General features: G+C 44.0%; 3 protein-coding genes across 14 annotated transcripts in view; 1 reads left to right on the top strand and 2 right to left on the bottom strand.

Moving 5' to 3' along the window:
* The first annotated feature begins 5,111 nt into the window (after positions 1 to 5,111).
* A1CF (APOBEC1 complementation factor) lies at positions 5,112 to 32,126 on the top strand. The gene is made up of 12 exons (XM_021381861.1): positions 5,112 to 5,227; positions 9,252 to 9,395; positions 11,992 to 12,126; positions 12,864 to 12,994; positions 14,391 to 14,629; positions 17,801 to 17,965; positions 21,617 to 21,714; positions 22,555 to 22,825; positions 24,234 to 24,442; positions 26,862 to 26,998; positions 27,652 to 27,785; positions 29,799 to 32,126. Exons 2-12 carry the CDS (start codon positions 9,297 to 9,299, stop codon positions 29,948 to 29,950), a joined length of 1,770 nt encoding a protein of 589 aa, XP_021237536.1. The 5' UTR covers positions 5,112 to 5,227; positions 9,252 to 9,296; the 3' UTR covers positions 29,951 to 32,126.
* An 8,309-nt stretch (positions 32,127 to 40,435) lies between these two features.
* ASAH2 (N-acylsphingosine amidohydrolase 2) lies at positions 40,436 to 59,274 on the bottom strand. The gene is made up of 20 exons (XM_021381862.1): positions 59,128 to 59,274; positions 55,145 to 55,257; positions 54,691 to 54,840; positions 53,010 to 53,186; positions 52,392 to 52,519; positions 51,765 to 51,842; positions 50,499 to 50,619; positions 49,500 to 49,625; positions 48,635 to 48,721; positions 47,411 to 47,515; positions 47,237 to 47,318; positions 46,657 to 46,772; positions 46,282 to 46,376; positions 45,910 to 45,949; positions 45,031 to 45,126; positions 44,354 to 44,449; positions 44,072 to 44,221; positions 43,054 to 43,113; positions 42,255 to 42,343; positions 40,436 to 41,675 (listed from the first exon to the last, which is right to left on the bottom strand). The coding sequence occupies exons 1-20, from the start codon at positions 59,261 to 59,263 to the stop codon at positions 41,498 to 41,500; spliced, it is 2,223 nt and encodes a 740-aa protein (XP_021237537.1). The 5' UTR covers positions 59,264 to 59,274; the 3' UTR covers positions 40,436 to 41,497.
* A 6,794-nt stretch (positions 59,275 to 66,068) lies between these two features.
* SGMS1 (sphingomyelin synthase 1) overlaps positions 66,069 to 71,338 on the bottom strand; it is an 80,190-nt gene continuing 74,920 nt past the window's right edge. For all 12 annotated transcript variants that reach the window (XM_021381815.1, XM_021381808.1, XM_021381811.1 and 9 more), the window contains 3 exons: positions 70,704 to 70,857; positions 69,417 to 69,583; positions 66,069 to 67,688 (listed from right to left, as the gene is read on the bottom strand). In XM_021381815.1, coding sequence (XP_021237490.1) covers positions 67,509 to 67,688; positions 69,417 to 69,583; positions 70,704 to 70,857 — 501 coding nt within the window. In that variant the 3' untranslated portion in view covers positions 66,069 to 67,508. The remainder of the gene's footprint in view (positions 67,689 to 69,416; positions 69,584 to 70,703; positions 70,858 to 71,338) is intronic.

Genomic DNA, 71,338 nt, shown 5'->3' on the forward strand with positions numbered 1-71,338 from the left:
AGACCGAAACCCTTGCCAGAAATGTCTGCCCACCTTACGAGAGGGCTTAACCCTCTCCAAAGGTGGCAAGTTGATTATATAGGCCCTCTCCTGTGGTCTGAGGGGGCCAGATATGCATTAACTTGTGTCGACATGGCAAGTGGACTGACACAGGCCTATCTGGTACCAAAAGCAAACCAGGCCTACACCATCAAGGCTTTAACCAAGTTAATGGTGGCACATGGGACTCCACAGGTCATCTAGAGCGACCAGGTTACACACTTCATAGGCGTGATGATGCAGTGCTGGGCAGAAAAGAACAACATTGAATGGTGATTTCATCTGCCATATAATCCAATGGGAGCAGGCCTCACTGAATGTTATAATGGCATCCTGAAGGCTGCTTTGAAGACAGACTCTCAGTCCCTGCAGGGGTGGATAAAGAGACTCTGAAACCCTGTGGGACCTGATTGAAAGGGCTAGAGGTGGCAGAGCCACTGCCCTGAAGATGCTACAGACAACATGGGCTTTCCCTCTTAGGATCCAAATAATGGGTACTGACAATTGGGTAAGACCCCAAATTGGTAATGAAAACAACCTTCTGCTCCCTGCCCCTGAGAATCTAGAACCTGGTACCCATAGAATAGAATGGCCTTGGAAGGTGCAAGTAGGACCAAGGTGGTGTGGCTTACTTGCAACTTGGGAGAGATTATTGGAGGTGGGAGGCTCAGTAGTCCCTCTGGTAATCAGTACACGGCCTACTGACATTGTGGTCAGTACTCTGGTCTTCATTGCTAAGAGGACCCTCATCATGTCCCTGTGGCAGATCAGGACCCCCACTTTGGCACCTGATATAGTTATGCAGCCACAGAAATCAGGCCCAAGGGTGTGATACAGACAGCTGGGACGTGCCCCATTGCAAGCCCAAGTGTTAACTCAGGACAGGAATATGGCCTGTATTTTGCCTTGGAGGGCAGACCTCCCCCTCTTGGTTCCACTGAAACATCTGTACTACTCCCCATGAGTCTTTTGAGTCTCTAGGATCATCAGAAGGAGCAAAATGTTATTGAAGTGTTCCAGTGTCGCTGTGAGATCAAGCATGACACCCAGTGATGGCTTGTGTGGGACTGGTGGAACATGAGATGGACCTGCACCAAACAACTGCATGCCTCCAGTAACGTCACTGAGCGCTGGCCCATGAAAGAACATGAACTTCAACCACGAACCAATCATCAATCATCTTACATAGTGTCAAACTGCATCACAACAGGTGATTTTATAAATGATGCGGTGTTTTAGATCCCCGTATTAGGGAAGGCTCACCCTCCTGACTCAATCATTGGTTCATGCTGTGAAGGGGTGGAGTGTATGGGAACTGCTGAGTCATGGCCTGAACCACTGATGGAGCACTTGGAGGAAAGATCCAGTCAGCCCTGGAAGCACAGGTGAAGGCAATTCACCTGTGTGACCAGAAGGGGTGGAGCCAGGCTCCACCCCTTTTAGGCCTCATTTAAGGGCTGACTGCCACTGAGGAAGGATCTTCTTCTGGAGATCCCTCCTTGCTGGAGATTTTCCTGTGAACCCAGAATCTTCTGATACAGGGGAGTGATTTTCTTCCCTTCCTTTGTAGCGCTTTTATATTGTGCCAGTCCTTCTACCTCTTTTACATGCCTTTTCCATCGTGTTGATCTTTCTGATATCTACACCTGCGAAGTATGTATTCAGAAGCTTTCCTTTCCAATGAATATTTTCTTCTATTTCCTGGGTCACTACTGTTATGAATGATAAACTAGTCAAGTTCTTTACTTTAGTATGAAGGATGTCTTATCTGTTACATTTTGCAGAAAGGATTTTATTATTATTTTTTAACTTAATGTTATATAAACCTTAAAACACATGCCTTTAAAGGTTTGCTTTCATATCTTCCTACATAAGTTAAGGATCTTGCTTTATAAGAAAACCATTATTTTTATTAATTTATGGTATAGATAGGTATATGATAAACCCATATTTTTCCGAAACCAAGTACAAATCATACTAATAGTATTGAGAAACTGCAAGAACAGAAGGGGGGAAAAAGTCAGGAAGAAGGCTGGGAAATTCTCTGCATAATTAAAGGTAGCTGAAAGTAACTTTCAACTAACTTGCCCAGAATTTGCACCTAGTGACTTCTACTTCTTCTGAAGTATTATTTGCTAAGAGGAAAGTCATGCTAGTAGGTACAGAAGGAAAGCATGCTTCTAAAAACGAAGAGATGAGAACATCTTCCTGACCAATGTTGCCACCAGTTCCTGTACTGGAAATTAATCTTTCTTGTAATTACCTTTTTGACCTGGATCTTGGAAACTGATACTGAGCAGGCAAATTAGGAATGAGCGTGTTTCATCTGCTCTATAGCATATACTAATCTGCGGTCACATATAGGTCTCTGCTTCTGCATTATCATTACTCTCACTAGTATTGCACCATGGAGCTAGGAAGTGATTACAAAGCATTACTGATGCTTTTGTCATGCCCATCACTCACACAAAACCCATGGGAATGAAGGTGTTGTAGTAAGGCAGCAGGGCCACATGCCTCATAATGAGACACCGGACTTGCAAGAAGAATAGGAGAACCCTTATGGGCCATCATAGCATCATTTTTTAATTAAAATCCAAATGTTAGCCCTACACAAACACAGCTCATATCATAATATAATACATCAAAAATGTACTCAAGACCACAGCTTTATCTTGAAGCCACACACACAACTTTTAAAATTTATTCTTTTTCCTTTGACAGCAGGGTGATCTGACACCCTTCTGGAACAAAGTGAAGAGTTCCTGGTTGGCAAATCACTGCTTCTTCCCTGTGGCATGATTCAACCTGAAATACCTCAGCCAAAGCCTGGGAAAAGCAACAGATTGAGAAGATGGAGACTCCCGAACAAGAGAAATAGGGATAAAGGAACTCCATTCAGTGCCCAAGGAAAGCCCAAAGATAAATTAATATCTTCCCTACTACAAAGCTTGAGTGGAGACCTATGAGTGACTACTTGATAGGTATTGGGTTGAGCACCTTGCTCCTCCTGAAATCAAAGATGTCTTTAATGGCTTCATTACTACTCTAATAGGAAGCTCCTGATCCCAACCGCAGCCAGCAAGATTCATCAGTGGGGATTTGCCATTAACCTGTTGCTGCGTATCCCAGGAAATTTCTTGAAGCACTTTTAGGGGAAGCTGAAGATTGGGCTTAATTTAGGATTTTCATGGCAGCAAGTAATTAACACCAGGGGATTATGGTTGGTCAAGTGTCATTTTTCTTGAGCTGGAAGCACTTTTACTTAATTCCACCTGGCAAACCATGGGAAGCACTCGAACACCCAATCCACAGTGATTGTGGAAAAGGAAGCAATTATGCCTCACTACTCTTGGGGTTTCTCAACTATGCCTCTTGAGAGGCTTTCAAGGAAGAATTAGCAGATCATGTCTATTCTTCTGAGCAAAGTCTTCCCCTGAGAGAGGAGAAAAGCAGCATAGCTGCCCTTCCCACGCAACCTTTCAAAAACTCAAGTTAAAATCTCACCTCCTTTGGCATCTGAGTGGCTTCATGTAGTCTACCTGCACTCATGCATGTTTGTCACGCTTTCCTCATCCCTGTGGATCAAACCAGTGGGAGCACAGACAGTTTTTACCGAAAATGGGGTTCAATGACCAGATTTTCATCCCAAACTCTTCTATTTATTTACATGTATAACACCGTTTGTTGTTTGCATTCTATCTAATGAGCAGATGATTTTTCCTCCTTAGTAATGCTGTCACAGCTACTTGTGGCTGCATAAGTGGTTGCTGTTTTTTTTTTTTGCCTTGGAAAAGCTCATCATTGAGAAAACACATGGAAAGAAGTGTTCCCAGAGCAGGATCCCACATTTGTAAAATGGCTGATTGCCTTGACAGGATGTCAAACTTCTCAGATGCAACTATATATATTGCGCTTTCCAGTTCTGCTTGCATAATATCACTCACCTGCATTGCTCTCATCTTATCCTGTTCCCTCTCTTCCTCAGAGAGACATTGTCATGACTTTGTTTTATCGATGCTCACATGAAGATGCACAGTACTTCATTTTTTTGGAGTAGATTTTCTCTTCCCATTATCACAGTTTCAGGGCAGCATCATTTGTTTGGCCAACAGATTATTTCAAATCCTTTCCCTGCAGAGTCTGAAGTGCTTGGTGGCACACTGGTCTGAAAGCTGTTGTCATGCTTGAAATTTGATGTCACTGATGATCAAATCTGACTGGTTCCCTATGGCAGATAAGGTGGGATGGCCCACCAAAGAGACAAAAGCCCTTTTAATAGGGGCAAAAAACAGTGTTATGTCTTCCTGTTACTCCTGGGAGGCCAGGAGAAGCAGCAGACCCCAAACCCTCTCTGTACTTAATAGTGCTTGTGACTGGACTGAGTGTTTGGTAGTTGTTTTTTGTTGTTTTTGTTTTTTTTAAATAAGATTTGAAAATCTGTGCTTGACTCCCCGAATTCAGCAAAAAGTTGGGCAACAGAGGGCAGACAGAGTTTGGGAGCAGCCTCATTTTTAGGCCAAGAAATGGGCCAGCATACTGGTGCCTCACTGGGATGAGGCACGCATGCTGTAGGGCTGAGCGGGGCCCTGCCATCTCCCCACCACACAGAAATACGCCATGCTTTTAAGGCTGGACAAACAGCAATATGGCACTTTTCCAAGCCCAGCAAAGTCTCGGTGTTGGTAGAATGGCAGATTTCATGAGGGGCGCTGCCACCTTGCAGTTCACATGCAGGCCCGTGATGAGGCTGGCCGCACTTTCTCTAGGCAGCCAACCAACCCCTGTGAGCTGCACCCTGCCCCTTCACACCAGAGCTCTGCTGGGAGCAGCAGCAACAGAGATGGGCTGGCACAGAAAGCACAGGGTGCATAAAAAGGAGCAGGGCCTGGTCTCCGCACCTGCCCCCAAGCCACAGTCTGACTGCAGTCCTGTGAATTTATTTACAAAAATCAGCCTGCATAGGTGCTGCCTGAGCAGCGGTGACCCAACTATCTGGTCAAAGGCCTGTGGGGAGCCGGGAGATAGAGTGGGTTAATGTTTAACCTGCAGGGACTGTAAACCAGCCCGGGGCCACTGAACCTTTGGAGTTTGATATGACGATTGGGGAATAGCCGCAGTGACACGTCGCAAAATCCTCATAATCAAGGAGAGCTATTCCTGAGCGGTGATCTCCCAGATTGCTCAGGTAGGCTGCTGCCCTTGGGATTATCTCGCTGTGAGGTTTTGGGGGGCAAGGAGCAGGCTTGGAGTACCCCCCATGAAAGGGGCCTTTTGGTTGGTCTCCTACACCTGGGTGGGGATGGGGAGGCTGCACCGTGCTCCTTTCCCCACTGAGGTTCCACCATGGGGTGCAAGCCACCAGTGGGGCAGGATCTGGGTGCCCTGAACACCCCATTCTTGCCCCTGAAGCATCTGCCTTGACATTTCAATGAGCAGATAAGGGCATTCGGCATCATCCCTGCCCAGACAGTGGAAGCAGGCAGCTTCTTCTTAGCACTTTACTCAATGCTTGTAGCCTATGGGTGCTAAAAAATGAAGCCAGGCCAGGCTAGGGGGAGGAGGGATTTTCCCTGCACTAATTTGATCTTGATTTATTAAAGTGCAACTTCCGGGGCTGATCATTAGAAACCACTTCAGCAGACTCGCTGTCTTCTTATTCCTCATTCTCTTTGCAAAAGATCAGTCTCATTTTCAATTGCGATTGCTGCTCCTAAAAATCTCACTTTTCACTAATCTCTTCCAAATAGCTGGCTTACTGCCCAATTCTTGATGCTTCCCTCATGCTGTTTTCCTTGGTGAAAGAGGAGGCAGAGGCGGGTGCGGGAGGAGGCTGGCTTCAAAGCATCTGACACATTGTGGTGTTGTAAATCTAATGGGGTGAGGAATGAGGCCAGGCTCAGTACCAGCCATCTCCTCTGATGGTCTTTTTGGGGTGCACTACGTGCATTTAATAATGCAGCTGTTTCCAAGAGAGCAGTCACCTTCTGAAGCAATATTAAAGGCAATTTTTTTTTCCCAAGACTTGCATACTGCAAACACTGCATGTGAGCAGTGCTTTTCCATGCCCCCAAGGCACACTGCACCTAGGGAATTTATATGATTTGCACTTAGATACCTAAAAAAATCCTACTTTCTGTGAGATGACCTGGAAAAAACCTCCTCCCTGGAGAGAAAAGGGATTTCACTCTTGTTGCTTAATTGGACTCTGCCCTGTAGCATGTCCCACCCAAACAGACCTGGTGCATCTCACAGCTGCCCAGGAAACTCTAAGCACTTGATTTGATGAAGAATATGAAGAATGCTTCATATCGTGGATATATATATGGGAAGCTTGCTTGGAGCCCGGAGGGAGAGAAAACTCCAAATCCTCAAAATGAAGGAAGATGAAAACATAAAACAAAATGTTTTCTGCAGTAACTGCATACTTGGGTTATTAGGGCTGTTATATCCTCTGTCTGCATAGGGTTAACTGCATAGGACAGCCTTTGCTGGATGGGTCCAAGCAGCTTGATACATTCAAACAAGAAGGCTCATCGATTGGCACAGGATAAATAGGGTTTTGTTATCTCATTCATGGAAACAGTAACCAGGTTTCTGCGAAAGGCTGCAAGTAGGCGCTGGGCAGAGCAGGGTCCAATCTTTCCTCCACTGCAGGGACAGATGGACAAAGGGACGAAGTCTGCATGCCTTGGCTGGCTGGGAAACGATGCGTAGAAGTGGTTGCAAGGAAGCAAGCGATGTTGTGATGAGTTTGTTTCTCATTGATAAAGGAGTTGGTACACAAAAAAGTGCATTTTCTTGTCTTGGCATTTTAGAGGCTTAATAGCAAACAATAAATTATAACATTTGCTGCAGAGTAGGAAAAATCAAATGAAACAATGCTCTGATTTAAAATCAGACTATTGCCTTCCATTCCTAGTGGCCTGGGGTTCTGGGTCATGGGGCTGTAAGAGCAGTATTGTTAAAAAATTGGTCAGAAATGAATGAGAAGCAGGAGATGCACCTGAACAGTTTGCACATCTGGAGATCCTAATTTCAACATAAACACCTTCTGAATAAAATGCAACACCCTCTGTTCTTTTTAAAAATAGTTTTTATCATTATAGTCATTATTTGCGGCAATCGATCTATGGGTCAAGCCCCTGGAAATGATTGAATTCCAGAACAATTAATTTAATGTTGTTTGTTAAATAATGCTAAAAATACCATCTTAATTTGCTGCAGGCATTCGCACTTCCAAAGAGCAGCCACGAACAGGGAGCGTTCCTCCTGCCAGGGTAGATTTGCTAATTGATTAATGGCTCAGGGAACAAAGAAGGAGGGAAATAATCATGTTTCCTCAGACTCATGACAGCAGCTCTCCTCCTTCTCACTCACCGGGGTGGGGCTGACACCTGCAATAAGGGAAAATGGTTGCAATCCCTCTAAGATAAAGGATGTGGGGTGCACTGGGTCAGCTGTGGGCAGATCTCAGCTCTGAAGGCACAGCATTATGCAGTCACAGCTCCTATGCTCCTGTCAAACCCTAAACCAGGATTGCTCAGCTCCTTTCCACTGGAGTACACAGCTGTCTAGACATGCTGCTCTCAAATAGGCTAAGATCTGCAGGATGCCTTACAAGAAGAGCTCGTCTGGTCTTACCAATTCAGGCAGAAGTCCAAGAGGGATATTGCTCCTGGTATAAATGCATCAACCACGAGATATGTTATTCTCACTCATCACTACAGCTTGCTCTCTCTACTCAACAAGATCTCCTGGACTGAATGTTGCTGGAAATGATGCCAAGGTTTGGGATGGATGTGACACGCCTACCCAGATGACAGGTGTGAAGATATGTGGCACCTAAGGCACCGCAGGCAAATGCATTTGGAGTAGCCAGCCAAGCCATTCAGGAGCAGGGGACAATGCTCTGAGGCTGCCCAACAGAACCGAACCTCAGCTGTTACAGAAACCCACCAAGGCTCATCTGGTCACTCCTCAGCCACATTCCTTCAGCATGGTGGGGAGATGTGCCAGTGGCTCTGCTTGGCCTCAGTGCCTGAGGAAACCCTGCATTGTGCCATGCCAATCCCAGCTCTGCAGCTGTCAGCAGGCATGGAAACTGTGAGCATCAGAGGGGTTCAGTGCTGCTCTTGGCAAAGGCAAAGGTGCATTGGGTCATGGTTGCCTCCCTAGGCTCACTCCATGCTCTGATCTGAACTCACTCCTTCTGATCTGAACAACATGAAAAAAATCAAACACGCTTAAATATGGACTTGATTCTATGAAAGATAACCCAAAACAATAATCAGACTCCAGCTGCTGCGGAGAACATTCAGTTTGCAACTAGAGATGGTAGAGAACTACAGTGCGGTGCAGCCCAGCTCCCAGCACCCGCACATCAGTAGTAATTAAAACACCAGAGATCGTTGGAACAGGACAAAAACAGAGCCAAAGCAACCCACAAACCTGAGAATAAATAGTTCCAAAATCTGTCATTAAGCAGATGTCCTCGAGCTCAGCACTGCGTCTGCAGACCCATGATGCTTGCATGGACTCAAAGTTCACCATTCAGTGCAGCCTGAAACTGTAAGCTGTGAGTTCTCAGAAATACCCCTTTGCCAGCATGTGAGGCCCAATTCAGCTGCAGATTTCAGCTTCATGGTATTTATAGCCCAAAAAATAAACTTGAAAAAAATCTTTAATTAGATATGATTTAAAACTGCAGTTCTGAATCAAAACATCTGAACCCAGGGTTGTTTCTGCCCCGAACCTTGGTACAGATCTGAGCACTCCCATGTTCCTGAGTTTTCAAACACAGGCCAGATCTGATCCTATGTCTCATGTGTATCACAAAGCGCTGGGCATGGCTTGTACCAGACTCCTTTCCAGCACCAGTGGGGTGCTGTGGTGCGGAGGACTCACTGACACATGGTTAAAGTAAGGGCGGGCACCCTGCACTCATTTCCCTCCTAACACACACACACACATGCGTGCAGTCTCACTGGACAAAATCTGTTTGTGAGTTTAAATGCTGTTTACTTTCATGCACCAGGGAAGAGGGGGGTATTTTTGCTTATTCCATGGTCTTTGATTTGTTTTCTTTTTTCATTTTTTTAATCTCAAACTGACTGATTTAGGAAGAATGATCCTGTTAGCTTTCTCAGGAGAGTAGACTTTCTCCTCCTAGCCATATTAATTTTTTTAATTTATCTTAAATTTGATTGCAGTGAGCACCCATAATTAACCTGATTTTTTGCTGATAATCACTCACAATGGAATCAAATCACAAATCCGGGGATGGATTGACCGGCACACAGAAAGAAGCCGCCCTTCGTGCATTAATTCAGCGAACAGGATATAATTTGATCCAGGTAGGAATTCACAGTCACGTCCTTTCATGTGCAGTGTCTGGTTTCATCCTGAAGCACTAGGGGCTCACACAGTGAATCTGTACATGTGAAGTGTTCCATGCTTCTTCCTCTGTCTCTGGTTTTCTCTAGTACACATGTTACACAGAACTGTGTATAATAGGGGCTGTCTTTTACTAAGTAGCATTGGATTCCTCCTCCCAAACTATGGTAGGGGTGAAATAACAATGGAGCACAGCTATGTTTTGTGAGTATAGCTGGTTAGTACAGCTGTCTATATGCCATGGCTGCAGTGCCAGTGGAGCAAGGCAAACCCACTAACCAAAGTTTCAGAAGCGCTTAGGCCCAGATTTGGTCATGGAAAGTCCAGCATGAGAGCCCCAGATCTACATTTTTTTAAGGTCTTTGCATGCATAAAAGTACAGGTGCCTTATCTGCCCAAAGCCAGAGGTTTGCTCCCAGCCTGGCCTTCAGGGTCTCCAAGCACAAAGCCTCCTCTGGTTATGGTACATGGAGAATGGGCACGTCCTTCAAAATCATTTCAAGAAGTCTTCCTTAGTGAGCATGACCAAAACAAACTCATTTTTCAAAAACATTGGGTAGTAATATGACTGACTTCGCACCCTGGAAGAAGTAACTGAAAATGGCGAATTTTAGGCAGGTGCTTGCCATGAACTTGGCCTTGCTTTGCATAGCACTAGAGGGCACAACAACCCAAAGCAAAAGCTGAGACTCCTGGGAAAAAGCATTTTCATATAACCTTTCATCCTGCGCGTGCCTCAAGACCAGACTGACAGCTGCGACTGTTGCACTTGAGAAGCCTTTCTGTAGTACAGAAGATAAATAGCATCTCTCTGTATTAGACTTCCTGTGATTTTCTTTATCCTGATTTTCAGACTTTCATACCATTACATCTGGCAATCGGTCATTCCTAAACCACAGATTCCTGCTTACTCACCCACTCAGAACATTCTTCTTTCTCCCTACCTCTTCCCTTTCTTTCTAACTTAACATTTTCTCTTTTTTTTTTCCCCTCATTTCCTTTTTTGCTTCTCTTTGGGCATTTGTTTCCAACCTAGCTATCGCTGTAGCCAAATACCTTCTTCCTCCATACATCCCAGGGTCCCATGTCTTCACAAAGGGGACAGTGAAGTTCTTCCCTTCCAAGACCTCATCAAGATGAGTTTGGAGAGATGCTGCCTTGAAGCCACAAATGAAGCCACTTTGGATTGTGAATAGACTTTTTTTTTCTCTCCTAGCACACAAGCTCCCGCATATATTGACAAACTGAAAAATGTTAACCGATTGTCTCTCACTTGGCTTAGAATGGGATACTAAGATTATCCAGCCCTTTTCAGATTGTTATCGATGAGATGAGCATTTCTCCAGATGAACAAGGCCTTTTTCCACCCAACCCACCAGTGAAGAGTACAGACGACCGTAATAAAATGTACAACCATCACTTCTAACAAATGACTCAAGAGACAGAAAATCCCATGCCAGCACTGTGCTTAGTTCAGTAAACTGAGATGGGAGAAGTAGCTACAAACATCATGATGTTCTCATTAGTTTTGCTCTGAACATTTATTCATAATTTCAAATAGCTCCATCAATATGCTGTACATACTTGCAAAACAGGGATGAGCATAGCTAATTCAGGGCTGGTTATAAGCTTAGGAAAACTGAAACTAATAGTGGAATATTCTTATTTTCCTGCAAGTACCCCTGCTTGCTGTGGGCTTAAGTCCTTCATGCTTTCTTTGTAAGTCATCCATTCAGGCATTCCCTTTCCTGGAATAATCCAGGGTGGGAAATGACTATAGAAATGTCAGGAGACAAAAAGAGGAGAATGACCAGAGTCCCAGCCCTCCAGGCATAAGGCATCACTGCAGGACAAGGAGAGCAGGAAAGGAAGGGAGAGAAGGGGAGAAGATAGGAGGAAGGAGAGAAAAGAAAGGGAGGAAGGGAGGAAGGAAGGAAGGGAGGGAGGAAGGGAGGGAGGAAGGAAGGAAAAGAGACACAAAGAAAGCGAAAGAAAGTGTAGAAATGAAGGAAAAGAGGAGAACAAGAAGTACAAGAAAGGTGGTTTGAAATAGGAGAGAATAACAGAGAGACACTAGCCTAGGACAAACATAGGCTTAGTGGAAATATTGACTGGTCACATCTTTGGGTATTATTGGGTGCCAAGACCTGCTCCTTGCATAAAGAAACTCCTGGCTAGCCAGGCATCACCTTTTGCCCCAACACTGTCCAAGGAGGTGTTTGTCTCCACTTCAGACATCTGAGTTGTGACAACAATCCTGCACTCGAGCTACCGATGCATGTTTCTTAGAAAAACTCGGATAGGTACAAATCAGACCCTTCACCAGCATAGTAACTTGGATACTTTGGGCACAGATTTGATGGTGGGACAGCCAATGCACGCTGTGTTCTGTTCTCGAGTCCATAAAATGTTGCTCCTTGAGAGGAAGGAGGGTGTTTGCCTCAAGCACTCTGGTAATAGAGTGTGTCATAAATTTCATTCCTCATGAAGGGGTTGATCATATCCATGTTTGAAGTCTGCATTCAAACAATGCTTTCTTTTTTTTTTCCATGGCAGGAAAATGGGCAGAGGAAATATGGTGGCCCACCCCCAGGCTGGGACGGTCCTCCGCCAGAGAGGGGGTGTGAGATCTTCATTGGGAAACTGCCCCGAGACCTTTTTGAGGATGAACTTATACCCCTGTGTGAAAAAGTAAGACTTTGTGGCAGGTGGTTACTGAGCAGAGATTATAGATGCTCAGCTCTGCCTTTCCAGCCTCAACTGGAAGTGATGCGTCCCAGCCTGCCCTTGGCTCAGTGGCAGCCCCTCTGACCTCCTGACACAGTGCCTTCTCACCATGACCAAGGCTGATCTAACACTAGAGCTGGTCCTGCTTAGTGTATGAGGGAGGTTGTTCCCCCTAAATCTGTTTTCAACTGTATAAAACATGCCTTCCTCCACCTAAGAAATGGGCACACCCATCCAATTGCTACACACAAACCTGAGCAGGTGATACCATTCAGACACCAATGGCCATGCAGTCCTATGGCTGCCCCTCAGCCCTCCTGGTTTCTGGTCCTTTTTTTTCCTGATTTCTCTACCGTGTGATGCATCAGTCTCAAAACTAGAGCACAGACTCCTTGATGGGGAGAGAACAGAAATCCTGAGGCTGGTGGCGTCAGTGCTAAACTCCTTCTTAACTCCTCCCTCCCACAACTCTACTCACTTACGCACTTCCTGCCTTTATTTATGACTCTTTCCACTGATCAGAAAATGGCAAGAAAGTAGAATTGTTACTCGTTATATTTATCATTCATTATTAAATAGATGACAGAAGAATCCAAAGAGATCTGACATGATATAGTCAAAGAAGTATCCAGTCTTGTTTAAACACCTCCCACCTTGCTGGCAAACACCTCTTTAGGAATGACTTTTCTTCTGACTTGCAGATTGGCAAAATCTATGAAATGAGAATGATGATGGACTTCAATGGCAACAATAGGGGCTATGCGTTTGTAACCTTCTCAAATAAACAGGAGGCAAGGAATGCAATAAAGCAACTCAATAATTATGAAATTAGGTAAGCGTGGCAAACACTTTCACATTAACTTTAAATCATATAATGCATTAATCTGTGTTAATTAATTTCATTATAGAGAGCATATTTTTCCCTATAGCCTAAAGGAAGGAAGCTTCTTTAGATACTTAAACTTTAGTAGGAAGTCTCTGTTTATTTGCGTGTGCAGTGATTGCTGTATGCTGTAGTCCAAACATAGCACTCAGACTCAAAATCTTGTGCAGGAAATTTCCTCCTTACACAAAAACTAAATAAAAATTCTACTAGAATACTGGAAAAAATACTTTGCTTTGGATCAAATTAACAGATGTCCAACCATTTTTGTTTTTTCCTTCTGGGCTTTCTTTTTGCTGATATATTCCTATCCACAGTGTCTCATGTGAGCTATACTGTCCAGGGAGACAGAGCAATTACAAAAATATATATATATATACATGATAAAAACCAATTGACGAAACAGTGACATTTCCCAATAGGTGGAAACAGAAAATCCCTCCTGTTAGTGACTAAAAATGGGGAACAAAACACACAGAAATCAACAACATATGGGTCCATCAATATATTTTGTTTTGATTTCATCCCCAGTTAGTTTTTTTTTCAGTTCAAAGTGGGATGAGTCAATGTCTCTGCTTAGAAGCGTTTGGAGAGCAACCATTCTGGCAATTTTAAGACTTTCATTTTATTTGTTTTAAATTACAATTGTGTTTGCTTTACTAGCAGTCCTAAGGATGAGCAGGTTGCAAGGCACAAAAGGGATTATGGAAATAAGATTTTTATCAGAGTTTGGAGGGTCTTAAATATCAGACTTCAGCCACTTCTACCTCCTCCTCTTATTCCACTTGTTCCAAAAACTCTTCTCAAGACCTGCAGGAAGTACTTTGAGCACAAAGTGGTGAGCAAAGTGCCCATAAGGAAATTCTTCCTTGTGGTCTGCACCAGCAGTGGGCATCAATAAACTCTGAAATGTTGTGTCCTCATAACAAGGGATTTTCTTTCCCCCAGAATCCCAGCTGTGAGGCTCACTAGGAAGCTACGAGTCACTAGTGGACATAACAAATCCTGCCTTACACTGATGGCAGTTCAAGAGTCCCTGTGATGTCCTAGTTGGTCAGTGTAGTTGCCTGGTAGCAGCTGTTTTTGGAAATAATAGAAGGGAGAACTCCAGGAGTCAAAAGGAAAATTTTGCTCAGGTTTCTCCTTGATCTCAATTCCCTGCTTTACTTTGATGTCAAATCTAGCAGAGCCTTCACTTTGGATCTAGCCCCTTGCATTGAGCAAGACCACCTGAACTTCTGATCCAAACGCAGGAGGAGAAAGCCTTTTGTGTTGGGACAAAAAGGAGAATTTTTTCCCTCTCTCCAAGTGCTTCTGACTAGCAAGCAATATCATTTACCCACAGGAATGGGCGTCTCCTTGGAGTCTGTGCCAGTGTGGACAACTGCCGTCTGTTTGTTGGGGGGATCCCCAAAACAAAGAAAAGAGAGGAAATTTTAGCAGAGATGAAGAAAGTAACAGACGGAGTCGTGGATGTCATTGTCTACCCTAGCGCAGCTGATAAAACCAAAAACCGGGGTTTTGCTTTTGTGGAATATGAAAGCCACCGGGCAGCAGCAATGGCCAGGCGAAAATTGCTCCCAGGTTTGTATGGATGGTGAGGGTGGTAGGGGCAGCTTCAGCTTATCAGATGCATGTGTACACCTTGCAGTACAGAAGTCTCCAACTTTGTAACCAAGGAAGCAAACGCTGCTTGGTTTCTCATCTTGGTTGCCAATGGTTCACTTCAAGCAAGGAGGGACCCCGGTATGCCAGGCTGGCTGCTGGAGATGCCCTGATGCTGGGCTGTGGTGTGGGGGACTCTCTGCAGATCCTCATTTGCTGCCATGCTCATTAGCAAGGCACCTCATTTAGGAACCTGAAATGATTAAAATATAGCTAGATGGATCTAGCTGTGCGTATCCATACAGCCCTGTTATAGGATATATACTATCCTGCGTTTACCTTGGATTCCAAATAAAACATCCATGATCACTTGGGAAGCATCACATGGGGAAGGATCTAGGAACATTTTCAGCTTTGACAATGTACTGAGGATGCTCCTATTTTCCATTTGGGAAAGAAACTTCAAAAGAGGAATTGCTCTAAAATATAAATAATATAGATAATAATTCTATGTCATTCAGTGCTGGGGTCATTGTGAAGCAGAGAGAGGACTGATAGGTGATAAACAAAGGAAACAATTAATATTAATTGCATTTGCATTGATTTCACTGTGGGTTTTTTTTCTCACACTTTTGGTTGCTCAGCTGCTCTGGTACTGCTTTGTCAAAGCCAGCTAACTTGCTAACCCTAACCCTAACCCTTTCTTATCAAGCTTGCCAATCTTCTTTCACTCTTTCTATGTGATGGTCCATTAAAATCATGTCATTTAAGTCATCTTATTGTCAAAAATGAGCATGATTTCAAGTGTTAATATGTATCTTAGTATTAGCTATTGTGGGATATCTCACACTGACTCTTTTTATTCTGTGTTTTCTGCATCAGTTTAGCATGCTCCTAATTAGAGGAATGATTTCTGTTAGTTTGTGCTTCAGCATAGCTTTTCCATGGATTCTATATTGAGAAGGAAGGAAGGAGCAAACACAGGCACCTCCACTGATGGCAGCCTTGAGGGACCAAAGCATTTGAAATCCTGAGCAGAGACAGTGAAACAGATGGGAACAAGCATGTAGCCCTGAACAGCCCTGTACAGTGTGCTAGTGATTTCCAATTTAGGGACATTTTGGTAAACAGTCTGTGGAATTTCAAAGACCTGAGAAGGAGCCAGAGTCTTCTGATGTTGCAAACATATGGGAGGAACTTGAAAAAGGTTTCAAGCCAGGACTGAATGCATCTCCAGCTGATGCGTTGAATGAACGTGAAATAGAATATAATTGTCAAGTTTTTCTTTGACTTTGAAACTCGCTTCTTTCTGAGGGAGCATGTAAAAGAGGTAGAAAAGCTCAAGAAGTAAAATGCTTTCTATGAAAACCTTGTCTTCTCTCCTGGTTGAGTAAGAAGGGGAGAAGACTGGGTTTTAGCAAGCTGATAGTGCAGGAACCAAGCTTACCTCCTTGCTATGAATCAGCCAGATCATCATTTCCGCCACTGAGCTGAAAATGGCAACATAGAAAAAGGAGCATGGCCTGGATGGGACTTTGAGCAACCTGGTCTAGTGGGAGATGTCCTTGCCTATAGCATGGGGGTTGGAACTAGATGATCTTTAAGGTCCCTTCCAACCCAAACCATTCTATGACTCTATGATTTTGCTTTAGCTGGCTGCTTTTAGCTGCCATCTCTTTCTGCCCAAGTCAGACAGAGCAGCACAAAAAGCTGAATGTCAATCCAATGGAGCTCTGCAGGTCCCAGCTCATTCACAAGCCTTCCTAGCAAGGATCAGACCGCTTACATTTTGTTTCTTCAACTTTTCAGTCCTGTTACAAAGGAAAAAAAAATAACAGATCTCCAAATTCTACCTCTTCCCTCCCATTTTCCTGTATTTTGGAGCTCCCATCCCATCTTAGGTGTATTATCCAACTGGAGATGCAAGATAGGATGCCATTTTTATGATCTCTCCAAAAAGGCTTTGTGAGAGTTTTGCTTTCCCTCTGCAAGCTTCTCCCAAGTTTTAGTATGCTTTTAGGCCTTCGAGGACCCAAACTTCATGTCATAAAGATAAGTGAAGAAAAAGAAAACCATAGACAGGCCTGGCTACTCTTTGAGGGAAATCTGCAGAAGAGGCAGACATTTCATTGTTCTGGTGGGAATATCCGGCACTGACCATGTTTCCAAGTCAGAAAATGGTCCCTACTGTGCATCCAAAGCCAAGTTTGCTGGACTGATGAAAATTGTCGGAGAAAAAGCAGGTCACAGAGGACACTAAATGTACAGCTCTGGGTGTTCAGAAGTGGCTGTATTTCAGCCACTCTTGAAGAGGAGCGGGAAGAAGGTCTCCTTGCAGGATATGCAGAAAGGACTGGGAAGTAATGCTCATTCAGCAAGTCACATAGCTTTGAGATGAGGCTGTGCCTTCCAGTTTTCATTATGTATCAAATATCACTAATTGGCTAATCAATTATTTAATGGGTTAGGTAACTCAGTGCAAATGATGATGGATCTCAATGTGATAACACGACAACATCGTTTTTAACTATCTCTTCATTTGCTCTTTTTATTTCCTGCCCCTCAACAGCTCAATCCCCTGTATAAAAAACCCATATGCTTCTCCTTCACATACTAATAATTTTTTGTTTCCCCTCTTTCTACTACTTCTGCTGCAACTTCACCCAATTGTACTGGCAACTACAGTTGTGTAGTTGCAACTTCATGATACTTACACATGGGGACATCTTTACTTTTACTATTTCACTTCATCCACTGGGACTTCTGGATCCCTTTTCAATTATCTGGGGAATTAAAAATTTGCAGCCAACAGGGATCTTTAGAAGAGAAGTACATTCATTAAAATATTTCCCTTTAGAGAGTGCTTCAAGGAATGCAGATGTTAGTGAATCATGCCATATTCACTTTTTTAATTCTGGCTGCTGCATTTCTGCAGCATCTAAGGCATTAGTGGGAGTACCTTGAAAGTGTGACCATCTGCTTTTGGAAATGAGTTAACTAAAAGGCAGTACTTTGTGCTAGAAAGACTTCTTTCAGTTCCTTTTGTAGAATTGCCCTATTCTACTGTTCACACTGCATATGAAATAGTCTGTGAGCAGAAGTGAGAGGAACAAAGCCTGTCTGGCACTGATTATGTCAATCCCTTTAAAGGAAGGATTCAGCTTTGGGGACACCCTATTGCTGTTGACTGGGCAGAACCAGAAGTGGAGGTGGATGAAGACACAATGTCATCAGTAAAAATTCTCTATGTGAGGAACCTCATGCTCTCGACCACTGAAGAGACCATAGAAAAGGAGTTCAACAACATCAAACAAGGTAGGAACCCACTGACATAGTAGCCCTTAAGTAAGTACTGCTACTGCAAATGGAAATAATTTTTCATTCATGAAACTCCAAAGGAAGAGACAAAAATAACTGTTATTCCACTATAAAATGTTTGTGTGTAATGCCACAAAAATTGTCCTTAGGCTGAATGCTCCCAACCAAAAAGTACGTAATATCATTCCACTAAGGGTTGCTAAATTTCCAGCTACTGACACTGTCAACATTTTTATGATGACTGGCAACAGGAAGAGATCTGAAGTGCTGCACATGGATACCCACATCATAAAAATGATTTTGAGTCATCTGTGTCTTCTTTTAAATGAGAGTTAGTAAAACAACTGGGTAGTTTCAGCTTCCTTCCTCAACAGGAAGGAGTGATGACAGAAATAACAGCTGTGATTTAAAACAACTGCTCTTTATCTAATCTAAATGCTGAATTCTATTTTTTTTTGTACCCCAAATTTTCTCCCATAAACTTGTGAATAACCTTTTATAAGGGCATGTAACAACAGGACAAGGGGAAATGGTTTTAAACAGGAAGAGTGTAGATTTAGATGAGATATTAGGAAGACATTCTTTACTGTGAGGGTGGTGAGACACTGGAACAGGTTGCCCAGAGAGGTTGTGGACGCCCCCTCCCTGGAAGCATTCAAGGCCAGGCTGGATGGGGCTTTGAGCAACCTGGTGTAGAGGGAGGTGTTCCTGCCTGTAGCAGGGGGGTTGGAACTAGCTGATCTTAAAGGTCCCTTCCAACCCAAACCATTCTATGATTCTGTAATTTAATGTGGGGAATGATAGTATTCCTTCATGGTATATATTGATATGTATGTGCTCTTAGGGTGAGATTTTCAAAAATCAAATCTTTTTTGGAGGGAGAATAAAAATCCTGCTGGCTTTCAAATGAGATTCTAATTCTGAGTTACTGCAGCTTTAGAAAATTCCACCCAAAAACAACAAAGTAAAAATAACATATTTCTGCAGCTCTCCAAGCCACACAGTCCATTAGGCATTAGTAACTTATGCTTGGCAATGTGAAATTGCCTTTCATCTCATTCCTGTTAACTTCCTTCCATTAATTTTTAAAAATACACTTCAGATCTTTTTTTTCCTTCTCTAACTTTTCATTCCTGACCTATACAATTATTATTTTTTTTTAAGTAGGCTGCAATGCAGAGTTTTTATGAGATTTCTTTATGAGTCTTTTCTGTCCTTCTAATGATACCAGCTAATACCTGAAGTAACCACTAAGTTGTTTCCCCCAAATTAAATGTGTCATCCCATCCTCTTAACTATATCCTCCTTTATTTATTCAGTTCTGTTTCTGATCACTGAACTGCTCACACTCCCCAGGAAAACAATTATATCTATTTGACACTTTGGTGACAGTCATCTGCTTTGCTCCTAAGAATAATTTTCTAGTGATACAGGTTGGTTTGTTTAGCAACAGGGATTAGTACATTAGTTTAAGAACAAATATATTAATTTAGCAAAAGGAATCCGTGAGTGATAGTTCTAAAACTTTCCATTTTCGACTTTAGTGGGTGAATAGTCTTGTTTTCCTCATAATTTTTCACTGGGGACATAATAGAATAATTTTATCTTTTGCCTCAATGATTTTGCCTCACGAGAAGCACAGAAGTCACAACAGACTATTTTTATCTTTTGCCTCAAAAGGTGCAAGGACATCTTCCTCGGATTCCACATATAATGTTTTAAAAGTTGATCACTATGGCATTTCATTTCATTTCATTTTTTGGCATTTCATTTCATTTCATTTTTGGAAAATGGAAATTTTCCAGATTGGGGAAAAGCTAGTAAAAGGCCTCAGTGATGAGGCTGATGGTGGAAAATGGGGAAGAAGTAGGTGGGCACTCAACCACCCTAGATACCACTGAGCATGCCCAAAGGGACACAAGCACATATCTATGAGTCCTTGAAAAAGAATGAATACGTATGCTGATGTGCTGCGTATGCATGTCTGAGCAGTTCAAACTTAGAACCTGAACTCTGAGAGGGTGCACTTACTTGTCAAGTTGCCTGGTGCGCATCGTGAGGAATAAAGGAATGCCACTTTCTAACACCACACTGGAGTTAGAGAGTTTTCCTCCTGGATTTTGAATGACACTAGAACAACAGAAGACTTGCTTCTCTTTTAGTTTGCCTTTTTGTCACTTAATCATTTTACTTTTTATTTTGGAAATTGTATTATTTTTTAAGGACAGCTTTACTTGTTGTGGATGTAACCAGTTCTTAAATTTGTGCCATGCTTTCAAAAAGAAATAGTGTGCCTAAAAGAAGTAAATCCTGAGCTTTGAGGAGAACAGATGCAGTTGGAGTTACAGTGAGAATACAATCAAACAAGTCAGCAGGAGGCTGCAGTGATTCAGCTCCCACTTCGGTTATCTGCCATGTTTGCTTTGTCCCACTTCAATACCGCTCAACTGAGGCATACATTTGATCCAGGGAATTTAGATGCTGTTTGGACAACAAAAAGCCATCCAATCAAAAGGTATGATCCAGAGGTCCCCAGTGCAGAGCAATTATCACCTCACCACATCACCACATGCACCACCAGGAGTACTACTTATACATCTCGAATTGTAATACTGTATAATTATTACCCCTTAAATCTGTGCCAAATTCAGAGCTGAATGGCTTCTGTAGAAATAGGCATCACTGAAAAGCCCTGCTCTCACTCCCAAGAGATTTTGGCAAAAATCCTCTTCCCTGGAAAAGTCTCCATTCAGTTAAATGGGCTCCAGCCATTGTAGCTGAAGCGGGGTGATGCTAAAAGAAGGGTTCAATAATGCAGCACACTCTCAAGGAGGGGAAGGGGGATTTTCAAAACCCAGAGAGCTAATTAAAACCTTGACTTGTAAACAAGGCATCAGCATACAATGCATGTAATTTTGGGCTTAGAAAATAACCGTTTGATCCCAGGAGGACACAAAGGGCTGCTTACCATCTCAGTGCCATTTTGCAGACATGCAGGCTGCTCAGGCTGTGGGCTGGGACAAGCTTCATTTAGCCCCCTGGAGCTCCTAATGCTTCCCTCTAAACTCCAAAGAAATATCTTATCTTCTGCAGTTATTTAAGTAAGTGCTTTCTTGCAGCAATAACATGTGCACCTGTTCAGCTTTAAAAGGGAAGAAACCAATTGAAGAGTCATTCTGCATCCATTAGCTGTATTTCCAAGATATGTTTGGGGGTGTATGTACATACTAAGTGTGTGTGAAAGCACAGCCAGTGATCACACACAATGCTGTTACTTGTAGCTAACCAGGTCCCAGGTGCCCTGCTCAGCCCTTCAGGTCCTGGGGATCTGTCACAGAAGGGAGACACAAAACCAAAGACAGACTCAAACAGAGCATTTTGGACAGGAGCAAACCACTTCAGTTTAATGGCAATCTTGATGGTGTCTGAACAAAGAATGTTTCTATTTTACTTGAAATAATACAGCCATTGTCTTCATTTTTCCATGGTATCTACACTGTAAGAGGTATGAAAACACCATACACTTTCACTCTTCCACTTGGTCAGCTTTTGCTCTCCAAGGGCTCACAGCCCAACACAATTGCTCATTCTGATCTATACTTTCCAACAAACACCTATTTTCAACTAATATTCCAATGTTTTCCATAGGTGCAGTAGAGAGAGTAAAGAAAATCAGGGACTACGCCTTTGTGCACTTTAACAAAAGAGAAGATGCAGTCGATGCTATGAAAGCCTTGAATGGGAAGGTAAAGCTGCTGTAAATTCCAATTTGTGGGACTTATTTGCACAATAATGCATATAGTGCAGCTAAAACAAAGCTGCCTGGCTTATTAGCTACAAAAACATCCTGAAGGTCCTAGCTTTTTTCAGTTCACAGGTTGATTTTATGGTCTCAAATTCTATTTCCAGTAACCCAAATGCTCACAAACTTTATTTTGGCTTCTTTCATTTTGCATTCATGATCAGTGTTTGCCCAGATCAGACTGTAGTTCACTGCTCTGAAAAAAGACAGAGCAGTGCCAAAATGAGATCTAGAAAAAGAAAAGTTTTGTGTTCCCTTGGCTTGTGCTCCCATACTTGGTTCACGTCCACCAACAGAAACACTGGAAAGGAAGCATGTGAATGGCAAAGAGGGACAAACAAGGTCAACTCTAAACAGCTGCTCCAAATTTGGAGGCAGACTTGCCAGGAGGTACTGTACAGTGCAATTCATGGTGCTGTAATGCAAGAGTTTTTCCCAAAGAGGTGTTAACCCTGTTCCTATGTTTAGTGCTGCTGCTGTGCCTCATAGGAGAAAATATAATCTGGCTGATCTACATACTGCTTTGCAGGAAAGGGAAACTTTTCAAAAGGCTTCACAACTTTGCTAATTCAGTTAATTAGTCCCTGTCAGGGATGCTCTCTACAGGCTGAATATTCACTCACCCAGTGCCTTCTTCCACCCTTGGAAGGAGATTTGGTCTGATGTAGGTGGCTTTCTCTATTTTCCCATTCTATTATTAAATCACATGGAGAAACTGCCTTCTTAGGATAATCCTTGTGCATTTTGGAGACTGCCTCACCCTTGTGCTTCCTCTGGTGTGCAGGTGCTGGACGGGTCCCCCATTGAGGTGACATTAGCCAAACCCGTTGACAAGGACAGCTATGTTCGATACACCCGGGGCACAGGTGGCAGAGGAGCTGTGTTGCAGGGAGAATATACCTATGCCTTTGGCCAGGTCTATGACCCTGCTGCCACCTACTTGGGTGCCCCAGTGTTCTACGCACCTCAAGCCTATACAGCCATACCCAGTCTCCACTTCCCAGCCACCAAGGGGCTCAGCAGCAGGAACATCATCCGGCCCCCATCCGTCCGAGGTAACTCCAGACTTGAAGATACTCAGCTCTAGCAAACCAACTCTTCCTGCATTTGGGGGCTATTCCCTTGTTCAATTTGGGGCTTTGGCTTTGCCCTGGATCCTGCATCCCTTTGAGAGAGGGACAGAAAAGAGTTTGTAGTCTCTGTCCTTCCCAAAAGACATGGTCATATTCCAGCAGATTAATCAGGGAATGAAAAAATAACCATTGAAACAGCTTCCAGATCACTCTCCTTCCAGGGTAAATAAACTGAGAATCCTCCTGGTTTTGCCCCAGCAGGGAAAAACAAATAAGACAATTTTCCTTGCCCTTCAAAGCCAGCTCCCTCAACCAGCCACCGGCAGAGCCCTTTGCAGTGGATCCCCTTCGCTTTGAAACCCACAAGGAAATTTTTACCAGTCCTAGTGTTTTCTGACCCAAGCTACCGCGTTTCCCAGTGAGTTTAAAATTGTGATGAAGCAGTGTAAGGAGCCAGAACAGAAAGCAAGAAAGCCATTAATATTGTGCTTTGGGATATGTGTTTTATTTAATTTATTTTTATATAATAATTTTTGTAATTATTTAATTTTCTGAGAATTTTATCTAATAATATTTTAATTAATTATCTAATAGTAAGCAGTCTATGAGAACAGGGAATATTTCTGAAAGTTGCTGACGTTCTGTCTTTGAACCCATATGATGACATATAGGACCAAACCAAATCCCACAGTCAGGTATCCCCAGTTGCAGTCAACCTCTGGTACGTGCAAAATTAAGTATGGGGGCTAACACAAAAAATAAATAGACATGCCCTTTGGTCTCTCTTCCAAAAATAATGCCAGTGGCAGCAACCTTGTGTCTTCAGCCCATAGCCAATGGGAACTCAACGTGGCTAAGTTGCCAGCCCACCAACCCTCTCTTGCCTTTCATTCTCCCCAGACTCCCAAGCATGTTTCCTTAAACAAAAATGTAATGGGGGTTGAAAAATGGGCTTTGTCTCATATAAGGAAGGAGCTGTCAAATTTCTGAGTTCCTCAAGAAACTGAAGTTATATTGGTGGGTGGTGAGTGACATCTAACTTTTGATTACAAATCTGGTTAGAAAAGTGTCACAAAATAAAAACTGACATGTGCATGAGCTGGGTGGAACATTACACCTCCCCTTGGCTGCATAGAGCAGAGGAGATGGAACTGGGTCAGGAAGAAGCAGGGTTCCCCCAGCACTTCACACCTCCTCCCATTCCAGTCCCGAAAGAAGCAGCAATGATGCAGAGCCATAGCAATAGACTGCTGAGGGCATCTGCCTATCTCCTTCCCAAACTCCCGCTTCCCAAGCCAAAAGTTAGTGAGCCTAACTTTTCCATTTCAGGGACAATCAGGGTAACTTTTCCGGTGATTTGATTCAGTTTAATGCCTTCTTACATTCCTAGAAATTTACATGAATGTACCTGTAGGGGCTGCGGGAGTTAGAGGACTGGGAGGTCGCGGCTATCTGGTGTACACGGGCCTGGGGCGTGGATACCAGCTCAAAGGAGAAAAGAGGGGAGAGGATAAACTCTACGACCTCTTGCCAGGAATGGAGCTTACGCCAATGAACCACATCACGCTAAAGCCCCAAGGCATCAAACTTGCTCCTCAGGTATGTGCACAAAAGGTAGGCCAGGGAACTTAGCCTAAATTGCTTCCAGAAAAACAGCCCCTGCTTGAATTCGCATTGTTCATTGAAAACTACATCCATTCATAAATCTCTAAATACATGAAACAAAGATAAGAGCACTATTTGCATCCTGCAGTGTGCATTCACCTTGCTGGAGGACAGTTCCTGCTCTCCTTTGAGGGACAATTCTTATGAGCTCCCATAGGCACATGATGAAATCCAGTCACGATTCTCCCTCCTTAAAAGCACTGTGGAGTAAGGAAATTCTCACCTAAAACAGACACAATAAATAAATTGCGTCACTTAGGACTTCAACAAGGAACAATTTCACACAAATAGAAAAATAATAGCATCTTTGCTGGGAAAAAAAATAGAATCATCTGTTTTCCAAACTGGCCCTGGCATTGCACAGAGCTCTGCTGCCACAATGCTATTACTCCAGTGCAATACAAAGAAGGAAAAATAATGGAGTACCCTCTCTAGGTGTATATGTGCACATCAGCTCGTGCTATCTCCCATGATAATGGCAGGAGAGCAGGGCTTGACTGATGCCAAGAGACAAAATCCCAAGTCACAGATGCGTGAGCCAGCCGAACGCTGCAGCTCAAGATGCATGAGGAGCCTTTAGTATGGTTGTGTGCATGGCAATGGGACTGACAGCTAGGTATGGAGCAGAACAAACCCAGAACAAGGTCCCAAGGTTTCACAGGTCCCCTCTCTTATGGCAACTCCCCTCCCCTTGAATCATCCAAGGTAATGCTAGAAGTAAGTTGCACCCTGGATATGAAAACATATCTCTGTCTGATAACATTTAAACTGCCACAGCATCCCATTTGCCAAATGTCTATGAAAACAACCTCTTCTCCTTTAGAAGCCTGCAGAATGGGTTTTTCCTCCCTCTGCAAAGTTTCACTGTCCTTTACTCCAAGTTATCAGTGTATAAGAGGAGTGAAATAGCCTGACCACTGCTGCACTTACTTACACTGCCTTGCTCTTCCAACCCAAGATGAACCCCTCCACCACTAGGTCAGTGTGTGCCAGACAACACAGAAACAGCATTGGCCACTCACAACACTAAATCTGGGGGCACATTTTGCCAACAGCTGAGTCCCCTAATTGCTCACTACTGCCATTTTGCAACAGTGCATCCCACTCAGTCACAGCTTATTTTGAGACAACCTCATTCATACCTGTCATCTGGACCCTGAAGCCTAGCTAGGGAGCTCCATGTTTATAAATGCATCTCTGTCACCGAGAATTTACATGGTGATGTAACATGGCAAAAACAGCATCCATACAAAGACTTTGGGACAGCAGGGAACAATTGTTACTGCAGCCAAGAAATGTGATGAACTGGTTGGGGTATATGCACAGAGCAGCAAACTTCAAAGCTACAGTTACAAGATGTAAAGCAGCGTTAACATTTACATTTTGCATGTATTTTTTAAATAAGGTGTGCTGCAGAAAGGCTCAAGTTGTAGATACTGAGGGTCTCTAGTCTGACCCAGTTCTCAGCTTCATGCTCAGGGACATTCCTATTTCAACAGACGACCAGAACTTTTGATCTTCTGTCCCGCTTTGGGGTGCCAAGTTGCCTTCCTGTGTCACTGAGATGCAGAGCCTTCTGGCACTGAAAAATGTCTGGGAAGACTCCACCTTCTGCTCAGTAGGAAGAGCCCCAAAAGCCGGTGACTCCTCAGCTGAGCATTGAGCCTGGTGGAGTTATCCCCATTGCCAGTGGGGAGCACAGGAGCATGGCATGGCATCAGACTCATCTAGGACAGATAGCCAGTGGGTTAAAAATAGGAATACAAAGCAGAACCAAGAGCATTTCCAGAGAGTGATTCCCAATTACTGTGGAATAAGCTGTTCTAAGTCCAAGGGCAATGTGATTCAGCATTTCTCTTTCAAACAAGGAGTAGAAATTGTCTACTGAAGCCTGAATAATTAATTGGATGGAAACACAGCCTTTTCTTCTTTCTTTACACTGTACCCATCAAGGGAGGGAGGCACCAGAGCAGTGAAGATAAATGCAACTGTGGTACTTTTAGAGTGTTAAAAGACATACATAGATGGAGCTTCTGGGGAGAATTTGGAGAAAACTGTGCAGATAACAGAATGAAATGGCTGAGCAGCAAAATGACTTCCAACTTAATGGGGTAAAAATTAGCTTCTAGAATTGAGGCATTTTTAAGGTGCAAAATGTTTAGATGAATCTTGTATTTCAAGGTGAGCTGTAGTATCCTACCTGCTGTTTATTTTTACATTGAGACTTGAAGAAACTGTCTCTGCACCCTGGAAAACCCTCCGGCAGGGAGTAGGTTGAGCAGTGCAGGGGCTGGAGCTGGGGCAAGGAGCTATGTGCAGCAATTAACCTGAGCAAATCCCTTCTTCCTCCTAGATCTTGGAAGATATCTGTCAGAAAAATAATTGGGGACAGCCTGTTTACCAGCTCCATTCTGCAATTGGCCAAGACCAAAGACAGCTCTTCCTGTACAAAATCACCATCCCTGCCCTCGCCAGCCAGAACCCCACCATGTATGTAACTATCTGAGTTTTTTGAATTTTTTAAAAGCGCATTTAACATAACATCTCTGCAAGATACAATAGCACAAGTCTCTATTTACAGGGTTTTTGTGTTGATTTTTTTTAGATATTAGGGAGAAAATCGTCCTTAAGCAAAAAAATGACGATAATGATGTCTGCCATGTTTAGTGGGCTCTTTATGTTGGTTCAAGAATTTCAGAAAGCCAGAAATTAGCAGGCAAAGGAGTGCATTGTAGAAGGAAAATGAAACATACAACAGTCTACAAAGGAAAAAGAAAACAACTGGTAGGAGCATTATGCTAATTAGGCTCCAAATATGATCTTAAGCACTTCTGATCTGAAATATTGTTTGTGGTATATTTTAACAAGAACAAAAGACTGCAGCAGGGTTTCTTTTGGACTGAAAATAGACAACATGCTCTGAAAAGATGTTGTGACCAAAATCAACGCAGGACTGATAATCTCAGTAAATAAACAGGGCTGCTACAAGGAGAGGGGTAGTGTTAATGCATCAGCACAATAACACGATGATTCTATTTGATGTGTGGTATCATGCTAACTATGGTTGGATTAAAATGTTATGCAGGAAAGGCCTAGAGAACAAAAAAAAAAACAGGCAAGCTAATAGGTTGTTGTGTTCACAGGCATCCCTTCACACCTCCCAAGCTCAGCGCCTATATTGATGAAGCCAAAACCTATGCTGCAGAGTACACCCTGCAGACACTGGGGATGCCCACTGAAGGAGCAGAGGTGCCTCCTGCAGCACCGTCTTTTCCAGGTACATGAATGTCTGTATAGCAGAGGTCTCCTACAGTGTTATTTTTCCTACATTATTCCTCATATATATCAGAAATTAACACACTCATGGCTGCTGAGGACAGACCTGGCCATGCTCCAGGTTGTGGATGCCTCCTTTCAAAGGGAGCTCCAAGGAGGACACAGGACCAGATGTTTTCCATATCTGTGATGCATCACCTCTGTGGACCTGATGGCTGTGCCCAAGCCAGTGCCACTCTAGTTGACTGATCCATGGTCAGTCATCCTCCTCTAGCATTCCAGTTCCCTTTGAATCAACATGCTGAGTTTCACTTGCCAAAAAAAAATGGCACAGCCGTGAAAGCCAGATCTGATCCCCTCTCTCTCCCACTTCTACAGGGAGGTTTATTTTTCCAATTTGGGAGTTTGTTCCCAACAACTCTTGTAACAACCCAAAAGAGCTTGGGAAATCGTGGAAAAAATAAGCCAGGAGCAGGAATCCAGCTTGCAGGCATTGCACAGTGCTCTCCAGCATAACAAATATTCTGATGTAGTAGGAACAGTATTTGCCAAGCTGCGCAAGAGGAATGCATTAGTCATTACTACTGAATTGTTTGGAGTGTCTCAAGGATGGATTAAAAAAAAATCTATCCATCTTCCTGCCACAGGAGTCCACAAAAGCCACAGAAAAATCAATTTGTCTGGGTTTGTGCAGGCTTCCGCAATGTGGAAACCAAATGGGCTCTTTATTGAATCCAGTCCCCACTTACTGCTTAATTATAATCTCTCATTTTTCTTTCATCCACCCTTATTTATTTATCTTGGAAACTCAACAAACAGACACACATTAATATTTCTGCCAGCAGCACACACAGGTGCTTGGTCTGCACTCACTAGAGTCCCACACAGCTCAGGCCATGTCCAGGTAGCAGCTCATTTCTCTTTGTATTGTGCCAGACACATTTCAAACAACAAATTTCTCATTTCCCAACTTTGCTTTGCTTCCTCACTTTGCTGATGGAAAGAAAATACTTTAAGCGATCACAACATTCAAGTCATCATAAATCTTTCATGGTTCGCCCCAGGGTACCACCTTCAAGGTGGCAAGGTACTCCTGGAGTTACCCAGTATCTCCATTTCCTGCCCTAAGAAAACTGCAGATCTGACTGACCTTGAGTCAATTCCAGAGGGCTGGTGAGAGATTTTGGATCCTAGGATGTATAGTCTGGTAGCAGAGCCAACAGGCACTCCAGCTACTCTGCCCATTTTGGGGCTTCATCTCAGTTCTTCATTCATTCATAGCAAAATATTGTGGTTTGGTTGACAAGTTACTATATATACTCTGCTTTCAGACAAAGCAGCCCCAAATGATGTTTGTTTTCCCAATGATTCATTTTAAGTCAGCAAAGCTAACATTTTCCCATAGAAAATTTCAAAGTGTTGAATCCCCATTTCCCATTAGAAATTGACAGGAAAAAAATCCAGTTTGCTAAATATTTTCTCCCCTATACTGCATAGAGGATTTTTCCTCCTCTCTAATGTGGCTGTCCCAAATTGCATGTATTTTGACCATGAAGGATGTTAGAGCTATGTTCTTCCCCAGCTGCACCAATGTCTTCTCTATGAAACATGACCAAGTTTTTCCTGCAGTGCTTCATTTCCTTTGTCATGTGTGGGAAGCTGTGTACAGAGCAACACTAGCAGCCTCTTAGCTCAGAGATAATTGAAGCCTACAGAAGAATATTCAACAGAGAGGGGATTTTTTCCGGCAGTGTGTTTAACAAATCACAGGTGAGAAAATGCACTAATTTTCCAGCTGCAGTTGTCAGATTTATTACCTTTAATGTGGAGGAAAAACATGCAAGGAGTGACATGCTTAATCTAATCAGATTATCGCTTCCTTCCCTTTAATAAATTCATTGTTTCCTACATGATTCCTATTGACAACATCTTTCCCATCAAAAAAGCACCAAGAAGTGGTAGATTTTTAATGCTTTTTCATGAATCCACATTTCTTCTCTGTTTTCCCTTGCAGGATACACCATTGCTAATGCCACCACGACAGTCACAGCCACTCAGCTCAAACAGGCAGTGACGATGGGACAGGATTTGGCCACGTATGCAGCGTACGAAGCCTACCCTGCCTTCACAGTTGCTGCACGAAGTGATGGCTATGGAGCATTTTAGTCCTGTCTTTGGGAGTTTCCTTAAATCAGACACTTCTCAGTCTGGTAATTCTTACGCCCTCATGATTTTAATCTAATCTGTCACCTGATGTTAATTTTTAGAGTTTCATTCTCTTAGTTCTTTATTTTCATAGTAGGACATTAAGGAAAAAGGATAAATTAAAAAAATCACTCAAAATTAGATTTCACATTAGAAAGCAAAATCTCAGCCCAGAAAATTAGTGGTTCTCAGGTGTGTGTATATATATGTGTATATGTGTATATACATATGAGTACAAACACCATTGTGTGTGTGTTTACAAGCAACAAACCATGCTGAAATCAGCCTTTCCCCTGGAGGTTGTGATGTGGGACCGGGGAAGGAGAGGGTGTCCGAGTAATCCCCAGTACACAGCAAGACTATCCTCCATTTACCCCAAACCATCAGCCAGGCATACCCCAGAATTTCTCCAACGCAGAATTTCTCCAGCCAAGGGAAAGAGCCATCGATCACAAATGTGTCTGCTCAGGCTTCCAGGCTTCTTTGTACTCTCTTTAATGCTAATCTAATTTTAAAGCAAGAGGAAAGCATTCAGGAGAGTTTTGTCTCTAGCTTTGCTACTTCCCAGTTGTACCTACAATCACAAAACCATGAATAATGGCTTTTTTTCCCACCTCTTATCCAGTGACATATTCAGTGAAAAACAGGAACATTTTTTCAACTATTAAGGCTGAGGACCAGAGAAGTGCTATTTATTCAGGCCAGTTCTCTACTTAATTAGACCACGAGAGCTCACCCATTGCCTGGTAATAAGAGGCACCGCTACACAAAAAAAATGATAGACAAGTAACTTTTTCAACAGAGTAGAAAGAGCCCTGTCTGGTAGATAACACTGCATTATGCATTAAAGCAACGCTGCTGTGATTGTTGTAAAAGTTAATTTGGCAGAATGGGCTTCACTGGGGCAACTCACCTCTGTCAGCAGTGCACTTTTTGTGCTGGTAAGCAGTGTGTCCATATGCCTTGGGGATGCTGAGAGTTCCCTCTGGTTTATGTCAGGAGGGAATTGTCCCTTTATTTTAGCCACAGGAGGAAGGAATAACAATTCCTTAAGATACAGGATAAAGCTGCTATTAGATAACTGTAGCGCACGCTTTAATCCTCTAGCCCATGCACACTAAGAAAACTTGAAACAGCTCAGTCTTGCATTCTAACCTGGAGAATTTGTGACCTGAAAGGCTGAATCCTTGCATGGTTCTACCACAGTACTTCCTCATCTCTAAATTTTCCTCCTTTGGAGGGTGAACCCGAGTTTCTTACCCAAAATCATAGTAGCAGAAGTCACCCAGGGTGGGCTGCAATGCCCATCAGTTCCAACTGATCTGGCCCCAAATTTACCATCCAGCCTAGATGAGGTACTGTGGCACCAGTAGAGCGAGTAGTTCTGTCATTTGAAATGGAGCTTTTCCCACATCCCTATAGCTGTACCAACTATAATGGTCTGGGGCAAGGTGCTGATGAGCAAGCTCCAAGTGTTTTGCATTCTCCTACTTGGGCTGACTTGATTTTGCTTAGGAATGGAACAAAAACATATAAACTGTATAGTTTGTGGCACTATGAGACTATTTCTATTTATAAAGTAGCTCATTAGGGTAGTCCAAAAGGTATTACAGCCCTCTGTGGTTACTGTTCAGCACACTTTGATTTACAGAAAATGACAATCCTGTTCACAGAGGCTGAAATAACCAAGAGTGTTAACGGTATTGTGGCTTTATTTTCTCTTCTGTCTGTGTATTTTGTGTTTGAGAAAACTGCCAATGAGTAATATATCTACGTCTCTCTAAGAAGAAAATGCTAAGATTGGCAGAAAACATTTCTTGCTTTCCATGTTCAGCAACTTTCGTCTGCTTTTTCAGTTATTTATATAAGTTCAGAAAGATGTCAAAGAAAAGGGCAAGAAACAGTATTAAAAAGTGTGTGCATGAAGCACTTATTTTTGTACACAGTACAATATTTGTATAGAGTTTTAACACTATGAAGTGTAGAAAAATCACATCATCCATTTACTGGAGGACAATTGTGTATGTTTAAAGAGAATGTAGTGAAAATAGCATCTCAATCATCCGATATAAGGAAATTATAACCGGGATTAAATTCTGTGAAGCAAATCTGTAATTCTAGAGTAATCAAAGGGCATTGACTGGACTTTGAAATATCATTAAAACTTTTTAAACCAATATGAATGCCTCAGTTCATTCATACCTTAAGTTTTATCTAAAAGGGTCATCCCATGCACTGTAAATAAAAGCACACTTTGCTCTGGAGGAATCAATCTAAGGTCATGCAGACAAGGTCACAAACTGCTTGGCAATGCTGAGTGTTTTCAACGCACATTTTGGTGCCACTGGCATTTCCAAGCAGCAGAAAATATTGTTACAATTCTGCACTATTACATTAAAAATCAAGAGTTCGGGGTTCTTCTTCTCCATCTCTTTGGCCAACAATTATTTCCTTGCCACTGCAGGAAGCACTTTTGTGATAAATGTATGACCTTTGCTCCTTACTTGATCCTAGCTAAGATGTCTTGGGGTGAAAAGTAAGAGGACAGATAGGATGATAGAGCATTTAGAGCTGCTCCCACCATGGGAAGAGCCTGTCACCAGGTCTCCGATGGGTAAATCTGCTACCACCTTGGCCCTTTGAAGAGGATAAGGACTTGAAAGATTTTTAACAGCTGAATTACTGAGCGGTAGAAATTCCTGCTTCCACACCCAACATTCAAACAGCGCTAGCCCTCAGTTCTTGTTTTGCACGTTTGGGACCTTTCTCCAGAGAGATCCTAACCCCAAGAAATATGAGAAAACCTATTTCTATTGCTACTGCTAGCACACAACATGCAACAGAAGGCATCCCTAGCAAGCCAAAGAGGATTTCTCCAAAATAGCCTGACATTGTTTTCATAGACTTACAAAGAGGTCAGCTGTATTCTGGGCTTTAGCGAGAGCAACAGCCTGACAGCTCTATTATTTTACCTCATTAGATGTTCCTGATGTCCTGCTTTCATTTGTTTGAAATCAGGGCAATGGCAGGATTCACTTTTGTGGTGTAACATTTCCCCTCTTGCTTTCTGGGGAACAGAGATTCCCTTTGTTCTACAGTTGGCTGATCAATTTTGAAGAGCAAGAAAGATTTTCAAGATATCTGAAACTCACAATCTAACTGAAAAAGAAAACATTATTTCTGATTTGTAAAGATACAGGTTCCCAGTGGATAGCAAGACAGAGCCAAAAACCATGTACATCCTCCTCAAATAAGTCCCAGACACATTTCAGCCATAAGCAATAAGTAGATCAATGGTGAAAAATCAGGAGACTCCACCCTTGGAGCTGGATAAACCCTGAAACATCTCCCTTTGAAAGTATCTTCCATGTCCCACTGAAACCTCTTCAAGAAGCTTACAGGATAGAGTCCTCAGTGATTTTCAAGGTGATCTGCTTGCATGGCTCTCCTTTCCCACCAGCTCTTCCAAAGCTCCCATAGACGATCTCTTCTCATCTCCCCATCACACGCCCACCTGGATCTCTCCTTTTCTGGGAAAAATACTCTGAAGTATGACATTCAAGCCAGGGACTAGCTGCCTGGGGTCACTCTTGTGGGGTGTTCCTTTCCTTCAAGGAATGGAAATTACTGTCCCTGTCAATCCTGAGAACTGCTATGGGGGGTGTGGACAGCCCCACCTATGTCCCTCTCTCCTTAGGGTGTATCTGGGGCAGGCTCATCACCACCTTGAACACCTCTCCAGACCCAGATCCTTGCTGTAGCTGTTGGATGGCTGGCCTGCAAAGATCTTCCATGAAACATGCAAAGACCCAAAAGCCCACAAGAAAACCCAGAGACAGCTGAGAGATTCTCCTCTTTCTCTCCCATGCCATGGGTCAGATCCTAATTTATAATCTCTACTACCACACCAAATACTGTTGGTAATTTGGGAGGGACAATTGCAGCATGATCAAGCTTTGCAAAGCAGCTCAGCAGAGCCAGGATTAGCACATAGACGTGTGCACCTCCTGGATAAGTTTCTGAAGTTCATACTAGTTTATGTTCTGTGATAAAAAAAGGTGGAACTTCTGCTCTCCTTTCCAGCACGTACACAAGGCACAAATGGCTGCATATAGGAGGAGAGCAGCTCTGTCGAGCAACTGTGATGAGTAAAGCTAAATTTAACAACTGGCAAGTTGCCTAAATTCTTAAAAAAGTTCATATGCTTTGGCTCTGTTCAATGGAGAACTTGTTCTCGTGTAAAACTGCACTGGCACCTAGTGGCTTCTGAATTCATCACAGCACCTCGGGGTGGTGTGAAAATCTCAAAAAGGGCCATTCTTGTTGTATGTGAGCAGCAGATGACAGCCACAAAGCTGTTTGAGAGCGAGTAACACAATGAATGGTGCTCAGCAGCATTCGTCACACTGCAGCACTTGGAGCTGTTGAGTTGTACAGAAATAAAAATTATGAAGCTCTCCAAACACTCCCTCAAAACTTAAATAAAGCTGTGCCCACTGGTGACACAACAATAAGTCAGCTTGCCATGGGGAACAGTGCAGATCTCTGGGCACTGGTGTGACTACCTATGTCACAGGTGAGACACCATAGTTCTGGCTCTTGACACCTCCTGTAAGAAATACCAGCTTGTTAAAAACACTCTTTTGGGTTCAAATGTTGAAGTTCAAGAGATAAACATGAGTTGTACAAGTACTACATAAAATTCCACTGTTACTACAATGCAATAATCCAAACAAAAATATCTGAAGCAATGAAATAAACCATTGTAGTGCTGCCTGGGCTAGGAAATGAAGTACTGTTTCGTTTTTCCAAATGCATTTATTCTCAAAAGCACCTCCATGCAATGCCTTCTGTTTATAAAGTGTAAGAAAATAAGCCATCAGAAAGAGAATGATGGTTATATTGGGATCCATCCAAGGCAACACTGCTTTCAGACCAGAAAACTCTTCCTGTATCTTGTAAAAATGATCCAACTCTGTTTGAATGGGCTGCAAGGTATTTTACTGTGCATGATCATGCAAGAAAATGTGAGCAGAGCAAAGTGGGGAAAAAAATTGCAAGAAACTTTCAGATTATCCTGTGCTGCTGAACTCATTTCAGGGACTCTGCCACCACTGGCAGAGTCATTCTGCAGACAGAAGTGGGGTGGATGGACCAGTGGGGTAAGCTGTTTGAAAAGGACATTAAGAGCACCTTTGAGGATTTAATTCCCTGTGTTGTTCCAAAGCTCTCTTTTCTGACTCAAAATCACAATTGCTTCAGATAGGAGTCTCTGAGACTGACTGCAGATGGTTTAAAATGAATAATTCATTTTCTCCTACTGATTTTAAAGAGAGGAAAAATTATCTGACTGATGATTCTCTGAAGAAGTAAAGAGATCACATACAAAATTAATATACATTGTTGGAGCTTATTAAACATTTACAATTGTTTAGTCATGAGACACTACAAGAATCGTAGAATCAGAGAATGGCTTGGGCTGGAAAGAACCTCAAAGTTCATCCATTTCCAATCCACCTGCTGTGCACAGGGTTGCCATCCATCAGATCAGGCTGCCCAGGGCCATGCAGCCTGGCCTTGAACACCTACTGGAATGGGCAAACTCTGCCTGCACTTCACCACCCTCCCAGTGAAAAATTTCCTTCAGATATCAAATCTAAATCTCCCCCCTTTTTTTTAAAGCCATTCCCCCTTGTTCTATCAGACCATATAAAAAGTCAGTCCCCCTCCTGTTTATAAGCTCCCTTCAAGTATCAGGAGGCTGCAGTGAGGTGTCCCCAGAGCGTTCTCTTCTCCAAGCTGAACAAGCCCAATTCCCTCAGCCTTTCTTCATAGAGGTGCTCCAGCCCTCTGGTCATCTTCCTGGCTCTCCTCTGGACCTTCTCCAACAGCTCTGCATACTTCTTGCGCTGGGGACCCCAGGCTTGAATGTAATATTCCAGATGGGGCCTCGCAAGGGCCAAGTAGACAGGGACAATCACCTCCCTCTCCCTGCTGCCACCTCTCTTTTGATGCAGCCCAGAATACTGTTGGCCTTCCAGGCTGCAAGACCACACTGCTGTCTCATGTCCAGCTTTTCATCAACTGGGACCCCAAAGTCCTTCCAGCTGGGCTGCTCTCAAGGAGTTCCTTTTGTAGAGTTTGTATTTCCCATATCTTTCCAATTTAGAGATAAGGATGTGGTGGGGGACCTTGTCAAAGGCCTTGCACAAGTCCAGATAGACTACATCAGCTATCCTTCCTTTGTTCACCAGTGCTATCAATCCATCATAGAAGGCCACCACATCGGTCAGGCACAATCTGCACTTGGTGAAGCTGTGCTGGCTGTCTTGGATCACCTCCCTCTCTTCCACGTGCCTCAACATAGCTTCCAGGAGGATCTACTCCATGACCTTCCCAGGCAGAGATGTGAGGTCCAGCATCCTGTAGTTCCCTGGGTATTCCTTTCTCCCTTTCTTGAAAATGGGAGTGATGTTTCCCTTTTTCCAGCAACCAGGAACTTCACCTGACAGCCACAACTTTTCAAATGCGATGGAGAGCAGCTTGGCAACCACTTTAGCCAGTTCATTCAAAACCCTGGGATGCAGGTTGTCCAGCCCCATAGACTTGTACACATTGAGCCTCATGAGGCCATCTTGGACTTGCTCTGCTCTTACAGTGGGAGGGATTTTGCTCTCCCAGACCCTACTAAGAGGTTCAGGCATATGAGGTCTGGGGATACGAGATAAATGAGAAGTGTTGCTGCCAGTGAAGACTGAAGCAAAGAACTTGTTAAGTACCCAGTCTTCTCCATGTCATTTATCAGAGGAGGTACACTCTCCTTGGCCTGTCTCTTCTGACCAATGTACCTACAGGATCCCTACTTGTTATTTTTCACATCCCTTGTCAGGAGCATGTGCCTTTGCTTTCCTTATCCCATTTCTGCAAGTCAGCATGGCATCCTATTATTCTTCCCAGGCAACACATCCCTGCTCCCAGTGTCTGTACATGTCCAACTTTCCCCTTGGTTTGACCAGCAGGTCCTTGCCCAGTCATGCTGGTTTCCTGCAACCACTGCTTGTATTCTTTTATTGGGGGACTGAAAGATCTTGTGCATGTCTCCAAGCCAGAGGAAACAGAATTCTTCCAAGGACTTATCCTCTAACCCATCCATGGTTTCCCTGACTCTAGAGCTCTGCAGTAAGTCCCCCAAAAGCCTGAGGAGCTGAGATAATTGTTTTCTGAAACACCACTCTGTAGCACCTATTGTTTATTAATTCAGAGAGTGAATTGCCCAAAGGACCTAGAACATAATGAAATAATAGTCAAACCATTCTAGTGAGTATCTATCCTGTTTTTTGTCTGCCAAGGGCCCCAGGTCCTTCTCGGCAGGCCTGCTCTCAAGTTCCTCTCATAATGTTTCTGTTTTGGTTGCATTTTCTTTTTTCTTTTCTTTCCTTTTCACATAACAAAGGAGTATTGCAGCAATCTAGTAACTCTTCTGCTACACTCTACATTAAGTTTTGACATTGACTGTTTGAGGAGAGATGAGAGCGTAGGTGTACAGTGATATGGCTGTGGTCCTGTGATAGCAGCAGGACAGTCACAGTGGAGGGGTGTCATGATGCTATAAAAGGGTTAGCACTGCAGCTCCACACCCTAGAGGTCTTTGGCGAGCACAGCACAGACCTCCTAAGGGCCATGGCTCAGGTGATCTTCATTGCCCTGAGTTTACTGGGGATCTTGCAGAAGCCTGATCTGGAACTTCTACATGTGGATGTGGATACACACAAGAGCAGCGTGCAGCAGCTGTGTCTGGCCATGGCATGGCTGCTGCACGGTATGGAGCAGGGGAGCCAGGAGCAGAGCGGGGCGGCGGAGGGAGCTCTGCTCTGCACTGCCTTGACACTCTGGCAGTTCTGGGACTTTGCTGGGCTCCTTGTCAGGCTCCTTGTCCTGCTGGTCAGGATCTGCCGGTGCCTTGAGAAAAGGAGAGGGAAGCCAGAGAGCAGCAGGAAGTCAGAAAGCTCCTCAAGCAAGGAGAAGGACAGTGAGGCAGACAGTGACTCTGATGAGATATGCGACCTGGGCAGAGTTTGGGCCAGGAGCAGCCAGTGGCCGACACTGTACATGGCTGCCAAGCACCAAATATTGGAGGAGCTGGTGGACAACCTTCTCCGGGCCTGCTGAGGCCTCTCCTGCCACAGCTTCATGCCCTGGCTGCAGCAAGCCATCAGGGTGGCCTGGGTCTATGAAGGATGGAGCAACCCTGAAGAGAACACTCTCTACCGCCTACTCATGCCCCTGAGGCCTCGCCCCAGGCACACCTTCCACCCAGAGCAGAGGAGATGTCGGCAAGGAAGTCCTGCCTGCGCGTGGAGCTGGAATGCACCTGCACGAGGGAGCAGCTGCTGGGGGACATGCTGGGCTTTCTCCACCACACTCAGGACGAGCTGAGGGGGAAAGAGGAGCCCAGCCTCCTAGACAGCTTCTGCAAGGGCTCCTATCTGCACAGGGAGAAAACCGCCTGCTGGTTCCAGTGCCAGATGCAAGCAGCTTGGTGGCACCTGCCTCAGTCACGCGACTGCTGCCTGATAGTGCTACCCTCCCTCAGCTCCTGCAAGATCAAGCTGACCACCCCCTCCAAGAACATCATCTCCACTGAGATGGCACTTGGGGTGCAGCTTGACTCGGACACCTTCCTGAGCCTCAAGGAGGCTGAAGCATGGCACAGCACAGCCAGAAATGTACCTTGGTGTGCTCACCGAGGGCAAGATGGAGAACCCGTCTGTCCCAGACACTCCCTGAATGCCACATGGGGTCACTTCTCAAGCTTGCCCAGGTCCCTCTGGATAGCATCCCTTCCTTCTGCCATATCATTTGCACCGTTCAGCTTGGCATCGTCTGCAAGCTTGCTGACAGTGCACTTGATCCCAGTGTCCATGTCACAGATAAAGATATCGAGCACCAGTCCCAAGATGGAACCCCTGTGGACACCACTTGTCACCAGCGTCCACCTAAACACAGAACCATTGACCCCAACCCCCTGGATGCGACCTTACAACCAATTCATTCACTGATTTTCAGCGAAGGCCTCATGTGGATGAGCTGCATAGGAGAAGTTCGCATCGAGGGACCCTTCATAGAAAGGTAAAACCGCGGCAAAACGCCGCGAAAAGAGCCGTTGAGACGTGAGGGAGCAGCCCTGAGGCGCGGCGGTGCTGAAGCCCGTGGGCTGAGCCGGGTGAGACTGCGGTTGCCCCCTGCGTGCATAATGCCTGCCGCCAGGGGGCGGCGCGAGCAGGGCGGGTCGGCAAAGCGCGGAGCCCCAGAAGGGCGCGGCGTGGTGGTTGGCGGGCAGCTCGCGCGCCCTGCGGGTTAGAGGTTCATGAGGTTTGGTTGGGCAGGACCAGCTCCATCGGCAGATCTCTGAGTGCTGACTAGCCAGATGGCTTTTGCTAAACGTGTGTCCCAACGTTTGAATGTCCCAGCACCCGTTGCTCTCAGTGTAGTCTTTAACAGTCCATTGTATCATTCAGTGTTCTAGAGGCTGGAGCATGATAGGGCATGTGATATACCCACTGAATGCCATGCTCTTTGGCCCAGGAGGTTATGAGAGTGTTTTGGAAGTGAGTCCCATTGTCTGACTCAGTTCTTTCTGGGGTGCAAGACTTAATTTTCAAGACCCAGGATAGCATTTCAGGTGGTGGCACAGGATATGTTTCCAGGCATCCAGTGGTTTCTTCCACCATTGTAAGCATATGGCGTTTGCCATGGTAAAGAACTGGATCTCCTGTGCAGGCCCCTTGACCTTACTTTGCTTGATGGCAAAACTGGCTTTCAGAAGGATTTTATTCCCCTTGAGGATGCTGAACAAGGCTTGTTAGGCATGGGCCAGGTCCCAGCATGCTGCATTGATTTGTGCCTCTTTAGGATTGCCAGGGTGATGGCAGATCTTTCCCAAATGTTCTACTAGTTTTTCATGATTCTGCAGCTGTTCGGAGGTGAAGTTTTAAAGCCCTGGGGGTGCCCACGGCTCTAGGCACCTTCCCATACCATCCCACACTCCCTGCCACTCAGATCTATCCTGTGTAAGGGCAAATCTCTGGGTTATTCTTAAATAATTGTTCAATCTTAAACATAACCTGAAAGACATTCACAACACACTGCAATAGGAGCACGCTAGTTTGAACATCCCACAAATATTAAAATTTCTCAAGAGCTATTGTAACTAGTCTAGGAAAAGGAGGAAAATGAAGGAGAAAGGGATGCTGAGGAACTGCTGGAAAATGTACTTCTCTATCTCCTCAACAGCTGGGCTCCCCGAGGAGACCAAGCAAAGCATGCAATTACTAATAGCCTCCACAGTGTGGTTTCTGAAACCCAGAGATGACTGCAATGCCAAGTATACATACATTAGTTTCTCAGCTGCCATTTTAACCATGATATAAGCCAAGACCACACAGAATAGCAAAACAAAAACTTTAATCCATCCCCCAGAGATGACAAACCATGCAGAAGGGAAAATAAGCAGTAAGCAAGGTGCTACACAATATAGTTCCATGAGAAGACTCTCACGAACTCCATAAATAGGGGGAAAAAATAACTTGTGACCAGCAATTATCAAACTACCACAGCACAATGTGTTATCACAGTCAGGTCAGATCTGCTGTTATTTCAACCCTTCAAGCTCTGTGCTGGGTGCCAAAATGACTGTGGTGGTTCATCCTGGCAGGTTGCTCAGCACCACACAGCTGTTTGCTCACTGCCCCCTTCCCAGAGGGATGGGGGAGAGAATCAAAAAACAAAGTAGAAGTCATGGGTTGAGATAAAACTATCTACTAAGGAAAAGAATAATAGTTATGAGAAATATATGTATGTGAATGTATATAAGTGATACACAAGCAATTGCTCACCACTTGACAATCAATGCCCAGCTAGCCTCTGAGCAGAGGAAGAGAGAGAGAGGAACTCCCACCCCCTTCAAAACTCCTTCCGCATGATGTCATAATGGTATGGAATATCCCTTTGGCCTATTTAAGTCAGTTGTCCTAATTCTGTCCCAGCTGAAACTAAGATATCTTCTTTTCTGATGTTTTGGAAATTCAGCAGTTCTTCCCAGCTATATGGACTGAGCTGTATTTTATGGACTATTTTATTGTCTGGATTAGGTCTCATTATGCATTAATTCTCTCTGAGAGCCTGTTCACAATCAATAAGCATTTGTTTAGTGAGTAAAGAAAAACAGTTCATTTTTTAGTACAATAAGAATCAATGAGATCCATCTGGGACTGGTACTATTTGAATGAAAATGTATCAAACTAATGAGGCTGAATTGCAGGTAAAAGTCAAAACTTAGCAGAAAGCTGAGTTTTGCACAGCAAAGGACAATGAGAAGCGCATGAGGGACAACAGCATTTTTCCTACAGAGGAAAAATGCCACAGAAAACCTCCCAGGTGTTCATTTGAACATCACAGGTGTAAAATCTACTGTTCAAAGGCAACAGTTCCTTTAATGAACATGGTTGGCTACAGATTTGTAATTTCAAATGCTGTGGATGTGCCTTGAAATGGATAGAATTGCTTGAGCAGTCTCCTGTAGTGCCCAAAGTACTGGATCCTGTAGATGCCAGGCTCTGTGCCGCTAGGAATGTGCCATTCAATTGTCACGTTGCTCTGGCCAGATGACCCTTTGGTCCAGTAAAACCTAGAGGGCAAACCCAAACTGGAGTCAGCAAGAAAATACATTTGTTTTAACATCCCAGGAGCTTACATTGGCTAAACTAAGTGGAATGACATGAACGTGCTCCAGCTAAGTATATTTTAAGAGCTTCTATTACTCTTTTGCTTCTATTACCCATTTGCTCATATATTTAGGCTATCTAGAGCAGCAACCAGCAAGCCAACCCCAAGCTCTATGATGTGCTGCAAAGCCAGACAGTCTTTTCCTATAAAAAACCTACTGTTGTCTGGTCCTTTTATTTGATATCCTACCCATTAGCACAATACAAAGGGTGGATGGATGTGGGCTGTGAACAAATCAAATATCAATCCTCCTCCAATTCTTACTCTTTGGTATACCACTCTCAAACTTACAAGCCTTCATTGCAGAAGATGTACCAAGGGGAAGGCTGAGTGTTTTGTTCTAGACATCTTAACCAAACAAATGTGGACTGATACATTCCCAAAGAGCACTGTCTGAAGGAACAAGACCAACCTAATGTTGGATTAAACTCAAAGCCCATGTAGAGACTGTGAAGCAGTGAAATCTGTTAGGGACACAGACCTGGTGTCCCAGGAGGCATCGTTCTGTACCACCTGCCAGCTCCCTGAAACACTGGTGTATCTCTCCACTGTCAGGAAGTTGTGTTCGGTCTGGAATAAAAACAGGAGAATTGGCTGAACTGGCTGAATCAGATGCTGAATGAACAGGCATGTCCCTTCTCTTCTGTGTCATTTCAAGTGGAGAAGGAGCTATGCTTCTGAATTTAAACTTACAAATGAGGCAGGGAATATGTAAAGTTCTTGACCATTAAAACAAGAATGGACAGGTGAGTTATTAGCTATCAATTTCTGTCTAAGATGACTGATGGAGTGAATTATTTACATTTCTAATTTTCTTCATCTAATTAAATGAAGGCACTGGACAGATAGCATGGAGACTAGAGACCACTCTTGCTCCAACTGGAGGGCATTTTATACTGAGAAAGCATCTGGACTGTTGCATGGCATAAGTACCTTCAACTTCAATAGTGTGAATAGATCATGGATGGTCTATATATGACCTTGAGTGTGGATTTCATATCTAATATGTCAAATACAAGCCAACATGGTCTCTAACAGACAAAAGTCCAAAATAAGGACTTGGATCCAAAAACTTTATGTTGGAGTGAACTCCCAAAGAACATGCCTATAGGAAGAACTGTCTTCTGAACTTCGGGCAAAACAAAAAGCACTGGAAGCACATGATCTTACTCCTTTTGAAACAAGAACATAAATGAGTTAAATGCATAAGACAGATGCACTGACTAAACATTAACTAATCCTTAGCATCTCCAGCTCCAACATCACTGTGTTATATTTACCATGTTCTCTGCAGAGTTCCTGGGGTTTGCACCTACAAAAGTTACTTTGGCAACTTCTCCCTGAGGGGAAAATTGAAATTTACATTAAAGTCCGATCAGCACAATGCACATTAATAACATCCTTTGAAGATGTCTTAAGAGTACTTTTTTTGTTGTTGTCTTAGAATAATTTCACTTGTTGCAATAGCAGCGGACAATTTATATTGTGAACTGGTATTTTATGCCTTCCCCTTTCCTGGTTGTTGGACGAACACCACAGCACAAAGAGGGAAGGAAATAGGTGAAATTTTAAGAATAACTCCCTGCCTTCTTCCTGTGTTACTGCTGGACACTGCAATGAAATGAAAACTCTTGTTCTGAACACCTTATCTATATTTTAGATAATGAGAACTGAACCCTTTCTGACATTTTTATTTCATTTACATTCCATCCCAGACATCAAAGGTGACCTGATTTCTGCTTGTAAAGAAATCACTGTACAACATTTGACCACTTCATTATCAACAGTTACTTTATGTAGAAGCAGAAGGGGAAATCTTCATGATGATTACCATGGGGACTTATTTTTCCCTTCATTCATTTTAACCACATTCAATACAATGACATTGGCAGGAAATCTCTGTCTCCTCTCCGCTACCCTGATCTGAAGAATGCTACTGCTTTGTAAAATTACTAGTGTGTTTAACCATTTTGCAGAAATAAAACTTAATGTTAAAGGAGTAAGTTTGGTTCATTACCAGAAATAAGGAAGAAGGGAAGCATTTTGAAGGAGCTTTTAAAATTCAAGAGGGCTCTCTGACCTTGTGCACATGTGGAAGATACCAAAACAAAGTGCACAACACATGCATGGATGGTTACACCTAAAGTCTGCTTTTTCACCCATGCCCAATAAGAGCAATGATGTCTTTTTGGTTTGAGATCACCACAACTGTTTAGAAAATCAGACATTTTAGCAAGATAATTAAGCATTTAAAGATTATTTTCTAAACAAGTTTTAGCAAAGGCTTGAAGTTCTCACCACTCGATACTGTACATTCACTTCTTGAAGCACATCCCCAAATGTCTTATTCACTGGTGCTCTATCAGGAGTGACAGCAGGCACCAATGTCAGGCTGGTTATGTTGAAAAGAGGGGGCTCAGGGCCATTTGGCAAGTCCTGCACTGCATTCTGTTGGAGGGAAGATGTGTTCATTATACATAAGTGCGTATAACCACTCTCTCCACTGAGAATCATAACAGTGCTCTGGTTCTTTATCCAAGTACATATCCAAGCATATGGCATATAGAAAATTTTGATTACCATAGCAATAGCCCTTGCAAGTCCTCTGTACAGCTGGATGTAAGCGGAAAGGGTGTGCGGTCCGTAAATAGTCGATGCTGCCTCATATCGTTGAACCTAGGAAAGGACAAAGTTGGAAAAGGAGGGCTGAAAGGACTCTTGAACAATGTATGTGTCTCATCCAACTGCACCAAGACAAGAACAGTACTGTACCTGTAAACGGTTTATTTAATGATTAATGTTTCATTTATAATCCTTATTTAAATAGTTGGTTTCCTGCACCTCAATCCCCTTACTGCTATGGGACAGCCCCACTGCTAGCCCAGGTATTTCTGCTGTGACTAGAGGTAATTCTTCTTTGTCCTATCCATCACAAACAGGGAGAACCAGCTGTCACTCTTCTGTTTCTCATAGCTCTTTCACTCTCTCAAAGGCTTATAATGTAGGTCTTTTTCCTTCCAACTCCTTGATTTGGACAATCCCCGCTCTCCCAACCTCTCCTCCCAGATCAGAATATCCAAAATCTTGGAAATGGTTTGCAATTTTTCACTTGCACCATTTTATCTGGTCCAAAATAAACAAGGTTTTCTTGGGATTTCTGTCACAGAACCTTCAGCTTTTCATAGCAAAGGAAAAGTACTCTATGTGTGCATAATTTTACATTATCATCCCGTATAGGAAAAACTGAACCCAGTTACCTGGTATTCTTCATAGGTGGTAATATAATGGGTGTAGACATTACAAAGACCCGCAATTACAATATCCATTCCTGCTGTACCATGAGAGCCAAATTCCTAAGAAAGGAAATAAATAAACTAATATAATAATAATAATAAATAAATAAAAATTATAAATAAAATAAAAATAAATAAATAAATCACTAATCTTTTATCAACTTCTAAATGCACAATCATATTGTTATACTGTACTGTTATTATTTACTAGGGCAGATTACAAATTTACAGTGGGTATGAGTCTGGATGTTCATGAAAGCCACACTGCAAGTGTATTAATGACTCTTTTTCAATTTCCACACACAAAAAAAAGAGGAAAAATGACCTCATGCTCCAGTGAATACAGTAAATTTAAGGGTGTTGTGAAGTCTGTATTCTTCCAAATACCTTGGCAATATAACAATGTGAGTTAGCCTCAGTGTGCTTTGGGAGCAGGAGGCAAGATTAAGTATACAGACCAAAGCTGAGAACAAGATGTATCCATCATGAAAATGGAAAAAATACATTTGCCATTTTTTCCAAACGTTTTTATGCTGCAACACTCTAGTAGAGATTAAGGAGCTATACCTCCCCATCACTGAGACAAAATTTCTATTCGCATCAGTTATGCCTGGATTTCAGTGCAGCTACTTGATTGAAATCTAATCAGTTTGCTTCTTTTGGGGAGGATGTTCATTTCTCTTGCATGTCAGTAAGTGCATGCAAAATGAGTGTGAAGGAACCATGAGAAGGAGAGCCCTGTAAGACATGAGCTGAGAGGGGACAAGGGAAAGATCAGGAGGATCCAGAAATGTGAAGCTGCAGGTGCAGTGTCCTCTCAGGAAGACTTCTTTGACAACTCACACTTTTAACAGCTTCCTGCAGTCTGCGTCCCGACATGGTCCTAGGAATGTTAAGGGAATAATGTCAGCTTACAGAAACTGAGGAAACTAAAGTGGGAGTCATTTGTTCACCACACAGCACAACAGGGCAGCAGGGAGGCCACCAGAAACTCACTGAGCAATTCATTTCCATCTCATTCATTTATACAATGGAGAAGTGAATGGGAATCTCCAAAAAACCAGAGAAGACAGCATACAAGCAACTAGGTGCAGTGGACATGTATGTGTGGTGCCTGCAGAGCTATCATGTATATGGGGGACAAATTTTAGCCTGTTCTCCCTTTCTACAATAGAAGTGCTCCCAGCTGTGATAAGTGGAACAAGAAATGCATACGTAAATTCTCCAGGAACAGCAACGATTGCCAGTGATCCAATAGCAGCAAGCTGAACATCTACAATGTCAGGGTGCCAGGGGTGAGGCCAAGTCATCTGAGATGGAAGAAGATGATGATATGCCTATTACAGGAGAGTAACAAAAAAGATACCCCAATCTAGCCCTGGCTTCAAGCCACCCCATAGCATGGACAGCACCATCCTTAAACACCACTGAGCAGCATTTCAGCTTGGAAAAAAGCTACTTTAAAAAAATCAGTGTCTATTAAAAGGAAATTGAGAACAAGAACGTGAGAACAACATGGCTGTGGAAAATGAAATGCAGAATCCCACCCAACATGGCAGGCCCAGAGCACACATGCTGGTCTGTCCTTACCTCCCCGGTGCTAAAGAGGATCGGCTTGGGTTGGTGGCAAGCCTTTGTTTCATTGGATGGCTCTCCCAGGAGCTGGTCCCGGATGTTGTCCCAAAATGGGTCCCCTTCTACTGAGCCTGGAGGAAAAACAACTCTTAAACACAATTGCTGCGCAGCCTCTCCAGCAGCTGGCTGACAGAAGTCTCACATATTGCCCGCCCCTTTCTTATGCCAGGTCAGTTGTTTGGATTCCAACCATCTCCCTTTCTGGAGTGGTTTGAAATGCCAGCTGTGCATCAGGGCAATGAGAACAAATTGGAAGGCTGCCCTGAAGCAGATCTTCTTCCTCCCCATTCTACGTCCAGAGCTCCCCTTCCTGCAGGGCACGGCCACATCCTTCTCCAGGAGATCTCTGATGAGCACAGACAAGCTTGTAAGGGGCTGTAAGGCCACACCTTCCTCAAAGCATCTCTTTGGGGAATGTGGCTCAATGCACTATCAATGTTTTCTAGAGAAATAGTAGGTTTTGAATCTGTATGAGACATGCCCCACATCCTCCTTATGTGCACAAAGCCGCACTGAAACCCACTCCCCAGATCACCTTGTGTGAAGTTGAAAGCCCCCACTCCATCTATGGTCCCTGCAGCAAAACTATGTCCCAAGGCTGGTTTGCATGTTTTAGCCTTAAGCAAAAGGGAGAAAAAAAAAAGAGAGATTTTAAAGCCCCTTCCCACCAGTTTGTCACATCTCACTGTGAGATCTCAACCCTTCTTACCGTGTGTGTGGCATTGAGCTGCACCTGGACATTGCTCATGTTGACCCACTGGTGAGCGGAGCGGAGGGGCCCAGTGAGCTCCTGGACAGCAGTGGCGTACAGCTCCTAGGGGACACACCAAATCAGCACCCCGAGCAAGACAAAGGTCAGGGCCTGCTGGAGTGGGAGACCTCATGAACAGACAGAATTCCTCGAGGAAGGAGAAACTGCGCACCTAGACCTTGTGAGCTTCAGCTAAAAGAGTCATTTCTCCATTCTGTTGACATCTTTCAGTGATGCATGAGCATGTTTCCCAGGCTCCATCACTGTTATCATCTCAACTCTAAACTCTACATGCCTCAGCCCTGCGAGCTTTCCTATCCTGAGCATCACAGGGGTACACTGCAGTCACCAGTTCTGTGCACAGCTTTATTTTCACCACTAAAGCATGCACCTGTTCTACCTGGATGATGATTTTTCTTCTAGCTACAACATTTTAACCTCATCTCTGTTAGTCAAAGAGTAATAGAAAGAAAATAAGAAAAGCGAACGTCCTAGTACAGGAGCTCATAGAGTATCTGCACCTCTCACATTCTAGACCAGCCAGAACAAATGTTGTCTGTAAGAACCACTCGATTGCATTCATTGTATTGAAACACGAGGACTTGACTATGCATTACTATATGGGTGACAGCTCAGTCATTCAGCTCTTCAACAGGTGATTTCTCTGACATGCTCACCTCTAACAGGAATGTAGCGCTGCCAGAAGTTGTACAGGTGCATGCACAGTCAAGCATGGTAGGATGAGCATCTGTTGGGTGTTTGAACTAACACATTTAGGATTCACATTTGCATTAGTTTGAGTTTGTCATGCCAATAAGTGGCCTGTGATGGTGTCCTGGAGCTCTTCAGGAGTCTCCAACACCCCTCGTTTTCCCATCTGATCTCTCTGAGCTGCATGCACAGGGAGGGGAGGTTATAAGGGAGCAATGCCCTGATTGTGCAGCAGAAAGGAAGAGATTAAAACCTCAAAAAACCCTTTTCAAATTGCAAGGCCTATGATGGCCAATCTAAATAGATGTGTGCCCTTTCCAAATAATAGGGAAACTTTCTTTAAGTATATAAACATGGATTTTATAGAAATGTAAAAGAAAGAGCAAGTACAAGAAATTTGCTCAGATGAATGCACATTTGTTTTTGTAATAAGAGCATTCAGGCACATCTGTAAAGCAAAACATCTCTCACCTTTGCCTTCGAGTAGATATTTTTTGCGATAATTCTTGTACTGTCGAACATGTCAGTGCCAGGTCCCATGGCCATGCACATTGACGCCTGTTAAGAAATGTGCTTAAATGATAGTGACCTGTTAATATGGAGAGCATGTCGCTGCCAAGTGGGTGAAGGCACAAGTGATTTTCTTCACGTGGGAATTAATAGCTTCTTGTTAACCACATAAACGTAGGAAATCCGGTTTTAGCACTACAGCAGTTTTGCAGCATGACACATTTGGATCTGGGCTGACTGGTCAGAAAATAGGGAGGACAACACATGTTATGTTTCTAAAAGGGATGCCCAGAGCAGTTCCCAAAGGAGTCCTTTTGTTGTATTAGGCGTGTTATGGGGCATTTGGGCTGTAACGTGGAAGGCCCTTCCCCATATGCTTGCTATTGGTTCACCTACTTTACTTGAACCTGTGTCGTAAGAAGGAGAGGCTGTCCTTCTTTGTTTTCATAACAAGGTGTATAACAACCCCGTATATGGTCTTTCGGAAGTAAGAGGTCAGAAGCGGGAGATTTAATATGATTGGCCAGGAGCTTGCATGAGCTTCTAGAACAGTCTAGTAAAAAGATAAGAAATACTATATAGTCCTGTAGCTTTTACCAATAAATGCCATTTTGCTGCTCATCATATTGATGCTACGTGCAGTTGCTGGCCAGGAACCGGGTTTTGGTTCTCTACGTGCAAGGGTAATACGTAAAGGGTCGCTGGAGTTCGGTAACACCTTTACATGCAGAATTGTAGAAAAACACCACACACTGCTGTATTTGGAGTTCCAGCTCTAGCTTCCTCCTTCGTCATAATTTACGTGGATCAAGCAATCCATACATACCCCCCCAATGGGACAGGCACTCTGAGGGTTATCACATGATTCCCCTGTGTTAATGCAGAATGGACCTTTGGTGTTGGGTGACACATCCCCAAGGTTGGAGGATGCAAAGGCAGCAACAAAAGAGCCCTGTGAAACAGAGATGTGGTCAGATGGGTTTTAGTGATGTGTAGTGATTGCAGACATTGCCGGCATTCTTTCCCTTGGGGCTGCAAGTGTGCAATCTACATCTTCCTTCCATGTGGCCCTGCAACCCCAGCTCTGTGTGTTACTGATCACATGCTGAGGGCTCACTGCAGCACTCTCATCTAGGTTTTCCTTCTGCCAGGCTCTCACCATGACAGATTTATAGGGTGAGAGCCAGAGGATATGGGTGCCGGAGGTAACATCAAGAGCAGCAATGCTGGGTGCACACCAAGTGTGGCTGAACTCAGCTCTCAGCTTATCTTCTTGTTTCACCCCTTCTGGAGATGGCATATGTCAACACCAGCTATTTTCCTAACTTACCAGCTCTTTAGTCACTTGTGAGACTGCTAGACAAAATATGTCCAGCCAACCATACAGCTGGATGGCAAATCCTGCAAACATCCACACATACCTAGCCTTGTGTGCATGTCAGCTTGCACCAACTTGCACCCATAACTGTGCACTATGTCAGGGGAAATAATTCTTTCTAAAGGAGCTGTGTTTGCATCTGGACACATGAAGAACAGGAGACAGAACCAGCTGGAAGTCACAGGGAACAAGTAACCAGAAGCTTGATCCTACACAACATATGCAGTGTATGGGATCTAGTATCCCACAGTTGCCTTTCTGGTGTTTTCCAGTGTTTCCAGTAGTAAATAAATCAAGGGGTGCGTCCTCAACCTCCTTTTGTTGCATTTACCCCACTGTCCTATTTCACTGCTCAAGGGTACCCTCTATGGACCATAGAAAGCATCATGTCCCCTCTCCGTTGGACTTTTTTCCCCATTATTTTCAATCATCTGAAAATGCTCCCACCTCTCCAGGAAGCATGCCCTTGTTCTTCTCCTGCTCAAACAGGAGAGATGCGTAGCCCATGTTGTCGCTGTTGATGAGATGGTTTGTGTTGTTCATGCTGACTGGGTGCACAGCAAACCAGCTGAAGAGAAGACACATGTAAGGAAATCCATTATCTAAATGCATCTATCTAAATATTTCCAATTGACTTATGGGAATTTTCTATGGGGAAATAAAAAGCCAGATCACCAGTGCCCAGGGTTGGATTAACAAGGGCAGAGCTATTCACATCTTCTTCCATTATGAACAGAAGGACTCACAAAGAGCCAGATCATGAGTGCACAGGTGGCACTGTAATCACCAGAGCCACTGAGAGTTAATTCAACCCCAAATTATCTCCAAGATTCACTGCAGCTTGGAAAGGCCCTCCCGCCACGGATGAAACTGTTTTCAGCAGATTGCTCAACTCTCATTGGACAGAGTTTGCCAAACAGCACATGTTTAATGATTGTGCATGACAGCCAGTGGGACAAGAACATACCATAAGACTGTTGAGCCTTGTTTTTTTCTCACCCCACTGACTGCGACATGAGTATGGGGAAAATCACAGAGGAAAATGCTCCTAATGCAGTCTGACTCAGTTCTGAGTTCTGAGTGGAAAAATCACACCACTGGCTTCAGGACTGCCTCTGACTTCAATGCCCCAGCCTTGAGCTCTGAACTTCGAGCAGGGCAAGAAGATGTGCTGATAGGATGGGTGTCATAAAAAGGGCATCAGGCACCCAGCACCAGGAACAGCATGCTTTCAGTGAAATACAGGGTGTTTAATGATATAACCATCAGGAGTCCCAGGGGCTGGCAGTGTGATCTTCCAGCCCTGTTCTACACTGCAGAGCAGGATGAGCCTTAAACATCCAACATCTAGCTGGTAGGAGGTTTCTGCACCCCTACAAGGGAAGGCCAAATCTGGTCATCTTCTCCAGGCTCCTCTGCAAGCCACAGTGTAAGAGCCATGCCCAGAGAAGTGCTCATTGCAGTTCCAGAGCAGATGAGAGACACTGACCTGGTTTATGCCCTCAGGGGCTCTCACCATAACTTGTTCTTCCCTCAGAGACCCTCTACTGACCATCTGGGGAGAATGGTATATAGGAAAGTGCTGTAGACCTACCTGAAAAGTGGGAAGGCTTGTGCAAGTAGAGAACTACAGAACTGCCCCTGAACCACAGTCTTGGCGTTCTCTGGTTTATGTGAATTTGGAGAGAAGAGTGTTACTTCAGTAGTCAGTACCTGATGAGTCCTAGGTCATGTCCATTCTCATCTACCATCTTCAGCATCACCATTTCTTTATCTGTGTTGGCTGAGTACCTGGGACAAAGAAATGGAGAAATCACATTAGCACCAGGGCCACAGTCAAACTTCATGCTGTTAAATCTCCACTGGGCTGAGCAAGAAAACAAAGAGGATATTACAGATATTAGCAGGACATGGTGAGACTTTACAGGGCCATCCTAAAGTAGCTGTGAATATAAAGCAGGAAGTGTGGACACTGCTGACCTCAGGCACTGCTTCCTTTTGTGACGGAAAGTGCATTTTAATGCTGTCTGACATACTTGTCTATGTATGTCTACATACTGTCTACTAAGGACATTGTTTTTCTCTTGTAGTTAATAATGCACAAGCTCACATCCTTAGCCAATGCCTCACATGCTTGGAGGGGACAACCACAACTTCCAAGCTCACAAGTACAACTCCTATTTGGAATGGAGACTCCAGAGGACCCAGGATGGTGACAGTGTCATTCTGCTGTGGACTTGCCTCCATATCTGAACCATCCTATAAATGGCCAGGAACAGCTGGCTGCAGATACAGCTGGGTCCCAACACAGTGTCTCTCTCATTTTTGAGGAAAGTTTACCTGCTACGTTCGGATACTGGATTCTGGAGATACGAGTAAGGGCTTCGGTTGATCTGACTGTTTTCTACCATGCCTCTGTTTAAAAAAAGCCTTCCTCTCTTCATGTTCTGATGTGCTATATCAATGCTCTGAAAATCAGAAGGGCAGGGGATATTAGTCCACAAATGTAAGCAATGTATGAGATTATTTGGAAAACTCCCTCCCTGCTTGATTGTAACATTTTCTTGGGATTTGGGGAGCTTTCTTTGCTTTGCTTTTCTTAAATTGCTGAAAATCTTAGAAAATTAAAAGCATAAAAAGTAACATTTCAAAATTAGCCACAACAGCCTCTTTCTAAAGAAAGTCTCTTGTTTTCTGATCTGATCTCATTGGCAAGGGGAAAACCACTTCTGAGTGTATTTTAAGGCAGGGGTTGGAACTGGATGATTTTTAAGGCTCCCTCCACCCAAACTGTTCTGTGATTTAGAGGTTGCTTTGATTTAGAGGTGCTTCGTCCCCAGCATGATTTTAAGGTAGTACCATGAACATCACAGCGAGAGCTCGGTTGGTCACAAATGCATCTCCCCTACCTTTTCTGTGTTCATGGACTTTTGTGTCACCCGTCCAGGTGACCCCTACCTTTACAATGCCCTTCACTATAGCATTGAGGTTTGGTTTGATCAGCCCTTTGCTAGTGATCCAGAAGAGTGTGTATTGGAAGTAGCCACCAGGCCCCGAGTGTGTGTGGGTTCCGCTCAGGATGACGTTGTCCCTTTGGTACAGCTCGCCATACTTGCTCTTCAGTTCCTTCAACACCTAAGGGAAAAGAAGTGGTCCTAAAACCCCTTTTTCATGTCCAAGGGCTGTGGGGATTTGTATCAAACCCTGCAGTAAACCCAGCCTCTCTTCTGGCTCCTCGCTCCTCACTTTCCACCTGATACTCCTGTACCAGAGGCCAAACAAGAAGTTTGCAGTTGTTGATTAACTATTATACTATTGTTGATTAGATATTATACTATTAAATAATACTAACTAATTAATTTAATTTTTAAATTAATATATTTATATATTTATATATAATATATTTTATATTTATATATTTAATTTTTAAATTAATAAATTAAATATTAATTTTAAAATTAATTAATACTAATTAATAAATACTAAAAAAAATACTAAAAGTGAAGACCTCTGTGGCCAACTTGCAGACCACACCAAGTCATCCAGGGAGTCTCCACTTCTCAAGGATCTCCTTTCATCCTCTGTGGTGCTAGAAACCCAGATTTACACAGGCACCAAGTGACACATGTATTTTTGATCATTTTTCTGCTAAGAAAAGCCTCATTTGCTGAGGAATCAGCATCTTTTCTTCAGAAGAGACAGGACATCTCTCAAGATAGTGATGCAGAGGGATCCTCAAGCAAACAGTCATAGAATCATAGAATCATAGAATTAGCTAGGTTGGAAAAGACCTACAAGATCACCTAGTCCAACCATCCACCTACCACCAATAACCCCACTAAACTATGTCTCTCAATGCTATATCTAAACGTTTTTTGAACACCTCCAGGGACGGTGACTCCACCACCTCCCTGGGCAGCCCATTCCAGCGCCTGACCACTCTTTCAGAAAAGTAGTATTTCCTAATGTCCAGCCTAAATCTCCCCTGGCGCAACCTGAAGCCATTCCCCCTCGTCCTGTCACTAGTTAGAAGAGAGAAGAGGCTGACCCCCAGCTCACTACAACCTCCCTTCAGGCAGTTACAGAGAGTGATAAGGTCTCTCCTGATCCTCCTCTTCTCCAGACCAAACAATCCCAGTTCCCTCAGCCGCTCCTCATAAGGCCTGTGCTCCAGACCCCGCACCAGCTTCTTCGCCCTCCTCTGAACACGCTCCAGGGCCTCAGTGTCTTTTTTGCAGTGAGGGGCCCAAAACTGGACACAGTACTCGAGGTGGGGCCTCACTAGGGCTGAGTACAGAGGGACAATGACTTCCCTGCTCCTACTGGCAACACTATTTCTGATCCAAGCCAGGATGCCATTGGCCTTCTTAGCCACCTGGGCACACTGCTGGCTCATGCTCAGCCGAGCATCGACTAATACCCCTAGGTCCGTTTCCTCCACACAACTTTCCAGCCACTCTGCCCCAAGCCTGTAGCGTTGCCTGGGGTTGTTGCGGCTGAAGTGCAGGACCCGGCACTTGGTCTTGTTGAACCTCATCCCGTGCTGCTATATTTGTTATTATTTTGTAGTGACTACAGCCTTAATACTAACACCAGCAACCACTCAGACCTTGCAGACTGATTACTTCCAGCCACAAACCTCCAGCCTCAGTCTCTGGGACACCATCCCTATGTCAATGCTGACGAACACCACTCTCCTGGAGTCGTTCGGCTCTGCCACAATGAAGGCTCTGCTGTAGAGGCGTGTGAGAAGTCCACCACCCACCTGGTTGGGATTAGCATAGCCCATCTGGAAGGGAAGAGCTCCATCAGACAAAATATAGGATGTGTTCATTTGCATGTATTTTTCTAAGTATGTTTTCCAGAAGATCAGAGAAATCTTTCAACTCAGAGATGCAACTATCTTGCCTTTTGATTACAAGAGAATTCGCCTAATGATTAAAGAAGACAACTATTTGCTAAAGCAGAACTTGTAAGCCAGAAGTTCTGGGAAAAAAAAAAAAAAAAAGAAAAAGAAAAAAAAACACCACAACACTTAGAGATGATGAAAAATCAGTATTTCACTGAACTTCTGAGTAATTCCCCATACATACCAGAGGAATTTCTGCTACGGGCCCTGTGCAGTCTGCCCGACCTACACCCAGTAAGTAGTTTCCTGAGCCACCAGTTGTTGTTGGTTTCTGGGTTGGTGATGGTTCATCATAATCTATAATAAGAATAAATAGGAAATGTATTTAATACGTAGGAGATGGTGGATTTCAACCACTTAGAAATCTGCTGGGAAAACAACATGCTGAGCTCCAAGAGATCCAGGAGTCCCCTGGAGTCCATTGACAACAACTTCAGGTATTGGACAGACCCACCAGTGGTGAAGCGTTGCTGGACCTGGCACTCACCAATGCAGAGGAGATCATTAAAGACATTAAGATCAGAGGCAGCTCGGGCTGCAGCGACCACGCACTGGTCAAGTTCATGAACTTGACAAATATGGGCCTGGCAAAGAGCGGATTCAGGACCCATAACTTTGGGAGAGTGAACTTCAGTTTATTTAAGGAATTGTTTGATGAAATTCCCCTTAAAGACAAAGGAGTGGAGCAAAGCTGGCTACTCTAAACAGTATTCTAAAGAGTTTTCTAAAGAGTAAAGGATGCTTTTTTGATACAGCAAGAGTTCTCCATGCCTCAGAATAAGAAAGCAGGCAGGGGAGGCAGAAAACTGGCTTGACTGGGCAAGGAGCTGCTGGTCAAACTGAGGGAAAAGAAGGGCAAGTACAGGCAGTGAGAGCAAGGACATGTCACCTGGGAGGGATACAGGGATGCTGTGCAGACATGCAGAGAAAGGATTAGGAAAGCCAAGGCACAGATGGAACTGAACTTGGTGAGGGATGTTAAAAACAACAGGAAGGGGTTCTACAGGTACATAGGTCAGAAAAGACAGGCCAGAGAAAGTATAGCCCCTCTGATAAATGAGAAAGGAGAACTGGCTACAACAGATATGAAGAAGGCTGAGGTACTTGATGAGTTCTCTGCCCCAGCTTTCACTGTCAGTCAGGCTTCTTCTGCCTCTCATATCCCTGGACCTCATATCACTGAACCTCTTTGTGGGGCCTGGGGGAGCAAAATCCCCTTCACTGTTAGGGAAGAGCAGATAGGAGATGGCCTCATGAGACAGAATGTGTACAAGTGTGTGGGGCAGATGACATGCATCCCAGAGTTCTGAAGGAATTTGCTGATGTGGTTGCCAAGCTGCTCTCCATCATATTTGAAAAGTTGTGGCTGTCAGGTGAAGTCTCTGGTGACTGGAAAAAGGGAAACATCACTCCCATTTTTAAGAAAGGGAGAAAGGAAGAACTGGGAGCTACAGCTGGGGAGTCTCGCCTCTCTACCTGGGAAGATAATGGAATAGATCCTCCTGGATGCTATGCTAAAGTACACGTGGGATGAGTAGATGATCTGAGACAGCCAGCACAGCTTCACCAAGTGCAGATTGTGCCTGACCAATGTGGTGGCCTTCTTTGATGGAGTGACAGCATTTGTGGACACAGGAAGGGCAACTGATGCCATCTACCTGGACTTCTGCAAGGCCTTTGACATGTTCCCCAACACATCCTTACCTCTTTGATTTGAAGGGTGGAAAAAAATTACATGGAAGGTCACAGACAGAGGGCTGTGGTCAATGGCACTATGTCCAGGTGGAGGCCGGTAATGAGTGGTGTCCCCCAGGAGTCTGTCTTGGGACCGGTCCTCTTTAACATCTTCATCAATGACATAGATTATGGGATTGAGTACATCTTCAGTAAGTTTGCTGATGACATCGAGCTGAGTGGTGCAGTTGTTACAGCAGAAGGAATGAATGCCATCTAGAGGGACTTTGATAAACTCAGAAGGTGGGCCCTTGTGAACCTAATGAGGTTCAACAAAGCAAAGTGCAACGTTTTGCACTTGGGTTGAGGTAATCCCAAATATGTACACAGACTGGGAGAAGAACTCTTTGTGATTATCCCTGCTGAGAAGGATTTAGGGGTTCTGGCTGATGACAAACTGAACATGAGCCAGCACTGTGCACTTGCATCCCTGAAGGCCAATGGTAGCCTGGACTCCATCAGAAGAGGGGTGGCCAGCAGGGACAGGGAGCTGATTATTTCTTTGTACTCTGCCCTCCTGAGGCCCCATCTGCAGTGTTTTGTCCAGACCTGGGGCTACCAACGTAGGAAAGTTGTGGAGCTGTTAGAGAGGGTCCATAGAAGGGCTACAAAGATGCTCATAAGGCTAATGCACCTCTTTTATGAGGATAGGCTGAAGGAGCTGGGCTTGTTCAGCCTGGAGAAGAGAAGGCTGTGGAGACACCTCATTATGGCCTTCCAGTATTAAAAGGGAGATTATAAACACGGGGGAAAACAACTTTTTCCACAGGTAGGTAGTGATAGGACAGGGGGGAATGGTTTTAAACTAAAGGAGGAAAGATTTAGATGAGATGTCAAGGAGAAGTTTTTTACTGAGAGAGTGGTGAGGTGCTGGAACAGGCTGCCCAGAGAGGCTGTGGATGCTCCATCCCTGGGGCTTTTTAAGACCAGGTTGGACGGGGCCCTGGGCAACCTGATCCAGTACTTGATCTTGTGGTTGGAACCCTGCCTGTGGCAGTGGGGCTGGAATTTAATGATCCTTGAGGTCCATTCCAATCCAAGCTATTCCATGATTGTGAGATTAGTGGCCACAAGAACAAGCAGAATTAGGGTCAGAAGAGTCAATGTAGCCTTTGCAAAGGGCATCTGAATCCTGCTAAACATCCCTACAAGCTTAGGAAGCCCATGGACAAGGGATCCGACCGATACACAAAGTGTCTGGACAACATCACAGAAGGAAAAACACTGAGGGTTAATAAATAAGTAAGTAAAGTCTCTGTGCTTCAGGAAATACTCCAGCCACAAATCACTGGAGGCTGAGATAACACCATGGGAAAATATTTGTGTGTGCTTAATCTGCTCTTCCTGCTCAGCTGGGGTTGGTCTTCCCACCATGCCCTTTCCTAGGCTGTCATGTAAAACAGAGGAGAAAAGACATGTTCTCATTGGCCACAGACTGACCACAGGAGCAGCAGAGATTGCTCATGCTTAAAGCAACATGAAGGAAGAGGATTCCCATTAAAACCATTAAAACCACCAATACTCTATGTCTTCTGAGAGCTACAATGTAGACGGAAATCAACCATGCAAATTTCTTCTGTGTTGCAATCTAAAAACTTGCAGAAAGCATGAACTCCATCCAATCTGAGAGCAAAATGGAGAAATTGGAAGTTTTAATTGCTGATGCATCAGGCAATGCTTTACGAACGAGTTCCTACAATGCGGAAGTGCATGAAGCTTCAGAATGTTCCGCCTCTGCCACCAACATTTTATTTCTTCAAAGGATAAGAATGGGGTATATTAGAAGTAATATGAGGGTTCTTTTGGGCAGGTCCTGCCACCCAGGTGCCCCATACCTGGTGATGGTGTTGGAGGCATAAATGGTTGGTGATGGTACTGTGAACACTGCGGTGCATCCCATTAATTTAAATTGCAGGTCCAGGCACACAGCTCATGGACAACATGCTCTGTGCAACTGGCCCAGGAATGCAGACTTGCCCCTTAGATTTCTCCTTCTCTGGACTTCAGTACAATGCTTCATTGCTAATTTGACTTTTTTTTTTTAGTGTCATTTTAAGCTTTCCAAAAAAGCAAACAGCTTCATGTAATGAATGGACTGATGGGATCTAAACACATGGCCACAGGACATGTCATGCACATGCCACGTCGCACATGTCATGCACATGCCAGTCGCATGGAACTGGGAAGAAATGGGGATGGTATTCAGATTCAAGCAAAAATCATTGACCAGTGCAAATAAGGAGCACATTTGTAAAGGCTTGAGTCTGCAGATGATTTGGAAACGAGACACCACCATGTCGTTGTTTCATTTTGGTAAGGATATCACTGGTTTCTGCTTTAAAAAGAAATCTGATGATTGTGCACCACTCCCTCCTGCATCCTCCCTCCTCCCCAGCAAACCCTCTTGAGCTGGACCAAAAGAGCTCAACTTGCCATTGCTGGAGCTGCTCTCCCCAGTGACAAAGTGAAGGACGAGGAGTGCCACTGTCACCGCTGTCATCAGGACCAGGAGAGTGATGAGGACTACCTCCAGGCAGGAGTAAGGGCGCTTGGACTTCTGTCTGCACATGGCCCTGTGAGAGCAGAGGAGCCTGTGGGATCCAGACAGCACACCTGCGGTGAGCCAGTGATGGTTTGTGTCCAGCATGTCCCCTCACTGAACAGGGACGCTTGGCATGCTCTTTTGAAGAAATATTTATTTGAAAGACCTGATATTTCGCCAGGTTGTATACTCGCCAAGCAGCCAAAGGAGATGCTGCAGCCTGAAGCCTCATTGCATTTTTGCAGCTTGTGCTCAGAGTGCACAATATTTTCATTGTATCAGTGATTAATTTAGGAAACTTGAGGCAAGACAAACATCTCCATGGCATGTGCAAATGCGTTTCTCTCCAGGATTTAAGAAGTAGTGCTTGTGAAGCTTTCCTAGATAGGACCCTATCGTAGAGATACCAGCTTTTTTCCTGCTATGTAGAGCTTCTTGTTTTTCCTTTTTGCTCATTGTTCCTCCATCTCATTTTAAAGATTAACAATAAAAAATGTTGAAAATAAGGCAATGAGAAAATGCACTATTTCCTCCTATGTTAAAAATCTTCAATTTTTTCAATCTCCATCTCCTGCCCTGGCATCTGAAGTTTGCATCAAGATCTTCAGACTTGCCAGGTGGGAGATGGCACTTTGATCTAGGATGTGTCCTTTGCCCTTCTTGGAAACATCTGTGCAAGGCAGAAATAAGCCTTTAAGATAACTGGATGTTTTCACACATACTTCGATGTATTTGTACACAAAATGACGGCAGATCCTGATCCTTTATATACTTCTGCCCTTGACTGATGCACATACCTGCCCCAAGGGGCAACTTTCTGAGGGTCCTTGAGACCTTCGTTCATGGTGGTGGCCCCAAATTGCCTGGACATGGCCCCATGCAATGTGGGAACCACCAGCTTGAGCGACTGTGTTTTGTCCCTACAGTTGTGTCTCAGCATGGAGGATGGACACACAATTGGAGAGGGAACTTACGGTCTCAGAAGCGTGGCAATGAGAAATGTCACCACAAGCAAGCCCACTGGTCACCCAAACCTGTTTTGGATGACCTCTCTATCAGCTTCTTTTGCCACAGTGAGATAAAGCAGCTGTGATTGCTGCTGACTTTCACCTAACAAATCTTGTAGTGGCAAGAAATCTAGTATTAAGGGTTCCCTTCCTTCCCCTTTTCTGGCTTTGCATTTTATTACGGAAGCTAGGAGCTGGCATCCTATCAAACACTGCAACCTATCCGGGTAATCAATATCACAGTGCCATCCCAAAACACATCCACACAATAGGCAATTACATTTGTTTTTCCAAGTGATTAAATAGCTGAAGTAATAGTAAAAAGTAAAAGACAGCACCATAGAATCTTAGCAACACCTCATGCAAACTCACCTTGCAGCGCAGCCTCTATGGGTTTCGGTGTTCTGGGTGCTGTGAGGCTTTGGTACGCTCAGTTCTGTCTCTGTACCTGTGGTCGCTCACGTGTCCCAGGGGTTGGAGGAACATCTTCCTGCTTGAAACCTGCTGAAAAGTCCAGCTTGAAAATTATCACTGTTACAGCCCTGTGAGTCAGACTCCATGCAAGATAAGGAGAAACAGATCAATAATTTTTACTGCAAAAGCGGGCAGAGTTTTTCCATGCATTTCAGTTATGAACAGTGCCTGTCTCTTCAACACAACCTTTTTAGGATTGCACAGACCACCTCTGGTGCACCAGGAACTTGGGAACAGGCCTGTTCCCTCCTCTTTGCTTTATCACAGCCTGATCATCCTGCAGGATCCTGCTGCGAGCCCCAGTCCTTGTGAAAGATTGGTCCCAATTGTTTATGGTCTTCACTGGATGAGCTCAAATATAGGGACGTGCTCTGCTAAGGCCTGCTTTATCCAAAGAGCTGTGTCTGTTCTTCTCAAACATGGTGGGAGCCATCACATCCCTGAGACAGCAGCCCCTTGCCCTTGCTTGCAGAGGGGTTAAAGACCATACAACCAATTTGGGGAATTTAAAGATGGGACCACATAACTTTTTCATCCCACTAAGCACCCAAACATCGAAGAAGACACAGTCTTCCTCTTTTATCCCTATTTCTATCATACTCCTAATCCAAAGGGTTAATATCTCAGTGAGCAACCTGAGTCATGGCTTCAAGGTCCCCTCCAGTATCTTGCTCAGTCTCAGCAGATTTCAGGCTTGCTGGTGGGGAGAAGTAAGGTTTCTTGATACGTTATCTCCTTGCTGTGATACCAATGGAACACGTTGGCCCTGCTGTTGGTGGAAAACAGCCTGCCAGGCAGGATGCTATGGGAGCAGGCAGGGCAATGGCAGAACACAAACTCTTTCCAAAGGTGATGTATTGGCTATTCATTGTTAGTTTTCAAGAGTTGGGGTAGTGATGGCTTGCCCTGTTGGTCTGATAGAACCATAGAATGGCTTGGGTTGGAAGGGACCTTAAAGCCCATCCAGTGACAACCCCATGTGGTGGGCATCCTCACTGGATGAGGCTGCCCAGGGCCCCATCCAGCCTGGCCTTGAGCACCTCCAGGGATGGAGAAACCACAGCTTCTCTGGGCAGCCTGTGCCAGAGACTTCCAGCTCTTCTCTTACGAATTCATAGGAGGCCACGATCTTCTTCATGAACCACCTGAACCTGAATCCTTCCTTCCCCATCTTCCAGTGTTGCCACTCAGGAAAGGTGATGGAGGAGACACAAGGGAAGGTACCCGTGGGACACCAAGGACTTCCATCTGTCCTTGCTTTCTAGATGCTCTTCCCACAGGGAATGCAAATTTGAGCAGACGACAAAAGAGACTACATAAACAGAGTGCTTATTTGTCTGTTTTTCCCATTTGCTTTCCTTTTCTCTCAATTCTCATTTTGACTCATTGGCATGTGGTAGACATTCATCCAAACCCCTGAGACTCCTCACAACAACTGATTTTGGTAACCCATAGGTGCGCAGTATCTGAGGCCAGCCAGGATGCCATTTGTCCCCACCAAGAATTTACCACATCATTTCCAAGCCAAACAGGCAGAAAATGCTCCCTTTTTAAAAAAAAATCAAGTTAAAAATCTCTGCGAGGTAATGTTGCAAGTGCTGGGTAGAGGAAAGAAACCCCTAAGGGATATCTGATTTTCTGCTCAACGTCATGGTCAGGACAGCAACCCGGCCGCCTTGTTTTTGCACAGGCAGCTGACCTTTGGCTGAGAGACTCAGCACCAACGGTCCAGAGCCAAAAGGCATGCTCATTTGCATTGCAATTAAAACCTCAGTTTGTACGGAAAGTTCTGGCCTCACAGTTGGGGTGAAAATCTGCTGATTTTCTCTTGCAAAACACTGCTGGCTGGTGTCCCTCTGTCCTGCTGGATGAGGTTTGGGGCTTTGAGCATCTTCAAAAGGCTGTCCTGGAGCTTGCCCTAATTTTGCTGCCTTTCTGTTGGTTAAATTCATCAAAAGGAGCCCAGAAGAGGCTGACTCACTGGAACTGCATGCTCATGGCAGGGGACAGGACAGACCTGCTGCACAATTCTGTGAATTTCTGTTTGCCTCTGCAGGGACTGTCAGAAGGGTGGATGGGGAATTAATAGATTGACATTTCCTTTCCCCCAAAAAACGCACGGCTTTTCTTCCTTAGGCTGGAACACGTTGTGCCACTCTGAAACCTGGCTGGATTTCTGTAGATGCTGAAACCAGCAGCATCAACACCACATTATTTGAGGGTTGGGGAAGCCACAGCAGGTACCCCAAAACAGTGACACACTACAGACCTTGGCATTCAGAGAATGGAAACTTCCATTCAAGCCTGTTTGTTAAAGCACAGCTGATGCCTACAGCAGGGGCCTGAAACAAGGATCTGCTCTCAATAGGGGTTTGCAGTTTGTCCAGACCCAAGATGTTCACCAAAGCCTGGGATCCCAGCTGCAAGGAGGGAAAGCAGTTCTGAAGCCTTTTGCATAATGCTGGTTGTTTAATACAGAATGTCCAAAGTCCCTTTTATATGGATCCTGATGGCAGGAGATAAGGTTTCTGCACAGAGCTATCAGCAAAACCTTTCAGGGCTCTGGCAGGGACAGGCAGGGTGACTCAGGCAGCACCACGCAGATCTCCCCTCCTGATTTCCCAGCCAAAGCCCCCAGACAGCAGCAGGTAACTCCATCAGGTGAAGGGCTGGGCTTTGGGGGAAACCATGGAAATGGTGATTTCTAGAATCAGATGCCATCTCAGTGACTGCCTCTGAGCTCCTTCTCATTCCGTTTTCCTTGAAGTCTATAAAATAGTAAGTGGGAACAAGCAGGGGCTCAACCACCTCAACTGCATGGGCAGGCGAACAGATCTGTCTGTGCCCAGATTTGCAGCCCTCACTGCTGGACCCACATGCAAGAAGCTGAGATAAGCCAAAATTAACCAACTGTTGCTCAGATGATTTGCTAGCGTGTCTTTCCTCTGGGGAAAAAGATGGGCAATGGTGGTAACGCACACAAAGCTTTGAAACAGCACCTGGAGGGTCCACAGAAGTAACCCAGAGCATCACAAAGAGCTGCAAGGGGGCTCCCCTTGGGCTCTGGAATTGCATTGCAATGTTTGGGGACACAGATGCACCCCTGCAGCTGCAGGAGGACCAGTAGGAGTCGGGAGAAGCGGAGGCTGGGACCCTCAGGGCAGCCAGCAGTGCTTTCTGTGCTTAGGAGACATCAGAAGAAACGATGCAGCAGCTAATTTAGGCTTCAGCCCATGCTCTCCTGGATGAAGTGCATTGCCCCAAGCTGATCCCCTTCCCCTGGAGGCCTTCATCAGCTTGGTGTCTGGTCATGTTTGGAAGCCAAAGAGCTACAGTACAAGACCAGGAAACTCTTCTTGGGAATCTCTTCTTGCAAGAGTCCATTTTCAGCAATGTGTGTTCCTGCTGGGTTACAGACATGTGGGAACACCAGGAGCCACCATGCAAAGGCTTCACCACCTCTGTGCTCTTTGCAGACTATCAAAAAGCAAAGCTTCTGTTGCCCTTGCTTGGCTTGTGCTCAAGAACCTCCCCTCCCTGTACTTTAAGAGTCCTGAAACCTTCCCGACCTGAAAGGGCTGAAAACAAAGCCAAGGTGGGTCACAGCAACATGGGGACTCATCCAAGTCCGCTCCCAGGGAAAGACCTCAGCTTCTTCTCCAGGACACCAACAACGGCAGGATCCTTCTCAATTCAGAGCCCTCTTTTTTTTCCAACTTGTACTTCTGGAGATGTCTCCTCCAAATTCCGGTCTGCATTGGACGTTATGGTTTACCCCTTGTATGGGAACTGCTGAGTCATGGCCTGAACCACTGATTGAGCACCTGGAGGAAAGACCCAGTCAGCCCTGGGAGCACAGGTGAAGGCAATTCACCTGTGCAACCAGAAGGGGTGGAGCCTGGCTCCACCCCTCTTAGGCCTCATTTAAGGGCTGACTGCCCCTGAGGAAGGATCTCTNGCCTGGCTCCACCCCTCTTAGGCCTCATTTAAGGGCTGACTGCCCCTGAGGAAGGATCTCTGCCTGGAGATCCTTCCTTGGTGGGAGCCTTTTCCTGCGAGCCCCAAATCTTCCGATCCGGGTGAGCGCTGTATTTTCCTTCCACCTTTTGTAACGCTGTTTCCATTGCGTTAGTCCTGCTTATCGCTACACCCCTCCATACACAAAACAAACAGTTGCACTTTAAAACTTTGCTTTCCATTATTTTTAGTGCCCTTACAGACACCCATCAGGAAGCAACAGCAGAAGAAGTGGGTACACATACCATACCCAAGCACCCCAGGGGAAATGCAGAACTCAAGCAACGTGGCATCGCTCGGCTCGACATCCCTGCCGGCCCTGTTACTTCTCCAGACAGCACAGCATGCTTTACCAAAGCACAGCTCTGCTGTGAACAAACAAAATGAAACCATGTTCAGCAAGATCCATGCAGTAAGTCAGACACTACAATGCAGAATTCAGCAGATTCCATTTAATGTCATGTGCATATATCCATACATTACTTATGTCAATGGTTTTGATGTGCGTGATGCCAGGTCTTGAAAAATCTACTTATTCATTTACATCTGGGAGTGTGACTTCTCTCAAGCAATCGCCTTGGGATGGCTTTGCTGTTTTAAAATCAGCTTTCAACAGCATACTCGCAAAGACAATTACTGTGAACTCAAGGCAAAGCATACAGAGCTAATCTCTAAAACTTGCAGATGGCTCTGCAAATGCTTCTTGCATTTGCAGGGCTTTTGCCAAGAAACATGAAGTAGGAAGAAATCCTCTCCATTCTAGGAAGAGCAGCTAAGAAAGGGGTTCGTCTAGCTCAGCATCCCAGGCAACAGCGAGGCAAAGCAGCAGAAGTAACACAGGAATGATTCTTCAAGGTTGAGAAAGAGGGCAGAGAAGTAAAGATAAGACACCACCACCACCACCAAAAACTCTAAAACTACAACAGAAGAAACAAAAAAATGATACTGTCACCATGAAGTACTCACAGCAATGGGACATTTTTGGCAGTCTACGCGAGGAGACTGAGAGCTCCTGGGGCTGCCAGGGCTGCCTGCCCTGCCACGCACTCTGGCTTAGCACTTTTGGGGTAGATTTTTCAAGCCCTGGGGATGGTTCCAAGGAGGGCTTCTCAGATCCACTCCCAGCTCCCAAATGGTCAGAATGTATTGCATAGCATTTATTTCAGATAAGGCACTGATTTGCCAAAGGTGAACAGCAATTCAACAGCAATGCAGTTTCCATACAATCCAAATTTGATGGCCTACAGTGCAATTACATGTAAAGTCAAAGGCAAGGTTGGGAAGATTAAACCCGGCTTAAAATTTAAGATTAATATTAAAAAGATAAAGGAAACTACATTTTTCAAAAGCCTTTTTATTTTCCTTCACCGTTGTTGTTTTACAATACAAATATCACCTTGTGAATACACAAAAACCCTACAGAAGATAACTCTGCTTCACGTAAAATACAGAATGTATATATATATATTTATATTTTTTTTTCTCTTCTTCATTCTTAAAAAAACTATTTTGTTCTGCACATTGGCAAGTTTAGAATAGAATACTTCCCCAAACATACAGTATGTATGGTAGGAGTGAAACTTATAGTTACATGCAGTTTCTGCACAAATATTTTAAAGAAATAGATTATCTTTGTTGTTTTTCCAACAACAGCTCAATATGGGATGGAGAAACCATTCGTAGTTCACTCAGTGATCACTTGTAAAATTCTTAACAGGAATTCATGGCTGTTTTCTCATTAAAATACAGCTACCAAGTAGACAATAAAGTGATTTCTTTTAGTACGATCTGCTCACAATGTGTGAACAAGATCTGACCCTTCTTATTTGGTTTGTCCCTACCCATGGCAATTTCAACATTATAAGCAAATTTCCAGTTTAATTTAGCTATAAATGCAAAAATTAGTAATTATACAGTATATATAATTCTGCTTTCATGGAATACTTTATTTTAAATAAAAACATTTAAGACTGCCTACTGACCATACAATCAAGACAAGAAAGGCACTAGAAACATAGACAAATCTCTCTCTCCCAAGAAGCATTTTCTTTAAATTTTAACTCTATTCTCTGACATGTAAAAATCTTTTTAAATTTAATTTTCATACACATTTTGAAAAATAAAGTTAGGAAATACTTAGAAAATCACTTTACAACCCTTTTTTTTTTTTTTTCACTTTTTGACACAGTCACTGCAGATTCTACAAAATCAAGATTACCAAGCCTTCCTGTGTCTATCACCTTGTTTGTATCGCGGTGCAACAGGTAGAAAGATTTCTCGATTTTACCCAAGGCAGGTATTCAGAAACCTTCACATAGTCATTAGCTAGAAAATGGCTTACAGCCCAATCTTTGGGGCAAGAGATATGAAAAGTATGTTTTCCCAAGAAAATAATATGCATTATTCCCAGACGTGACTGGAAAGACCAGAACTTATGATATAAAAGCTTTCATTTATGCTGTCGCATCATATACAAAGGAACATGGTGATGGGCAATGTAAATCCCAAATCTATTAACAAGAAATGTATAACAGTACGTGATAAGTTAAATTTTCTTTATTGTTGTCCAACGCAGATCCTTTGGAGAGAAAAAAAAGATCACAGTGCTTACCAGGTAACTGAAAAGGTTAAGTCAAGGGAACTGTTAAAAGAAAGCGTTAGGGAGGGGTTGGGGTTTTTTGTTGTTGGATTTTTTTTTATGGCATCTTCTTGCATGGAGTTCTTAGCACTTGGGACAGGCCCTTTCCCCCATTCCTCTGTCCGCCGACACGCTGTTATGTGTCATTTACCAGCCGGCTGTATTTCACCTGCCTTCCCCGGTGCAGCACCAGCCAGGGGAAAGGCCAGTGATAGGAGCGAGGTACAATTCCTTGGACATTCTTTTCAAAGTACTGGAAAGGCTTGTACCACCAGACCCTTGCAAGGAGGTTGGTTTGGGAAGCTTCTTTTAGCACCTGCAGAAAGATAATCAGAAAAAAGAATTACAAGAGAGTACATTGCCTGCATGACTTCACCGTTTGTTGATTGCTACCCTATATCAGTGGTGGTTTTTGCTTACAGCTGTTTCCAAAAACATCCTGGCATCTTGAGATAACTTGCTGAACAAATCTATATGGACAAAGATCACAAGGAGCCAAGCTGCTCTGCCACAGCCTCCCTGCACACAGGACCTGCTGTGACACTCGCCATCATTTCCAAGCCCTGGGTTGCTCAACAACAGCCCTATGGGCAAAAACTGAATGTCAAAAAAGGTCAAGCTCATCTCTACACAGGGAATGAAAAAATCACCCCCAAAGTGAGGCTGTTTTCAAAACTACCTTTGAAACTCTCTGTAGCTCCAGAATCATTTTTGAGTTCAGCTGTGTGCATGCCCCAGCCCATCTGGAGGAGGCCAAAAACCCTGCCCTGGCCTTTTTGTGCTCTCACACCGCAGCCACCCACCCTTTTTACTCCTCTTGGCTATGAGCAAGCCACAGCTGAAATAAGTGGGCAGGTGCTAAGGGAGTCATGCAAGCACCTTGCTGCATGTTCACTGTCCCAGAGCAGGAAAGCCAGGCATCAGCCCACTGGGAAGTGCAAGCACAGCGCCTGCACACCAAGCTTTCTTTCTATGCCATAAATTCATATGTAAAAAATCCACTTTCTGGGAGAAGCCTTTTAAGGTCAGAAATAAGCCATGGCACACAGAGCAGCACCAGGGACAGACAATAGGACACGAACACATGCTCAGGAAAAGATCCAGCAATAAGCATTTCCCAACATCTTAGCAGATGAGGGAACAGTGCTGAGCCATCTCCTCTGAGTCACAGCACACTGCAAAACACATGCATGTCCATACAGTAAGGCAAAGAGCTCTTCTGAAGCATGTTCTCAACAGAACTCAAAGCTTCAGTAGCTTCCCAGCTGGAAACATGGCCACTCAGCACTGTCATTTTGATAGACTTTGGGAAATTTGAGGCATGGAAGTCAATCTAGAGCTATGTGACAACAGGAAGTTCAGGCACAGACTGTTGTCAAACACAGTGGCTCCCTAATGGAATGAACACGAAACTGCGTTATTTGCAATCAGGCATTTGGAAGCAGAAATGTGCAAGAAGGTTGGGGGTGCCGCTTCAAGTAGCACAAAAAAAATAGGAACATACGACACAGTAGCTAGACAGACCTTGGTATGAACTGAAAATGAGCACCACTGTAGTATTAACCAATTTCCTACTATCACACTGGGTCTTTGTCAAACACAATTAACTGGAATTGAATGCAACAGATAAGTAAAATACCTTCCACGTGTTGCACAGAAAATATCTGGACACTGATTAGTTGTTACAGGCCTAAGAGAAGTCTAGGACAACTGCTCTTAACTCACTGTGTGCAAAAAGCATTACTTCTATACGGTATGTTAGAGCACAACAAAAACTGCCAGTTGGCCCAAATTCAGAGAGATTTCAAAACCTGAGGTTACACAGCCTACATCAAGCCTTCAAGTATTTTCTGGGGTTGAGACGCAAGATGAAACCAAACAACAACACCTCTTCACTCCTGTAAGCTTGGCATGAAAGGGAAGAGCAAGATGCTCCACAGGGCTGGGCTCCTGAAGAAAGGCTAAGGGCAATGTGTGGATATTCACCCTCTGCCACAATATAGCAAGCAGAGTTATAAGGATCCAAAGACTGGGAGAAACTCACTTGCTGGTTGGCCATTGTGTGATACCACCAGAAAAGTCTTGTAGTGATGTAGTAAGCCACCACCACATCCACAGTGTAGTGGTCATGAGCAAGGAGGATGCAGAACATCCCAACCATGCTGAGTGTCCAGCAAAGCCAGTGATACCACCAGAGTCGCCGTGGGGAATCTGCAAAGAAGCACAAGCAGGCTGTTAGGGAGCGTCCAGAGGTGGGCCACCAAAATGATCCAAGGGATGAAACACCTCTCCTACGAGGACAGGCTGAGAGAGCTGGGGCTGTTCAGTCTGGATGAGAAGGCTCAGGGGAGACCTCAGAGTGGCTTGTCTGTATCTAAAGGGGGGCTGTAAGAAAGAAGGGGATGGACTCTTAAGCAGGGTCTGCACATTAGGACAAGGAGAAATGGTTTCAAACTAACAGAGGGGACATTTAGATTGGATATAAGGAAGAAATTTTTTACAGTAAGGGTGCTCAGGCACTGGCACAGGCTGCCTGGAGAGGCGGTGGCTGCTCCGTCCCTGGGGACATGAAGAGTCAGGCTGAATGTGATCTGAGCACCTGATGGAGCTGTAGGTGTCTCTGTTCACTGCAGGGGGATTGAACTAAATGACCTTTAAGGGTTCCTTCCAACTCTAATGATTCTATGATTTCAAAACGTAGTATTATCAGCACTCAGGACTATTGTTGTAATTAGAAGAGGATGCAGACTGCAAACCTGGGTGGCTAGAAGAGTTAAGACTAAAAGCAGGAATGCTGAGATGACAAAAGCATCACCATTCTTTCAGGGTGCAGCTTTAATTGTACTTAGAGGGAATTAGACACTTGAAAAATAGAAAGGTTATGAAATCTCTGAGAAACCAGCTAGATACATAAAGATCTAACATATCCTGGCCTGTAATTGTTCTGTGCTTCAATATTAATTCTAGATAGCTGACAATCCATTCCTCTTGTTTTTCATAAAAGGCAAAATAAGCGACCCTGGCATCCACCTCTCTAGACAAGGAGATGCAGTTAAAATACCATACATGGGGCATGGTTCAATGAAGGTATGAACTATAGTCTAGACAAAACATTGGAAATAAAATATATGCTTCAGACATGCACATGGGAAGGCGTTTTGTCTCCAAAGTTTTCTTTTTCAGTAAAATCTATGTCCTCGAAGTTGTATTATTTTTACTTAATGGGAAAGGGTGCACTTTAATTGTATTTATCAATCAGCACATCAATAATTCTTTGATAAGCAGGAAATTTATACAACAGGAGATTCCTGATGAACAGTAACAGACTTACACTCTTTGATAAATAAGTACGTAAGAGTTAATATGACAGTGTGACCACTGTACAGATAGTCGCCGCACATGTTGTGGGATCCTGTGATGGACAATCCTCCGCCAGCAATCAGTTTCATTATCCTTCGCAGGTGAGATTCCCAGTCTCCAAAAAGCTGGTAGAAGAGCAAACCACAAATGAATCATATCAGTGCTAACCCTTCCAAATCTAAAGCATGCCATTAGTGAGCAACTTTGTCTATCACTTATTCTCTCTTTTTGCCTTGATATATAAGGATTTATTCAGTAAATCCTATAACCTTTCCCAAAAGCTAGCAATATGTTTCTAGATGAAACAAGACTGGAAATGAGACACAAGTTTATTTCTTTACTGATCCTTTGTGTGCATTATCCCAAGTCTTCATGCGAGCACAGGCTGCACGCCCCTGCATCCATCTGTTATTTGAAGTATTCTCAAGACAGGGAATCAAGAAAATTATAACAATTTCCCTACAAATACAATATCCCAAAGGATTACTTTTTTTCTCCTGCACTCACAAAACACACAGAAAGATAAAAGGCAGTATTATTTATCCGTATAGATATTCATGAATGTACGTACACACGCAAAAAAACCCTATACTTTGTCACATCTGG

The sequence above is a fragment of the Numida meleagris genome, unplaced genomic scaffold, assembly GCF_002078875.1.
Source record: "Numida meleagris isolate 19003 breed g44 Domestic line unplaced genomic scaffold, NumMel1.0 unplaced_Scaffold119, whole genome shotgun sequence".
Classification (NCBI taxonomy): Eukaryota; Metazoa; Chordata; class Aves; order Galliformes; family Numididae; genus Numida; species Numida meleagris.

Coding starts and splice junctions, on each gene's coding strand:
- A1CF (XM_021381861.1), top strand. CDS start 9,297: ATGGAATCAAATCACAAATCCGGGGATGGATTGACCGGCACACAGAAA. Junction 21,715..22,554: donor TGAAAGCCTTGAATGGGAAG/GTAAAGCTGCTG, acceptor TCTGGTGTGCAG/GTGCTGGACGGGTCCCCCAT. Junction 26,999..27,651: donor GCCAGCCAGAACCCCACCAT/GTATGTAACTAT, acceptor TTGTGTTCACAG/GCATCCCTTCACACCTCCCA.
- ASAH2 (XM_021381862.1), bottom strand. CDS start 59,263: ATGTGCAGACAGAAGTCCAAGCGCCCTTACTCCTGCCTGGAGGTAGTC. Junction 49,626..50,498: donor AGGGCATGCTTCCTGGAGAG/GTGGGAGCATTT, acceptor TCTGTTTCACAG/GGCTCTTTTGTTGCTGCCTT. Junction 44,222..44,353: donor TTGCAAGGGCTATTGCTATG/GTAATCAAAATT, acceptor TCCCTCCAACAG/AATGCAGTGCAGGACTTGCC.